This window comes from Wyeomyia smithii, chromosome 3, assembly GCF_029784165.1.
Source record: "Wyeomyia smithii strain HCP4-BCI-WySm-NY-G18 chromosome 3, ASM2978416v1, whole genome shotgun sequence".
NCBI classification, from domain to species: domain Eukaryota; kingdom Metazoa; phylum Arthropoda; class Insecta; order Diptera; family Culicidae; genus Wyeomyia; species Wyeomyia smithii.
The window spans coordinates 106,314,980-106,378,944 of NC_073696.1; the positions used below are offsets into that span (position 1 = coordinate 106,314,980).

The 63,965-nt window shown below is 40.2% G+C and overlaps 5 protein-coding genes and 1 pseudogene across 5 annotated transcripts; 2 read left to right on the forward strand and 4 right to left on the reverse strand.

Moving 5' to 3' along the window:
* Positions 1 to 3,134: 3,134 nt before the first annotated feature.
* Positions 3,135 to 22,128, forward strand: LOC129727386 (exportin-1). The gene is made up of 9 exons (XM_055685196.1): positions 3,135 to 3,347; positions 14,175 to 14,531; positions 14,693 to 16,306; positions 16,375 to 16,664; positions 16,723 to 16,824; positions 16,889 to 17,266; positions 17,328 to 17,660; positions 20,000 to 20,365; positions 20,513 to 22,128. The coding sequence occupies exons 3-9, from the start codon at positions 14,764 to 14,766 to the stop codon at positions 20,660 to 20,662; spliced, it is 3,162 nt and encodes a 1,053-aa protein (XP_055541171.1). The 5' UTR covers positions 3,135 to 3,347; positions 14,175 to 14,531; positions 14,693 to 14,763; the 3' UTR covers positions 20,663 to 22,128.
* Positions 22,129 to 23,164: 1,036 nt separating this feature from the next.
* On the reverse strand, positions 23,165 to 25,090 carry LOC129730729 (protoheme IX farnesyltransferase, mitochondrial). The gene is made up of 4 exons (XM_055690283.1): positions 24,835 to 25,090; positions 24,404 to 24,689; positions 24,153 to 24,348; positions 23,165 to 24,095 (listed from the first exon to the last, which is right to left on the reverse strand). The coding sequence occupies exons 1-4, from the start codon at positions 24,946 to 24,948 to the stop codon at positions 23,246 to 23,248; spliced, it is 1,446 nt and encodes a 481-aa protein (XP_055546258.1). The 5' UTR covers positions 24,949 to 25,090; the 3' UTR covers positions 23,165 to 23,245.
* Positions 25,091 to 27,839: 2,749 nt separating this feature from the next.
* Positions 27,840 to 29,036, forward strand: LOC129730730 (anamorsin homolog). The gene is made up of 5 exons (XM_055690284.1): positions 27,840 to 28,093; positions 28,161 to 28,358; positions 28,417 to 28,599; positions 28,665 to 28,789; positions 28,851 to 29,036. Exons 1-5 carry the CDS (start codon positions 27,952 to 27,954, stop codon positions 28,962 to 28,964), a joined length of 762 nt encoding a protein of 253 aa, XP_055546259.1. The 5' UTR covers positions 27,840 to 27,951; the 3' UTR covers positions 28,965 to 29,036.
* On the reverse strand, positions 29,022 to 31,517 carry LOC129730728 (U3 small nucleolar ribonucleoprotein protein MPP10). The gene is made up of 4 exons (XM_055690282.1): positions 31,212 to 31,517; positions 30,607 to 31,141; positions 29,825 to 30,545; positions 29,022 to 29,645 (listed from the first exon to the last, which is right to left on the reverse strand). Exons 1-4 carry the CDS (start codon positions 31,310 to 31,312, stop codon positions 29,059 to 29,061), a joined length of 1,944 nt encoding a protein of 647 aa, XP_055546257.1. The 5' UTR covers positions 31,313 to 31,517; the 3' UTR covers positions 29,022 to 29,058.
* An 848-nt stretch (positions 31,518 to 32,365) lies between these two features.
* LOC129728476 (uncharacterized protein K02A2.6-like) lies at positions 32,366 to 37,264 on the reverse strand (annotated as a pseudogene).
* Positions 33,230 to 34,069, reverse strand: LOC129728475 (uncharacterized protein K02A2.6-like). The gene is made up of 2 exons (XM_055686923.1): positions 33,808 to 34,069; positions 33,230 to 33,738 (listed from the first exon to the last, which is right to left on the reverse strand). Exons 1-2 carry the CDS (start codon positions 34,067 to 34,069, stop codon positions 33,230 to 33,232), a joined length of 771 nt encoding a protein of 256 aa, XP_055542898.1.
* Positions 37,265 to 63,965: the final 26,701 nt, after the last annotated feature.

Genomic DNA, 63,965 nt, shown 5'->3' on the forward strand with positions numbered 1-63,965 from the left:
ACTCCGGACTTCTTCGTGATTAGGGCGAATCTTACAGTGACAACAAAACTCAAAAAAGGCAAACAAAGTTTTCAATCACTAATTCAAATCCTAAATAACTATTGAACAATATGTTTGTCATCCAAATATTCTAATAAAAGCAAAACTGCTCTAGCTTTGTATATAGTAAACCTAAAACTTGAATTTCAGTCGCTTTACATGGTATATTCAAGAATTGATTGTTTCGCCCTTTACTATATGCCTTATTTTGATCTGCTCGACAGTATCGCCCTATACTCTGCGCCTTATTTTGATCTGCTCGACAGTATCGCCCTTTACTATGCGCCTTATTTTGATTTGCTCGACAGTATCGCCCTTCACTATGCGCCTTGTTTTCATCTGCTCGACAGTATCGCCCCTTACTATGCGCCGTGTTTACGTTATTGTATCGGAGTACGCCCTTTGCTTTTGATGTTTATTTTGTTGATAATTTTGATTTCGCTTATTCATCAAGATGAAGTCAAGTTTCGCCTTTCACTAACGTAAACAGCAAAAAGGGCTTATTCTTCATTCTATTTAATTTTGATGTAAAGTAGTTTTCGCCCTTAACAAACATCGAACTTTTTAATAGTTACAAAAGAGATGCATAATTTTCACGAAGTTTAAAGGTAGATAGTAGTTCACTTCATTCGTTTTCGGTATAATCTCATTTTGTTTACAGTTTGTTAGATTCGCCCTTAGTATTCCGAAGTATTCCGGAACTAACATGTTAATGAAGTTTTCACAACAATAAATAATAAATAATTTTATTCTAGTAATATTTTTATTACTTTTCGGACCCCTAAAACGTATTTTAATGAAGTTGAATTCTGACATTAGAGTGCTTTTTAGTTGGGTGACGGCCCAACTAGCGAATACCTCTCTAACGAACTCCCAACTAACGAACACCCAACGAGCGAATCACCACTGTATAAATACTTTGTAATACTATAACTACTAGTACACTCTTTGACCAAGCGTCAAATATATGTCACTTTTTGACAGATGACATTTTGGTCTAAGATAATTGTTTGTCAAACTGTTTTTGATCAGTTCATGTTTGACTCGCGACTTTTTCAGTCGCTGTCCGGATAAGTTCGGGCGCAGACAGACGTCCAGTTTTTTTGTAGTAGCAATTCATAACTAGATAGCGCTACCAGTGACGCCAGCCTCGCACACCAGAAAAAAAAGTATTGTAGCGATAAGGTCATCAGGCGGCGCTAGTGTACAGGTGATTTAAAATGAATTCTCTTTCAAAAATTTACACGGAATTTTTGATCAATGTTGTTCTTGCTTGAACGTCTGTCTGTGTTTCGGGTTTCGAAAGTTCGCTTGTTGATATCTCGGTAGATTATAAGAAAATTCAGAAGCAATGGTCGCGTTAAAACTTGCTTGCGTTGACGTTCACCAAGAGAAATTTGGTCTGTTCGTCACTTTCATTTTTTTAAATGCGGCAAACACGAACAAACAATAATCACGCAAAAAATTGTCCAAAATATTTGACAAACGACATTACACTGCCTGACAAACACATCAAACATGTTTGGTTAAAAAGAAGCAAAATATTTGACAGCAGTGTTCAATGTCAAATAAATTTGACTTTTACACTAACGGTCAAATATTTTTTCAGAAAAACGTCAAATATTTTACCATTGGTTAAAGAACATACTACAGCCTTAAATATTGGAAATATTTCGCAATGTATCAATAGTGTCGTGTTTTTAGCGCTTTTTTAGATTAAAAATTAAGACAATGCCGGACAATGTCTGGCCAGCCTAAATAAGTTTAATCACAGATAACAGATATCCAAGCTAGAACAAAAAACTCCACAAATCGCGTGTAAGATTTCAAATTCTTACTCGTTTGGAATACTAACGACATCTTTCTGCAACTTGCGACTTTAACCACTTTAGTGATGGCTGCGCTGGTTTTTAGTCAAAGCTGCCAGACGCATGAAAATTCTCACAAATAGTAGAGTCGCTGTTTTTGCAACGATATAACATTGTTTTTGTGAGGTTTATGTATTTTTTTTTTCATATTAACACTAGAACAAACAAATTTATCGCAAATATAAACTGGGATAAAATAAAATTGTCGATTATGTACAAATTACGACTGCTAAAAATTTCTACATTAAAAAACGACAACGCTTCTTATTGCAATAATATCGATAAGAGCTGGAAAACTATCGATTTTATCGAATTATTGACCACTAAGCGTTCTTAGCGCCACCATACTGCGTAATGCGACATGCTAAAAAACCGTTGCGTCTTTTTACACATTAAGCAAAATTAGTTTGGATGTCTGCTATCTGTGGTTTGATATTGGAGTATTCTGTCAAGTTCCTACTTGTTCTGCCTATTGATATTCTCTCAAACGTATCAGTTAATGTTTTACTGTAAATTGGTTCTTTTTTGAAATCACATTTCTTAAACCTTTTTTTATCGATAGTATCATGAATATAAGATTTCGACATAAACATTTTTCTGCCGTTAGGAACCATTCAAATATTACATAACGCGAAATTTGACAATTTTCAATATCCAACCACCCCCACGTAACGCAATTTTACATGTTTGACACACGCAAAGTAACACTTCGCTAAAACCCCCCCACCCCTGAGCGCGTTATGTATTATATGAATGATCCCTTATAACACATTTTCGAGGTCATCGCGTAAATTCGAGAGCGCAGCTATGCGGGCGGTGTTTCAGCTAGTATGATTTATTTGAAAGCATGATGTATTTAAATTTATGGAGGAACTGCGGAAGAGAATGGAAATATTTTTCCAAATGAATAATAATTCATGGTATTATTCTAGTTTTATTCATCAAATTGAATGAAATAAGATACCTCTTCTTTGTATGTCGATGTCGAATACCTGTGCTATGTAATAAGCAGTATCAACGCACCCCTCGTTGTTACATTCGCGCTGAAATTGTCAGAACAAGGCCTATTTCAATAGTTCACTTCAAAAACAGTTGCATTAGTATTGAACGATTTCTCCGACGTCATTATAGTATATCTTTTGTATTGGGCAAAGTGAGATAGAAAAGATTCCATCTTGCTTTTTTGATGCTACCTGTGGGTGTCTTTAGCCGCGTCGGCCATAAGCAAATTTGGCGTAGTTTCGCGTTTCTTTGATTTTTTGTTCAGCCGACGGGTGAAACGACGGTCGAAAGACGAGTGCGTTTGCGAACACAGAGTCAAATAGAGACATTAAGCTGGAAAGCATCACAGCGATCTTGTGATGTGAACTCCCGAAGAGAAGTGAACGATTGCTATGTGTGAGTGAATGCGTTCTTGTTGACTTTGTCACGATTGGAAAAGTAAGGAAAATTTTTAGTATTTTACGAGTTATTTCAGATTAGAAATAAGAAAAAACATGATCTCGAAGCACGCTTGCCATCAAACATGTTAGGGATAGTGAAGTTTTCTGAAAACGATTCGTTTACGGTGCAAGAAATGTGTTTTGAAAAAATGTGCTACTGCTGGTTCAATGTCTGTCTCGGCTGATGCGGAACATCTTCGCGGGTGTGGAATTTCATCACAAACAAAATGCCAAGCAGGGAATGCCAATTAAGACGCAAAAATGTGTGTGCAAATTCATTGCGAAAAATTCGATTCTAGTGGAAACATCTCGAGCGCTGGAGGGAAACAGAAAAATGGACATCTGCATTGGCATGTAATACGTAATTGCGTCCTTTTGACGTCGTTTTTTTTTCCTTTGGATTTGCTCCTTGTTGCTCACTACTATTTTCTCACTGCTCATCATTTGTCATCCGTTTTGTCGTTGGATTGCGTCCGCTTGAATGTAGGTTAGGTCACTTAACATAGAAGCTGCTCTTGTGCGATTCAAAATCTTCAAAACGTGAGAAAATTATTCGGCTCGTAGATTCTGAACATTTTTGAATACTAGGTCTAAATATTATTTCGTTTAACGATAGGTAAAATTCATAAAATATAATCATCTGTTGAAATTTTAAACTACATTTTCAAAATTTGTTTTTTCCAATGCTATCGCATTGGTGACAGCTGCAAAAGTATTTAATTGCTTTTTAATTCTCACCAGTAACTAAATGCCGTAAGAATGATTTGATCGAATGTATGGTGAATGTTTTAGTATTGAGCTTTCACAAAAAGCGATAGCTTAGTTTGTTTTTGGTCTGTTTATTGCTTTGTGCACATCTATGAGCATATAGTCATAGCGAATGGGATCAACGGCATTTGACTGGCAAAGTGAGCAAAAAAAAAAAAATCTATCCAGTACACATTCTCTCATCTGTAACGAGACAGTATTGTTAGAGACAATGCTGTTACCTGAGTTATTTTGTTTCATCTGGCAGCATGATATTTTATAGTTTTATTACATTTTTAGACGTTTTAACATAGTTTAGAACGATTTATCACGACATCTAACTAATATATGTTTGTTAATATTGTAATAAAAAGTGCGATTCAATTTTGGATTTGTCTGTTAGTAAGAACTAACGTTATATAAATTTTTATTCCATGAAATGGCACTTTCGTATTTTTGACAAATATTAATTTTATGATTTTTCAAAAAAAAGTCAGCTGTCGTATGTTCAAATCCTTGTTCGAGATTTAGTGTTAGCAGACAATCAGTATTGTCCGTCGCGAGGTCTGTGCCAAAACAACCTTAATTTACATTTGTAATACGCCTTTTTGTGGTTAGCAGCAATAACAAGCTTTCTTTTGAAATGGATTGTGATGTTCCTCCTATATAGAATACGTTTACTGAAGTTTATATCGATTCCTTGCGTAGTTTCTAAGGCCTTATAAAGGGTTACAAAGAGATCGGGATTGGCGGTTTGACACCTCATCGACCCATGCTTAGAGCAGATGTCAGAAGATTCCTTCAGATTAAAAGCTTGACCAAGTAGTTTGTTAGAAATGATTGTTCATACACGTTTGAATAAACCAAATTTCTCTGCTTCCGGGTAATTTATAACCAAGAACTTTCGTTACCAATCAGTCTATAACTTTCAGCTTTTGGAACATTTATTGCATTTTAATCGAGCCAACTAGCAGTTAATTTTCGAGGGTTTTTTACTTGCAGAGAAATAGATGTGACATCATTCGGCGTTTGGTGTCTACTTGTGACCCCTGTGCGGGGCACGGAAGACAGGTCTTAAATTTGAAGAAATTTAACGAGTAATCTAGGTTTGGGATTCGCGATGAAAATGTTTAAAAATTGAAAAATATGGGAAAAAATCCGCAATTTGCAGAGATAGCTTTAGATAGATTTTTTTACTCGTCATCTTCCGGTTCGCCGGTAATGATTTCAGCCTCCGGGCGGTTTTACCTGGTATCTCGGGTGGGAAGACATTTGAAGACATTTTTTCGCAAAACTTAAATAAGGCGTTTTACGAGATGCATTTAAAAAAATTAATGTTGGACCATTAGTTCCCAACTTTTTTGTCTTCGCGGCTTCCTTCGCAAAGCTTCGCGACTCCTTTTGCGAAGCTTCGCGGTCTCCTCAAAAATGCCAAATACAAGTTTTGCAATTCGAGGCTATGTTTGTCGGTCTCATATCGTCCTGCATGTCCAATTTATTTCATGTCTTGGTTTTATTTGCAGAATGGTTGGAAATCTGCTTTCATAGAGGTATGCAGAATGAAATTTTAATCACCTGTCAAATTTACCAAGCCTTCAAACCCTCCCTAGATGAGTTTAGAAGGATTTGTTCAGTTCCAAAATGCAATATACTGTTCTCAATCAACTTAGTTGATTATTTTTTGATTTACTTATTTTCTTAAAAAATACCGTAATGCTGAGAAATTAGCCAAATATTTTTATTTTATTTAAGTAATTCTCGGTATTGGATTTCTGGAAAATTATATTGTTGCCAAACATTGTAAAGAGAGCTCTATAGTGTTCCATGCGAATTCTGCAATAGTGAATATTGCCATGCGCTTAGAGGGACGAATTTGAATTGAAAATCAGTAGAGGGTCACATATGCGTGGTAAATCATCAATGGGACAAACATTTTCGAAACATGCAATAAACTGTTGAATGACAGAATAAAATCGATTCAAAATAACATAACATAGCGTAAAACGGCAGTTCTACACAGATTACAGATTAGAACATAGCATGAAACGGTAGAAGCAGATTAAAGAAATCTCCCAGCTGGTCTCGAGGTACGAAGTTGACCTAACAGCCAGTCGTATGTTCGAGTCCCGGAGTTGAAAAAATCACAGGAGGGTTGTGTGCAAAGCCACGACCGCAAGGTTGAAGTAGAATACTTTTAGAAGAAAGATAACCCGGCTGCTTGCGTGTCAGTCATTTTTCCTAGCAAATAAATGTTGACCGCTCATTGGCAGTATTGAAAATTCTGTGCAAATGAAGTTGAAGTACTACTCAATTTCAGTTTGCACATATAAATACGACCTCACTGAACAGGAAAAGAACAAACTCTGCGGCGCAAACAAGTTTCAACAGTCGGAGTATATGTACATGTGAATTCAAATTAAGATATATAACTTTTGGTTGAAGCTCAGAACGAGAAAATATTAAATCTTCAATTCATTTGTTTCGTTGTCCTAGAAAGAACAGTTTGTTGTTGAATTTAAAATCGGATATGACGCTGATTGCATCTCTGTGTTACGCCGATATCGGGAGTTATGGTGAACTTACGTATGACGAAGGCATCGTATTACCTATTTTATTGAATGAGAGAAAGAGGAATATTGTAAAATTTTGTAAACATTTAACTCAAACAATATTACCAAATCGTCATTCCGCGTCGAACACTCGACAGAAACGGACGTGCAAAGTGGTCGTTTTATTTCAATCCGGTCCGTGTGTACGAATAGCCAAACAAAAGAGTGTATTATTCGCGCTAAAGGCCAACTAGATTGTGAGTTGTGTCGCTACGTTCTGTACCCGGCTCGCAACTTTGGCTGTATTGGTGCAAAATACCAGCTGCAGTTTTGATCTGTGCACAGTGAATAGATCTTTCTAATTCAAGGCCATCAGTTGACAGTCGAGTCGTATCGCTGTGCTGAGTGATCTCACACCCGGCTCACTGCTGGTGGCTGTATTGGTGCTGCTGTACTGGTGCTGCTGGCTGCTTTGGGTGCAGCTTCGAACGATCGGACAACCACTGCTGGAAGGAAGAAGTAAATAGGTACGTGTTCTTGTCGGCGCTAGTGCGCTACATTTAGCGCGATGGATATAGATCCCTCGCCTCCCGTGCCACCATCCCCGAACCCCCTGACACTGACCCTTCTGTTACCCCCTCCCCTGTTCATTCTCCAGTCCCCCCTCGCCCCAGGCTTTACCCGGACGGATCTCAACAGGGCAGCTATTGTTTATTTTCGTCCAAAGGCAGGAGTGAATTCAAAGCGATTAAACATACTGCAAATTTCTAAAGACCTGACGAAGGGGTACAAGGCCGTGACCGAAATTTCCAAGGTCCGACCTAACAAGCTCCGTGTCGTGGTCAGTGATCTGGCACAGGCCAATGCTATCGCTTGCTCTGAGCTCTTCACACGCGAGTATCGCGTTTACATACCCGCACGAGACGTGGAGATCAACGGTGTCATAACCGATTCGAGTCTGTCTGTCGAGTGTATCCTAAAAAGTGCAACCGGTTGCTTCAAAAATACCGTAACACAGGCGAAGATTTTGGATTGTAAGCAATTGCGGTCCATGTCTCTCGTCGGCGGTAAAAAAGTTTACACTCCGTCAGACTCGTTTCGCGTTACGTTTGCCGGATCTGCACTCCCTAGCCACGTCTCGATCGACCGGGTTCGTCTGCCTGTGCGATTGTATGTACCCCGTGTTATGAATTGCACCAATTGCAAGCAGTTAGGCCACACAGCCGCCTACTGCTGCAATAAGGCACGATGTAGCAAGTGTGGGGGAGACTCATGTGGAAGATTCTTGCAGTGTTAATGCTGAAAAATGTATTCACAGTGGGGAAAACCAGCATGAGCTCTCCACATGCCCGGTGTACATGCAGCGCAGAGATAAAATCAAGCGGTCACTTAAGGAGCGTTCAAAGCGTTCTTATGCTGAGATGCTGAAGAAGACCGTGACCACTTCTACCATAATATCGAACCCCTTTGATCTGTTGTCCTCTGATGAAACCGATTCTGACGATTCATCAGCGGGAACATCTTATGCCAATCCTGGGGAGTCTAGGAAGAGGAAAAATGTTTCTTCTCCTAAACTTCCCCGTAAAGGTCCTAAGATTTCCCAAAGTGTAATGAAAAGTACGAACAAACCAAACAGTGCTGCGGAAAAACCGAAGCAAACTCCTCCTGGGCTTGCAAATTTAAAGTCCCAGGAGGAGTTCCCAGCACTGCCAGGAACATCTAAAACCCCAGTTGTTCCTTTTGCACATCCAGTTGATGAAACAAACTCTGGATTAGTGAAATTTTCTGACATTGTGGACTGGATTTTTGAAAATTTCAATGTACCCGATCCAATTAAAATTTTTCTTACAGCATTCCTCCCAACAGTTAGATCATTTTTGAAGCAGTTGACTGCCCAATGGCCCCTCCTTGCAGCGATTGTATCCTTCGATGCCTAATTCAACTGCGTATATGAAGGATTCTATCTCTGTCTTACAGTGGAATTGTAGAAGTATTTTACCAAAAATTGATTCGTTTAAAGTTTTGATAAATAAAAACAAATGCGATGCATTTTCCCTTTGTGAAACTTGGCTTACTTCAAATATTGATCTCAACTTCCATGATTTTAATATTATTCGCCTTGATCGAGACACCCCATATGGAGGAGTACTTTTAGGGATTAAAAAGTGCTATTCTTTCTATCGTATTAACCTCCCCTCGATTCCAGGCATCGAAGTTGTCGCATGTCAAATGACAATACAAGGTAAAGAGCTTTGTATTGCCTTAATATATATTCCTCCCAGAGCACAGGTTGGGCAACGGCTGCTCTTTGATTTAATAGAACTTCTTCCCTCGCCACGTTTGATTTTGGGAGACTTCAACTCTCATGGTGTGGCTTGGGGTTTCCCTTACAATGATACCCGCTCCTCTTTAATCTATAACCTTTGCGATGACTTCGACATGACTATTTTAAACAACGGTGAAATGACACGTATCCCGAAACCTCCAGCGCGCCCAAGCGCTTTGGATCTATCCTTATGTTCGACGTCGCTACGGTTGGATTGCACATGGAAGGTAATCCTCGATCCTCACGGTAGCGACCATCTGCCTATTCTTATTTCAATTACAAACGGGTCAACTCGCATGCGACCAATTGACATTCCGTATGACCTCACATGTCGATTGGAAGTTATACGAGGAAATGATTTCAAAAGCGGTCGAGTCGATTCAACATTATCCACCACTTGAAGAATACAGCCTCCTCGCGGGCTTGATTCTCGACGCCGCGTTGCAAGCCCAAACGAAGAAATATCCCGGCGTAACGATCAAAGAACGGCCTCCCACTCCGTGGTGGGACCAAGAGTGCTCCGATGTCTACACGCAAAGATCCGACGCGTTTTTGGCCTTCCAGAAGGGAGGTATCCCTGGCGACTATTTACGGTATTCGGAGCTTGATACCAAGCTTAAAAGTTTGGCTAAAGCAAAGAAACGCGGATATTGGCGTCAGTTCGTGAACGAGACGTCGAGGGAGACATCGATTAGCACTCTTTGGAACACAGCCCGAAGAATGCGGAATCGCGTAACGGTCAACGAAAGCGAGGAGTCTTCAAGTCGGTGGATATTTGATTTTGCCAGGAAAGTATGTCCGGACTCTGTTCCTGAGCAAAACATTGTTCGCGATGCGTCTCCGGGCCACGACGCGATAGAATCACCTTTTACGATGGCAGAATTTTCAGTTGCCCTCCTGTCCTGTAACAATAACGCGCCAGGGTTAGATAGAATCAAATTCAACTTGTTGAAGAATCTACCCGGCAATGCCAAGAGGCGCTTGTTGAACTTGTTCAATAAGTTCCTGGAGCAAAACATTGTACCGCAGGATTGGAGGCAAGTGAAGGTGATCGCCATCCAAAAACCAGGGAAACCAGCTTCTGATCACAACTCTTATAGGCCGATTGCAATGCTATCCTGTATCCGGAAATTGATGGAAAAAATGATACTCCGTCGTTTAGACCATTGGGTCGAATCAAATGGTCTACTATCAGATACTCAATTCGGCTTCCGCCGTGCCAAAGGGACGAATGATTGTCTTGCGTTGCTTTCAACAGATATTCAGCTGGCGTATGCTCGCAAAGAACAAATGGCGTCTGCGTTCTTGGACATGAAGGGGGCTTTTGATTTCGTTTCTATTGACATTCTTTCGGGTAAACTTCACCGACAAGGATTTTCTCCAATTTTGAACAATTTTTTGCACAATTTGTTGTCCGAAAAGCACATGCATTTTACGCACGGCGATTTGGCAACTTTTCGCATTAGCTACATGAGTCTTCCCCAGGGCTCATGTTTAAGCCCCCTTCTTTACAACTTTTATGTAAATGACATCGACGAATGTCTGGCAAATTCATGCACGATAAGACAACTTGCAGACGACAGTGTAATCTCTGTTACAGGAGCCAAAGCTGCCGATTTGCAAGGACCATTGCAAGATACCTTGGACAATTTGTCTGCTTGGGCTTTACAGCTAGGTATCGAATTCTCTCCGGAGAAGACTGAGATAGTAGTTTTTTCTAGGAAGCATGAACCTGCTCAGCTTCAAACACAATTAATGGGTAAAACGATTTCTCAGGTTTTGGTACACAAATATCTTGGTGTCTGGTTCGACTCTAAAGGCACCTGGGGTTGTCACGTGAAGTATCTGATGAAAAAATGTCAACAAAGAGTGAATTTTCTTCGTACAATAACCGGCCAATGGTGGGGAGCCCACCCAGGAGACCTTATAAGGCTTTACCAAACAACGATACTGTCTGTTATTGAGTACGGGTGTTTCTGCTTCCGCTCCGCAGCAAACACACATTTGATCAAACTGGAGCGAATACAATATCGTTGTTTGCGTATCGCCTTGGGTTGCATGCAATCGACCCATACGATGAGTTTGGAGATCTTAGCTGGAGTACTACCATTGAAAAACCGCTTCTGGAGCCTGTCTTCTCGTATTCTAATCAAATGTGAGGTCTTGACCCGTCCCGTGATTGAAAGTTTTGAAAGGTTAATCGAACTTAATTCTCAAACCCGTTTTATGACATTGTATTTCAATCACATGTCCCAAAATATTAACCCTTCTTCGAATATTCCAAATCGTGTCGACTTATTAAATACTTCTGATTCTACTGTGTTTTTCGATACATCCATGATAGAAGAAACTCGTGGAATCCCGGATCATTTACGCGTGCAGCAGATCCCTAAAAATTTTTCCAATAAATATCGAAACATCAACTGCGACAATATGTACTACACTGACGGATCACTTCTTGATGGGTCCACTGGCTTCGGTATCTTCAATAACATTTAAACCGTCTCCCATAAGCTCGATAATCCTGCTTCTGTTTACGTCGCAGAATTAGCTGCAATTCAGTACACCCTAGGGATTATCGAAAAAATGCCCACGGACCATTATTTCATCTTTACGGACAGTCTCAGTTCCATTGAGGCTCTCCGATCGATGAAAGATGTTAAGCACTCTCCGTATTTCCTGGGGAAAATACGGGAACATCTGAGTGCTTTATCCGAAAATCTACTCAGATTACCTTAGCGTGGGTCCCTTCTCACTGCTCGATACCGGGTAATGAGAAAGCGGACTCTTTGGCTAAGGTGGGCGCAACAAACGGTGATATTTATGAAAGACCAATTGCCTTTAATGAATTTTTCGCATTTGTACGTCAGAATACGATCATCAGTTGGCAAAATGCTTGGACCAGAGGGAAACTGGGAAGGTGGTTACATTCCATAATCCCTAAGGTGTCGACGAATCCGTGGTTCAAGGGGTTGGATGTTGGTCGGGATTTCATTTGCGTGATGTCCCGGCTTATGTCCAATCACTATAGATTTGACGCGCATCTCCGTCGTGTTGGGCTCGGAGAGAGTGGTGTCTGTGCCTGTGGTGAAGGTTATCACGACATAGAGCACGTTGTTTGGTCATGCCCTGTACGCTGTTCCTGTTCGTGATGTCTTGGCGAGCCGTGACCTATCCTACATGTCCCTTATATACGTTTTCCTGAAATCCATCCACGCCCCAGTTTAGTCCTATCCCCTTCCGCCTACATCCAACCTAACGACAAGAACACGTTAAGACCCCGGATCCGGAAACAGCGATCAGACCCGCACGATACTCTCAAGGCCCGAGGGAGACAACCCAATATGCCAGTCCGTAATGTCTTGGCCCTGCAGCGGAACAAATTTAATATGCTGCTTACCCATGGCAATGATAACCATCATACAGTAAACCAGTGCTTTTAATGCAAAATATTATAGCTTTAAGTTAGATTTAGTTTCAGCTTGTAGTCGGCAGCGAGGATAAAAAATTTGCTTTTAGTTATTAAGATACTTTAGAAAGTAAGCTACCAGATATAATTGGCGCCGTTAAACATTAAATTGTATTTGTGCCGTGTCAAATAAACTATAGATGAAGAAAAAAATTACCAAATCGTAGTCAGGCACTTTGACAACAAAGTTGAAGGCTGTTTTCACACTGAAAATCAGACAGCCAGCAGAAGTTTTGATTGCCAAAATCCAGAAATCCGAACAGCCGTAAAGAGAGCTGTTTATTCACCTACGGCAAGTTTCTCGCCCCATCCCTCGCGTTCGCGTTCACCATGGCAGAGGCCTAACTGTCTTCTAACAGGGCAGTTTGTTATTCAAAGTCGGTTATGCGTATCGCAGCCTTTGCGCTGCCCCTACAGTGGGGGGGGGGGGGGCTTTACTAAATGAAGTAAAAGTAAAAATTAGACAACTACAACAGAATTTGATTGCATCCAGCACAGAATATCTGCTTGTGTTAATGCCAGAAAGTTATTAACCTTCAATTATTTGTTTATTTGCCTTGAAAAAGGCATTTTGCGGTTCAAAATCAGTTGCTGATCACAACCTTTGAGCTGCCCTAACAGTGGGGGAATTAGGATACACGGATAACACGCACTGTGGAAGCTATTTCACATTCAGTAAATTCGACGGGTGCGACAGATTTAAATTGCTAGGATCCAACACATAATGCTTGCTTGCGTTGTCAAAAAATATTAACTTCCAATGACTTGTTTATTTGCCTTGAAAAAGGCATTTTGATTTACAAAATTGGGTTTCCTGATGGCAATCTTCATGCTGCCCCAACACGGGGGGAATAATGGCAGTCTGGCGACACATGCTGAGAAAAACCGCGCTGCTCCTGAGACGTGGTGACCAACTACAGGGTTAGTGCTGCTGCTAAGGAAGGATGACTGCTGTTATCGCTGTCTAGAACTATTATGAGCGGCTTCGGCTGAAACAGGCTCTTATATAGGCCAAATAGCATGTTTTCAATTGCAAGGTATATGATTCTGTCGACCGTGCTTGGGAAGCAATCATATAACGACCAATCAGAGGTCGAATTTTTCGTTTTGACAAGGCTTGACTATTTTCAATAGTACAATAGTGTGAATAATAAAATTACAATTATCTTATTTTGGGAAGAATCTTAGAAGATTTTCCTATCTATGGCTGCAAGAACGAAGGAAATCCATCGGATACTGACCGATTTATTAGCATTTGAAATTGGACATATTTTTCACTTTTTTCGGTTTTAGATTTTCATTTCACATCCCTATGTAGCCGAACTTCCTGAGAGAAGTATTCTACTTCAAAAAACATTTCCTAAAAAATGTTTGGAGGGTTTGGATTACAGTTTAGAATGTTGCTTTGAGTCCAGTGTTGCATATACACTCGATGACGGTATAATTTGTAAATTTATTTTTACAGCTTAAAATGACTTTAAAATTAAATTACATTTAGCTTGCTTATCGAACAAAGCTCTTACCTGTATTATGTTGATTACCCATCAAGTTGATTTTGAAACACAGTACTAGAGGGGACAGAAGCCATGGTATAACGAATTTTAATATCGAGCGCCGGATACAAACAGACATTGAAACAGAATAGTATCATATTGTTTGCCACGAATGAATATCTAATATCAAGTTTCGAGGAATTTAGTGCTTTGCCCGAATAAAAACATACATTATTTCCAGGACTGTTGAATGTTGATGCGTTTGGTATAACTGAGGCAATCTGCTGGAACTGTGTTAGGTGCAACGAGATTCATCTTTAAACATCCCCATTGATCAAGGAGAAACGGACGTTGGAAAGGATACGGAAGAAGGATCAACATCGCAAGTGTGGCACTGTGTGCTGATAGAGAAAACGGGAGTGTGAGTTTGCGAGAGTGTGGCTAGAATTTGAGAAGGGTTGCAAATATTTCCGTTTCTTTGGGGTGAATATAAGCTAGAAAGTGCGAAGTGTGCTGATATTCGCGGGTCGTGCGCATCTATCACAGAACGTTGTTGCCATCGTAGAAGCGAACGTGTTAAGCTGAAAGGACAATCAATGTGAGTGAACGCCATCAACGAAACAACGTCTGCGAGCGTGCGAGTGTTGTGAGAGATGGAATAAACGGGCACGAACGGTAGAATCGAACGAGTGCGACGAGTCAAAAGCGAAAAAGAGTAAAAAGCCGATTATAATTGTATTGTTTTATAATACCATCTAGTTTGTAAACAAGGAACCGAGTGCGTGCATGAGATATAAGCTACTGACTACTGTACCTAAAGTCGGAACGAGATGTCCATGGTAATGATTCGTATGGAGGAAGCCAACAAGTTGTTGGATTTTTCCCAAAAGCTTGATATTGGCTTGCTGGACAGCGTCGTTGAGTGTCTGTATAACAGTACTGGGGAACAACTACGATTGGCTCAGAATGTGTTGACCACACTGAAGGAACATCCGGATGCGTGGACTAGAGTCGATAGTATACTAGAATTTTCTCAAAATCAGCAGACTAAATTTTACGCTCTGCAAATTCTCGAAGAGGTCATCAAAACCCGCTGGAAAATCCTGCCCAGAAATCAATGCGAAGGAATAAAGAAATATGTGGTCGGATTGATTATCAAAACTTCGCAAGATGCCACTGTAATGGAAGCGAACAAAGTTTACCTGAACAAACTCAACATTATTCTGGTGCAGATTTTAAAACGCGAATGGCCGAACAATTGGGAAACTTTCATCAGTGACATCGTGGGTGCATCGAAAACAAACGAAACCCTCTGCCAAAACAACATGATCATTTTAAAGTTACTGAGCGAGGAAGTTTTTGATTTCTGTTCAGGTCAAATCACCCAGACAAAGGCAAAACATCTGAAAGATACCATGTGCTCGGAATTTTCTCAAGTTTTCCAGTTATGTCAGTTCGTGTTAGAAAACTCATTAAACGCTCCACTGATTTCAGCCACGCTGGAAACCCTTCTGAAATTTTTGAACTGGATTCCACTGGGATACATATTTGAGACAAAGTTGATCGACATGCTGGTCTGCCGCTTTCTGACGATACCGATGTTCCGTAACATCACGCTAAAATGTCTCTCTGAGATTGCTGGTCTGCAGCTGGCTAACTACGGACACATTTTCGTAGCAATGTTCAAGCAAACTATGGAACAGTTCGATATCATGATACCAGCCTGCACCAACATGAATCAGATCTACATGAATGGCTCCGATGACGAACAGTGTTTCGTTCAAAACTTAGCCATGTTTTTGTGCACTTTCTTAAGGGTACATTCGGCTTTGGTGGAAAAAAGAGAAACGATGGACACGGTGCTTAAAGCGCTCGGTTATCTGGTTATGATTTCTGAAGTGGATGATGTTGAAATATTCAAAATTTGCTTAGAGTATTGGAATAGCCTTGCTTCCGAGCTGTACAAAGAATCGTATAGTTCAAGCCAACGTCGTACGTTCTACGCCAAAATTCTGTCCAAGGTTCGCTACATCATGATATCTCGAATGGCGAAACCGGAGGAGGTGCTTGTCGTTGAGAATGAAAACGGGGAAGTAGTGCGAGAGTTCATGAAGGATACTAATAGTATTAATTTGTACAAGAATATGCGCGAGACGCTTGTCTATTTGACACATCTGGATTACGCCGACACCGAGCGTATCATGACGGAGAAGCTATGCCACCAGGTCAATGGGAGCGAGTTTACATGGAAGAATTTGAATACGCTCTGCTGGGCGATCGGATCTATTTCCGGTGCCTTTTTCGAAGACGACGAAAAGCGGTTTCTAGTAACCGTGATTAAGGAGTTGCTGGGGCTCTGCGAACATAAGAAAGGTAAGAGTAGTTTGAATCAGGTAATTTTGCATGCCTTTAAAATAACACAAAAATCCATAACTATTCAGGTAAGGACAACAAAGCTATCATAGCATCGAACATCATGTATGTGGTTGGCCAGTATCCTCGCTTTCTTCGAGCCCATTGGAAATTCCTTAAAACGGTTGTAAACAAGCTGTTTGAGTTTATGCACGAGACGCATGATGGTGTACAGGATATGGCGTGTGACACCTTCATTAAAATTGCTCTAAAATGCCGGCGTCACTTTGTCCAGCTACAACCCAATGAGTCGTGCACATTTATTGAGGAAATCCTTGCTACCATGAGCACGATTATTTGCGATCTGCAACCGCAGCAAGTAGGTTTCGATTTTCGTCTCTCTTAAACGTGGATAAATTATTATCGCTTCTTTCCAGGTACACACTTTCTACGAAGCCGTCGGATACATGATTTCCGCCCAAGTCGATCAGGTTCAGCAGAATATTTTGATCGAAAAGTATATGATGCTGCCTAACCAAGTAAAATAGAAAAAAAAAAACAGTTATATTTCTGAATAATTTAATACTAAACCAAATGTTTCAGGTATGGGATGAAATCATTTCACAGGCTACGAAAAATGTTGACATTCTGAAAGACATGGCTGCTGTCAAACAGCTCGGAAGCATATTAAAAACCAACGTAAGAGCATGCAAAGCTCTGGGACATGCTTACGTTTCGCAGCTTGGTCGCATCTATCTTGATATGCTAAATGTGTACAAAATCATGTCGGAGAATATTACTCAGGCGATTGCTTTGAATGGGTTAGCCATCAACAACCAGCCGTTGATCAAAGCGATGCACGTTGTCAAAAAGGAAACGTTAACGCTGATCTCCGAGTGGGTGTCCAAGTCGAATGATTCACAAATGGTAATGGAGAATTTCATTCCACCATTGTTAGAAACTGTGTTATTTGATTATCAGGTACGGTGATGTAATAGCTTGGTAATACCTTTGCTTATTATGTAATATTTTTCTATAATAGCGTACGAAAGTGCCGAATGCCCGAGAACCGCTGGTGCTGAGCACGATGGCTTCAATCGTGAACAAACTGCAGGCTGTCATAACTCCAGAGATTCCCAAAATTTTCGACGCCGTTTTCGACTGCACTTTGGACATGATCAATAAGAACTTTGAGGATTATCCGCAGCATCGCACTAACTTTTACGAGCTTCTGCAGGCCGTCAATACACACTGCTTCAAGGCATTCTTGAGCATTCCGCCGAATCAATTTAAGCTGGTATTCGACTCTATAGTTTGGGCTTTCAAGCACACGATGCGCAACGTAGCCGACACGGGATTGAACATACTAATGCAGGTAGGACAATGACGTCATCTTCTCGTGTACATGGTCGAATGTAAAGGAATAGCTAGTAGTTTTAGCTAGTTCCCAATGATTCGATTCCTTCTTTTTTCAGTATGCACCAACAAAAATGCTGTCTGCAAGAATGGATCAATATATGAAGATTACTTTTGCGATTTAGTTTCTGCCTAGAGTGTGCAGCACTACTGTAGATGTCTTGTGGAATCTGAGAATAGGAATATCTGCGAAGTAGAGAGTGTCGAGCGTGCTTGCGGATGGTCTTGAGTGTGATTCCATTTGTTTGGTGAGCATGAATTGGGTAACCGTTAGAGAATGACAGCGATTGATTGATTAGAATGATGAATTTTTATGTGGTGTGTTATTTTCGTCCTTGGCGGATATTAATTTTAAGTGCCAAGCTATTCGTCCGTTTGTTTTTGTGTGGAGAGGTTTGATTTTTTTTTCTTTTTTCTACGTTTCACTTTCCGATAGGATTATTGCTTGCAGTCTTGGGATCTTTCAACAAAAACCTGGACGATAAAATAATCTTCTAGGGCTTAGTAACTGATCTTACCTTCCTACATGAATTAAGCGAATGTAGTTAAATTTACTTTTAATTACTATTCCCACATACTAAGAATCCAATGTTAAATGGTATACTTTCGATTATGTTGTACAAATCATCTAAATATTCCGTAAAGAGTTTTTTAGAGAGTTTTCGAAACTGGTTTCATTTATGGGATTGAATCTAATAAGTAAACCGTGATCCTTTATTAAAGTATTAACAGCTTTCAACATTTTTTTCCGTCAGTTAATCCAGCTAACCAACTTGTGATAATAAAAGCAAAGTTGGCAAGATCTCAAATTTGTTTTTTATGTCGGCTTTAACATTGAATATATTCGTTTCTAATGTTCGTCCCGACTCAGCGATATTTTTTGTGGATGGCTCAAAAATAGATACCTTAGCTGGGACAGGAATCTTCGGTCCTGCAATCGTCACACTCAAAAATGATTCTTGAGTCATTATGGTTCAATATTAACTTACTGAGAATTCAGTAAAAGAAATGATGAAAACCATGATTCAGTAATACTACCGAGATTTCGGATATTTTGCGTTGAACTTCCAGTTAAGTTTGACAGCTGCCTTTTTTAACCGAGCACTAATTGGTGCCACTCGAGTAAATTCTAAGTAAGATAATATCAGTGGGAATAGCACATCGACCAGCAGTGTTTCAAGCAGAGATTTTTGCAACAATTGAATGCAGATGTATAATTACTAGAAAATACAGTCATGTAAATATTTGTATTTTCCCTGGCAGTCAGGCTGCATAGAAAGAAAGCACTTAGTGCGAACAACTGTGCATCTCTAACTGTCTTGGAATGCAGTCTCACATTGCGTCAGCTGTATCAAACGAGCTTATCCAATTTCCAGGTTTGGTTTCCAGGACATTATGGCATTGTTGGAACTGTAAGGGCTAACGCGCTTGCAAAACAAGGACCTAACTACTAGTTAGGTCCCTTTAGCTGTCAAAAAGTTTGCCCAAACTAAGAAATTCATAACGGCAAATGTAAATCATCCAACAGAGCACTTTATACATACGTTGGCCTAGTAATTAGGCACTCGAGCAAATATCATTTGAATAATACTGGCCGGGTTCAGAGTTATATGTGTCGCTTTTGTAATGTAGAAAATGACATCTGCTGTAAAGTTAGGGTGCATCATTCTAATTAGAGTTCTTGACCTGTTTCTTCAACCAGTTTTTGCAATATTTAAAGATTTTTTTTAGAATAACTTTTGACTCCTACCCCATCTTTTTATATTATGGAAGTACATATTTGACAGTAAACACTGATCAACATATATTTTATCACCAGCTCAAGAGAATAACTAACAGGTTGGAAAATTGATCGAATGTTGCGCAGAAGCTTGAGTTGCTAAGTAAATTATATTTGAACGAACAGACCGACTGCAAGTCTCCCAGCTGGTGTCGAAGTACGATTATGGCCTAATACGCCAATCGTCGTATGTTCGAGTACCGGCTCGGGAGAGACAGTTAGTGTAGGATCGTAGCGCTAGCCCCGCAATTATCCTGTACACCTAACAATCGGCTGCGAAGTCTGTGTATAGTAAAACAGAAGGTCTAGTTCCGATACGGAATATAGCACCAGGCTTCACTTGGCTTGGCAAGTCTGCTTGATAAAGATTGTTTAGTAACTTGTGTGACGGTGACACTTAAGTCCAACACTAGGCTGTCATGAACCTAGAACTAAATAGCAGTATAGTGATAGGCTTGTTATATTTTAATTCTATACCCAGGTCTGATAAAAACGTTTCAATTTGAAAATTATTACAGATGCTACAGAATTTGGAGCAGCACCCCCAAGCGGCGCAGAGCTTCTACCAGACGTACTTCACCGACATCTTGATGCAGATTTTCTCGGTAGTGACGGACACCTCGCATACGGCCAGTTTACAGAACCATGCGACCATTCTGGCGTACATGTTCTCACTAGTTGAAGCCGGCCGCATCACTGCCAGCCTTGGTCCGTCAACCGACAACGTGCTGAACATTCAGGAATATGTTGCTACCCTGCTCAAGTCCGCCTTCAGTCACCTTACCGATAACCAGATCAAAATCTTTGTCACCGGCTTGTTCAACCTTGATCAGGATGTGCACGCATTTAAAGAGCATTTAAGGGATTTCCTTATCCAGATTAAGGTAACGTTTCGTTGTATGTGATTGCACGATTTGCTCGGAGCACTGTTCAAGATTTGTCAAAGAATAACTCACTCACGTTTTCTCGGAAATTGATGTATGACTTAGGTAGCAATATTATAGTACATATTTTTGGTTTGTATTTTGCAGGAGGTTACCGGCGATGATGATTCCGACCTATACTTGGAGGAACGAGAGACCGAACTGAAAAAGGCCCAGGAGGAAAAGAGGCGAATTCTGATGACGGTGCCTGGTATGATCAATCCACACGAACTGCCGGAAGAAATGCAGGATGAGTAAGGTTACTGAATATGAGTTGTTGTCGTGAGATCATAAATAAAAAAAGTTAGAGTTGCAACAAGGCGTTTCGAAAGCAGCAGAGTAGTTTGCGAAGAGGTAGCATTTTGAATTTAGCTTCTTTCCATTTAAAAGAATTTATTTTTGCTTTCTTAACTACAATAAACATGGAATACGTTCAAAATATACATACACACTAATGATTCATGCTGCATAACAGTAAATTTCTAGATAACACACATAGCGCGAAACACTCGATCACATGTGTCATTAACAGAAGAAAAAAACCAAGACACCGAATAAGAAAATGAACCAAAATCAATACAGCCATATGCAGCTGAAAATAAACTGAAAACATTTAGAAAATCCCAGTTACAGAAAAATCTATCATTAAAGTTTTTAGGCATCCAGAGAATGTTTGATTGTCGTTTTGCGTTGATGATTGCTTTTGAAAAGATTCAGCAAACAATCCTATTGGCATGAATTCGTGTGCGATTATTTTATAAAAACGTAAAACGGTGTCCCCTTTTTATTACCTACTTTTTACTACTAATTTATAAGACGCAGAATATTACATTAATATCTATTTTACGGATTAACGCGTGTTGGTATGTATGAAATTTGTTGATTTATTGTTCATGATTTTTTTCAAACTACTCAAGTTTACTACGCGGTATAGAGAAGCGATTATGCTGCCAGAACTCGTTTCGGAAAAGTTTGAATTGGAACGGCTCGTAAGCCGATGTGTGAGAAGCGAAGAAACAGAATAGTTACTACATTTTTGCATTATATTTTGAACATTTGGATTCAGTTTACGGATTGATCGTATGGCAAGAAACAGTTGGAGGGATGAGATGAACAAACAAAAGTCGAGCACAGTGGCAGCGAAGAAGAGAATGTATTTTACAGGGCGAGAATAACAGGAGGGATTTTACGCTGAATGTAGTGATTGAAGTTTATCAGTAGAGGACACAATACGAGAATCGAAAAAAAAGAAAAAAAGTAAGCACTAATAATTTATAAGAGGTAAGATTTGAATACTAGTAGTGGACACATCGTCTAAGGGTGTAGCAAAAACAGTTGAGCAACAGGTGAACACAAACCGGAATATATTGCCGGAAACAAGAAAAAAAGAATCGAAAAATTTCATTGCAAAATATGAAGCCACTTCAAAGTAAAATGTAGAATCGCGAAGAGTTATTACAAAAATGTATGCGTGTTTGTATGTTTGTGTGCCACCTAACTCGGAGTGAACTATTTGCGACAGGTTTATCTAGACACAATACTAGCATTAGCTGGAATGCAAATTAAGCTGTTTTTTAGCAGATCACAATGATGGCGAAAACTGAGATTTAGTTGCGTGCAAACGAAGTGGTACGTTTTTTGACAAATTGCAAAAACGCAAAAATAGAATTCGGATCAGTAAATAAAACCAGAATCATTTACTATCTCACGTAGATCGTACCTAATGTTCCATTTGTTTTGCTTTGTATTATTTTACGTAAAAGAAATTACCCACTGTTTTGCAAAATAATCAAAATCCATATAAGCGAACGGTAGCGCGGGAATCATCAGTAAAACGTGTAGAACTATTAAAAGTAAGTCATTGGGGCTTATCAAGGGAGTCACTTCACGGTGAAGTGACAACCGTAATAGGCACGGTGAAAGTAATTCCCATTTGATTTGAGATTTTCTCACTTGTGAGATTTTTTCACTTCGTTCTCACCGTGAAGTGAAATACCGGAATTCGCGTAAAAAAACCAGCGTTAATTCTGCATTCCGAGTGAAGGAAAACCGAAATCCGCGCAAAAAAAAATATCGCGTAAATTCCGGAATCCGCGTAAAAAAACGCGTAAAAAGCGACCTTAGTGTACATACTCACAGACACTTATGCAGATGTGACTGAATCGTGGCGTCTATAGAGAAGATTCATTGTTAGCTTCTTGTATTCTAACAGATGGCATGCAAGAAGTTAACTCTCTAACTGTGCGGTTGTTATAATTAGTTGAGCAATTCTCGCTGAAACCGCCCAACTCTGCGGACACGAGGTCTTTGAATTGATGAGAAAATAAGAAAACCACTTTGCTTAGTTCATATTGATGAACCCCTCGGACACCAAGGGGTCGAATGGTTTTTGTATAAGTTGTATTTTGAGCAATTCTTGATTTTTTTATTGATCTATTTCTCTTGAATTTGTAATTGAATCCCCTACAACCAGCATGTCGTTTTTAAGAGGAGTGATAAAACTTTCACTTGAAGCAGAAAAAATTGCCAGCCTGGATCTCGCCACCATCTTGTATTAGGATTATTGTATTAGGAAAACATGGTTTTGAGCAAGTTCGCAACCACCAGTTTCAAATTTGAAACCATCATTGGAAAGCTTCGACGAGCATCTCGTCCCATTTGCAATCCATGGGCGAGTCATAAAAAGCGGAAAAAATCCGATAAAATTTCTATTTTGTTGAAGGTATGGAAATTTTCTAACGAATTAAATCAAGGAAGCAGTTATGATAACAAGGATCGTTTCATATATTTGTAGCGTCTCAATGTACATTTTGGTGTGGGGTAGGATTTTCTAAATGATTACTACAGGTTTTGTTTTCCGGAAACCGTCGTAGGTAAAGCTACAGCAACATTTGTTAGCAAATTATCCTCGATAGCTTTAATCTTACTTTGGGTGCAGCTCAGGTTCCCCACTTCAGCAACAGTATTTGGTACTAGATAAACGTCCACTTTCTTCTCTTGTTTCTGCGATCTGAAAGGCTCCTTTTCCTCATCCTCCATCACAGCGATAGGCGTGTTGTCTTCATTCGGTTTTTCTTGGGAGAAGACCCAGTATTTTTTATTGAGCAGGAACAAAGCCATCAGTAGCGGCAAGTGTAGTAAAGAAAAACGGAAAAGCTTCCGTGAGCTTTTGCTATCAGCCTTCTGGTGGAACTCCCAGGCAAGATAGCCAAAGTAAGCGTTCAATGGCAGGCTTTCAATTGCAAACCAGACATTCGTTACATCTAATGCTGGTGCCAAAAGAGAAAGAGCCGTGATGTAACCGGTGTGCCGCAGTGAAACTAGAGTACACAGCCGTGGATGAGAGTTGGCCATCATTTTGTAGCCCGCTTTCAAATACTCCGGTCTAATGTTCCAGGAAAGAGCGTTGAAGTGAGGAAATTGCCAACAATACAATAAACCGGCGAGTATCCATGCTCCTGCTCCAATATCTCCAGTGCAAGCTGCCCAACCCATCAATGGTGGAATGGCACCAACGATCGATCCAACCCAGGTATTCAGTATGCTGTATCGCTTCATCGGGGTGTAGATGCTCGTGTAAAGAATTAAATTGGCTGCACCTAAAACAGCCGTTAGGTCATTTACACCAAAATGTAGCATTCCGATTCCGACAGTACTGGCACCTAGTGCAAAACCAACTGCATGTAAACGCCTGGAAGAAAATTTCTATTCAACGTATGTTCTAAAACGTATTTCCATTTACACATACGATAAGTGACCCTTGACTAGAACTCGGTTTTTTGTACGTGCCATTTGTGCATCAAACGAGGTTTCGATAACTTGATTAATGGAGTTTGCCGCACCGGAAACAAGAGTCGTTCCTAACGAACACAACAGAAATGTTGACAGTTCGAATGATGCTGGTGCCATAGCGTAGCCAGCCATTGTTGTCATTACCACCAGAGCTAAAAATATTAGAAAAGATTAGAAACGTAGATTGTTTTATTTTACATAACTTACAAGTTAACCGAAACTTTGATAGCATCAAGTAATGATACATCAAACGACTGAAATTGGGTACAGAGGTACCGACTTCAACATCAGTTTCCTTCCTCTTTGTTGCTGTAACCGTATCTTTTACTAAATGAACAGATTGACTAATTTCTTCAATTAAGGCTTTCGGATCCGCCAATTGTATCGTAACGGGAACTGCCTGTGGTGCTTTTCTTGGACTTCCTCTTTCATCGTTAGATGTGGGATTGGACGTAGAAGAACTAAAGCGGTTTATGGACGCTTTGCTCATATACTAAATGAAATAATTAAGACACCGTGTTATATAAACAATTACACACATAGCTCTAGATAAAATGTACTAAATATTATTCAAATTTCTATAGTATAAAAGCTTCAACAAAATCTCAATTGTTGAAAGTTGTTGTGTAATCACTTACCAATCGGACGGTTCGTAGGTGTCCTTGCAGCGTCGGCTGGGACCGCGGACTGCGAAAGGTCATACGCCGGGCCCACTCGCACCACATGTGGCTATTCACCACGACGCAATGCATTATTATGATTACAGGACTAACATTTTTTGGGAATATCAAGCCGCAAAATCAGTTAAAAGAACAGCCACCTTGAGTTTTAGTGTTTTGATATCGATCTCGCAGAAGAAAAATACTTCGAAGTGGCGTGCCCGTATTATGACCAGGGTTGCCACATTTAAATCTGTGTTTTCCCTTGAAAAAATCTGAGCATCTGTATCTGGAACAAAAATATCTGTAAAAAAATCTGTATTGTTCAAACATAAAGAACTTTGTATTTTTTAAGTTTTTATGGTACATAAACAAAATTTTTAGCTTGAAACGTGTGAGGAGTTGAAAATATGTTCAATTTGCTTAATATTTAATGAAATAAAATTTGGATTGTTTTTAAAAATTAATGTCAATTTCGAAAAATCTGTAAATCTGTACTCTTCGACAAAAATCTGTATATCTGTTTATACAGATTCTGTATCGTTACTTCGGCCAAAAATCTGTAAAATACAGATTAATCTGTACATGTGGTATCCCTGATTATGACAACGATGACAACGGTGACGGCAATGTCAAGTTTCAGCAAATTCTGATAGCGAATTTCTTTATTCCACTGTGTGTGAGCAAAACTGCCGAGGAATAATGAAACGTCATCGCCATTTAAGACGCAAGTAAGAAAGAGATGCCAGATAATTGTTCACAAACTTAGCTAATTTCTTTATTCCACCAGCTCACCTCGTTTGGACCTGGAAGCGCACTAACTGCTGTCAAAATCGTCAAAATCCTTTTTTATTCGCTCGATGTTGACCCAGTTTTGACCTGGAGGCGCCTGCAAAACAGACAGGTTCGCACTGTGATTTTTGTCAGTTTTGCGAGTGGGTTCACCAATACTATTACATCGTATCTGTCAAAACGGTCAAAACACGCGGGTGATGCCGTGATGCTGAAAACAAAAGAAAAATGTGCTGTCGTCTGTGCTGTGAAATCATGGAACGCATAATTGCTGCAGCAAAGGTATTGGCGGGATGCAGCAGAGATGGCGGGATGGAAAAAAGTATTTTGACAGCATAAGGCAGTCCACGGGTGGCCTATCAATGCTTGTACTTTTATTATTGTTGCTGTTTTTCAAGCTGCAAATTAAAACACGATCAAAACAGAAATCTTTTAATGTCGGCAATAATATCAAAAATGATTTGTTATTGTTGTATTTAGGAGTGACATCCGCAATACAAAAGCTACCGACCGGATAACATTTGTTTTTCACGCTTCTGGATCCGAGTTGCATCCAAGTTGCGACCGATCGAATATAGACTATCTCACCGATTCTCTTTAACCTCACTTTTCTGATAGTTAGTGGTAACTTTGTTTACGTTTTTGAATTTTTGCTTTTTTCTAATGGATCAATCGCGCGCGTAGTGGGAATGCTGCTCAATTTTTAATTGTTAATAGTGTACTGGCACCTCAAGCACAACATTTAAAGGTCATTTTGATCACAATTGAAATGATGTACTGTAATTAAGAACAAAACTGTAGCACCCGAAGGTAAACAAAGTTACCAGTAGCTGTCAAACTCAGGTGCGTGACGTCACCGTGCGATGGTCTATACGTAAAGCTGTCATAAGTTGAAAACAGACTGAAATCAGCTGATCGCAACTGTCTCGTGGTTTGCCTTATTTATGTTTACATTGCACATGGTCTCACGCACACCAACGCAAGGCTTTAGATCGTAGATCGAGATCGTTTTTTAATTCCACCCGAAAGTTGGCACTAACCCCGTGGAATAAAGAAATTCGCTATTAGCACGTGCGGTGGTGGGTTGAAGCTGACAAATTTTACAGTGCGCTTCGAGCAGCACGGCAGGTCAAAACTGGGTCAAAATCAAGCGAATAAAGAAGGGTTTTGACAGCAGTTAGTGCGCTTCCAGGTCAAAACGAGGTGAGCTGGTGGAATAAAAAAATTCGCTATGAGTTTGGCTATAAGGGAACATTCGTATATTACGTAACGAGCTCAGGGGAGATGTATTCAGCGCAGAGAAAACTTTATATTCGGGTTATTCGCGTTGAAAGAGATTTTGAAGGCTGTTCGCACCTACGTGAACACTCATATGTAGTTGTTAAAATGTGCGTGATGACAAAAGCAAAAATATTTCCTTCCTTCTTTTTCGCATGTCTAGAAATATCAGCAACACCGTCAACGCGAATTGAGGCAACTGCCACACCAAAACGAATAACGGCAATGCAAAATCGTACAGCTCACCCGTTTTGATGTTGACAGTTGCCTCAACGGTGAGTGCCATATCATTTCTCTAATATATACAGTTTTCTCAAATTCAGCGAAGCGTTAGCGCCAGGAAAGCCAGGTCATTTTTTCAAATGTCTTCACGTTCCGAGAAAAATGTCTTCACATGTCTTCCAAACCGAGACGACTCGTAAAAACCGACCGAAGGCTGGAATTACCGCAAAATTATCAAGCAAATAAATAAACCTCTTCAACATGCGTGTCGTAATCACATATTTTCCAATGTTTTCCATTTGCCTTCAGAAACAAGGATGTTTTTTTCGCAGGGTAAATGTCTTCAATTTGAAGAACTGTCTTCCAGCCTGGCATCGCTGGTTAGCGCATCTGTTGTAATGGAAAATAGAAAGGTACGGAGATGGTTTAAGTCTCAGATTTAAAGGGTTTCTTTTTTGTTAACAGTGGTGACGCAGAACTTCAAAAACATTGTAGGAAAAACTTTATGTTCTGTAAATTTTTTACAACTTTTGAAAGTTTTAAGCTCAAAATGCTGCTTCATTAAACAAAACTGAATAACATTGAACGTCACAACTTTTTTTACCCAATTTTCGCTACTAATGCAAAAATGTCTTCTTCTTCCTCACCTGTATACACTCATTGCATCTCTACTACCGATACTACCCTGTAACACAACCCTGCATTATAAAAGTCATATTTTTGTTTTTGGTTATACTGAATGTTTCGAAAAACAAAATTTCTAAAACGTTTTATTCATTTGAAACTGGTATCACGAAAGCAATAATGAATTTCGTCCAAGAGAACAATACAATTCTTTACATATGGGGAGGAACAGTCAATAGCGAAATAGAACAGGAAGTGAATCAGCTAAAAGCCATTCCCAATGTGAAGATTAATGTTGAAAATACTGATCGTGTTTTTCTCGGTACGTAGTTTCAATCATCTATAACAATAAAATTCATATCAATTTTGGATTTTTTTTTTTACTTTAGCTAATTACGGCAATTCACAGTTTGATGTTATTCTCGCAAACGTATCAACTGGAAACACAGATCTTATTTCACATTTGCTAAAATTGGTCAAACCAAAAGGAAAAGTAGTTTTCAAAGATGACTCAATCCAGGCTGAGACAGCTTGCTCCGATTTACTGTTATCTGGGTTCATCAATATCACTCCATTAGAAACCCACAGTTTGTATTGCTTATCTAGTCACGTAATGCATTGATATGAGGAAAAATAATTTTTCAGTGGTCGTTGCTGAGAAACCAAACTATGAAATAGGATCCGCTGCTAAGCTATCTTTTGGTTCGAACAAAGAAAAAGTTGCTGCTGTTTGGAAGCTAAATGTTGATGACGAAGATGAACAAATCGATGCCGATGAGCTGCTGGATGACGAGGACAAAATTAAACCGACGGCAGAATCGCTAAGAGGTGAGTGTCCGTGAATATTTTCAAATATGTGAGCATACTTCGGAAACAATATTGTTCCTTTAAAGTTTGTGAAACAACTGGAAAGCGCAAAGCTTGTAAAGACTGTTCTTGTGGTTTAGCAGAAGAGTTAGAGGCCGAAACAAAAAAATCTATTGTTCAGAATACTGGTATAAAGTCATCTTGCGGAAGTGTAAGTATTACAAATCAAGCTATTGTAAATTTGATTGTAGTTTTTTTTCTATAATTTAAAGTGCTACCTGGGCGACGCGTTCCGTTGCGCGTCATGTCCTTACTTGGGAATGCCAGCTTTCAAACCGGGAGAGAAGATTCTACTATCGGATACACAGATGAAAGCGGATATTTAAATAGCGTAAATCAGTAATTTCAAATATGGTACTTGCGGACAAATAAAAATAGAAATGTCGATTTGCAATTGATATACTTTGTGCTAAGACCAATCTATAATTTAATATGCGTAGCCTGTAGCGTTGAAACAGTTTTCTTACTTTGGTTTAGATCTGGGTTAAGTTTTCGTTTTACTTGCGTGCTAACTGCATCCTGCAACTGCGAAAAGAACGCTGCCGACGACTTGGAAACCCCTTTTGTTTCTTTCAACGCGACTACATTTTTTGCTTTTGTAACCTTTTTGAGTAGTTTCTCCTGCGTAGCCTTCGCTTTTATAGGCGCACCTTTCTCTAATAAGCGGCGCTCCTTTTCCGCTTGCTTTGCAAATTTATCTCGCTGGAACCGCTTCTTCAGCCGGCGTTCGCGATTCTTGTCGGCTTTGCTACGCTCATCCTTGCTCATCACGTCACCTTTAGGTCGGTTATGAACCTCTTCTGGAGCAAGAAGTGCAGCATCCGACGTTGCGACCGGTGCCACTTCCTCCATGTTGATTGCCGGTGTATTAGTAATGATCTTCAACTCTGGTACGGCTGGCCGAGGTGTGTAATGGAAGTTGGAAAGGGCATCTAACTGCGCGATCAGTGTTTTCATCATAGAACGGATTTGTTTGTGCTCCTTCGGTTCCTCCTCTTCAACTAGATCTGAAAAATGTTGAACCACATATCATTCTGTACTTGACGTGTGGCAATCGCTGAAAAGTTACGTCTTTCACCAACATAACATAACGCATATAAATTCATCTCACAATAATTTTGAATTAGGGTAACTCGTACAAAAAAACAAGTATGCTGATAACATATGAAAACAAAAAATGTCTTACCCGAGTTCGGATTAGCCTTCTCCAACTGCTTTAGATAATCTTGTTCATAGATTTCTGCCAACGATTGTTTGCTTTTTTCAGCATCCAATACTAACTGTTTACGATATTCTCGAGGGTTTTCTGGTGGACGGACTTTTCGCTCTACATCATCAAATGCTTTGTTTCGTATACGTTGTTTGATAATATCTTCCAGTCGCATTGTAGTTTCTTCTGTGATAGCAGGGGCCGGCCTAGTAGTTGATTCGAATTCTAGAAGTTCTTCTAAGAGAGAATTTTGAGGTCGTGTATCGGCGGATATTTCTCCTTTAAGCTGCCAGGGCTTTTCTTGCAGCATCTGATCTTCCATTTTTTGAATTCTTTGCTGTAGCTTTTCTTGTCTTAGTTCAAAAGACGACTTGGGTTGATTATCTTCTAGATTGTTTCTTTTGCTTTCTGATTCGGAATCGCTGTTTTCTATCTGGGGACTTGGGTCACGTTTTCTTTCTTTCTTTTCTATAAATTCTCCAGAGTGCGCATACAACTCATAACGTAGTCTTCGATTACGTTCTACTTCATCTGCGGAATCTTCTGAATCCGGCTGGCTTTTCGTATTATCGTTTTCAGAACTACTTGGTTCGTCTTCGTTGTTCTCACCTTCACCTGAATGTTCATCGCTGTCATTTTCATCGTTATCATCGAAAAAGTCTGAATATTTTATGCCTTCTTCATTATCGTTGTCATCCTTCAATGAGATTATAAAAATAGGGTAACATTAAACTGGTTTGAATTTTTTTAGCACTTACCTCTCCTGCATGTTCATCGAAATAATCAATTTCGATCAATGGATTCTGTTCCGGCTTTCCAGCTTGCCTTCTGGTTTCTCGTTTATCTTCTTCATCTAAAAAGCGGGCCATGTCCTCCAATCGGAAAAATTCGTCATCCACTACGGATCGTTTCACGATTCTTTTTTCTTTCGTTGTGGACAGTTTCTTTTTGCTTGTTCGTTGAATATTTGCAGTTTCTTTTTCCAAGTCCTCCGTGTCATTTTCGTTATTCTTTTCCTCAGATCGTTGACTATCCTTGTCGTTTTTCTTGAATGCAAGCTTTATCCGCTTAGAACTAAATGATAGAACTTGGGAGGTTTTAGACAAATCTTCACTGAGTAATTGCTCATTTTTTAACTCTAATTGTTGCCAAATCTGTTCATCATCCATTTCATCTACAACTAACTCTTCAAGATAAGGCTTAAGAGGAGTTTCTTCATCGTTTAATTTTTGTCCATAATCGTACAGAGATTTCAATAATTCTTTTATATTCTCCGTATGTTTAGGTTGTGCGCTATGAAAAAATATTTTTTTAAAATAGGTTAGAATCTCAAGAACAATACAGAATAAAACATTCACTTTACCTTAAGAAACATTCTGGATTCTTAGTCTGCTCATGAAACTTTTTGAGTAACCCTTTCAGCCCTTTTTTATTGGCCTTAACTTTACTGACCATTTTAGTCATATTTACAAGAATTTTAAATACTCCAAGAACAAAATTGATTTATATATTCAATCTATGTTGGTAAATTTTTATTTTTCCCAAGTATCTCGACGACAATAACGTTGATTTCTACAGTGAACGCAGTGAACAAATTAAAACGAAAGTCGCGTGTTTTGTCTTGACAATTTACAAAAAATGTAAACAGCGCACGCTGTCAGGCGGGTATTTTGCTTCAGAAATTGAAGTGAATCATCTGAAGCAGAGTTGCCAATAAAATTTTCGATTTACCTGGAAAAGCAGAAAAGGCAAAAGAAAAAACTGGAAAAAACTGGATCCCAACTAAATTTAGAAAAAAGGAAAATAAAGATTGTGAAAGAGCTTTTCTGTTACGGGGATTGAATCCAATGTCAGTTTTGGATACAGCAACTAAAGCGATAACTCTTCGCAAAAAATTACTCATTTTAATCAGAACTGTTTTATTTTGGGCTTACATTTTGTTAAAATTATGGACTGAAAAATTTCCTCGAACAGCAGCAAAATTCAAAATTACGCAATCAATCTATCTCAAAATTAAGATATACAGCTTTTCCATTTACTTTTATATTTAACAAAAGTATTAACGCAACATTTCCTTCCGTTACGTAAGTGAAGTTTAAATTTCAATTATTTCTGACTTCGCTTTTTTTTGGTATTTAAGTCCTCTAACATTTTTTAACTGCTACGCAACAGAAAATAAATAGGACATTTTTTTCATGGTCTGGTAAAATCTATTTGTTTGGTTTTATCTCAACCATTTGACAGTGTTTCATGCGAGAAGATGGTATACTGAAAATGCTGTTACAGGGTGTCGAAAACCTGGAAAAACCTTAAAAATCAAGGAATATCAGGGAATTCATTTTTCGGTCAGGGAACTAACAAATATTCAGGGAAAATTTTTCAAACCAAAAAGCGATTTTTTAAGCGGCTCTTTAGTGCAAAAACTGATTTTTTCAGCGCAAAAGGTTAATACGGGACATCTACTGTTGGGTTTCATATCCGATTGAATACTTTATTCACTGTGATTTCGGATTTGCGTTGTACTTTTTTGTGCCGAATGCTGAAAAATATCAGAGAAATTGATGTTAAATTTCAGGAAAAATCAGGGAATCTTATTTTGAAAATTTTTTTCCCCACCCTATGTTAAGAATTGTCGTAATAATTTATCAATCTACAAAATTTCCGTTTTAAAAATATTTCCGAGAACCAATCGGAGCTAGAGTGAATAAAAAACTGGATGAAACTGGCAAATATCTGAAAAAACTGGAAGATTTTGGGAATAAACTGTTTGACTGGACCACTTGAAAAAAACTGGAGGAATCCAGTTTAAACTGGAACATTGGCAACCCTGATCTGAAAAGCGAAAGTCACGCGGGCAATCAAGGTTCGCAGCAGGGATGCCAGGTAAATTTTTCAAATGTCTTAACGTTCCGCAACAAAATATTGTCACATGTGTTCCCACCCGAGATTCCAGGCGAAAATTGCCCGGAGGCTTAAAATTTACCGTCGAACCGGAAGATGCTGAGCAACAAGGTCACCATCTCTGCAAATTGCAAATGTCTTCACATATTTTTCAATGTCTTCATGCGAAAAACAAGGAAGAAAATATTTTTGCTTTTGTCATCACGCATCCCGCATAATTAATAACCATAAAACGTGGTTAACAACTAGTTCGGGATATAGTCCCGATTACATGGGTTATCGATAAACCATATGGATAATCATCCGTTTATGGTTATTGATCATGCGGGATACTGTTACATCCGAATTACATTCAGGATAATTGAAAAGACTAACAAACTATTTCTAGGAGCTTTATTAAATATGAACTTGTTAGATTGGAAGGTAATTCAGGAATGAAATAGATTTTTCACATCTGCCCACTTGTCACCGCAGACGCGGTTACTTTGATGCTACCATTGGTTTGCTAGTGCCATCTGCTTCACGGTGCTTGAGCTGGTTTGCATGCGATCGAATAAGCTTACGCCTTTTATGCTGAACTTTCAGCAACACGTTGTAGTTGACGTTACCAATAGCTTCGATAACTTCTCCTGCTGACCAGATCCACTTATTGGCAGTGTATACCTTGGCATAGACTTTGTCTCCAGTTTGAAACGAACGGGAAACTGTGCCATGTTTTCTGTTGAATTGCTCATTCTGTTTCTGGTTCACGGTGGCTGGCTGGCGTTGTGTGGGTTTAAGTAGGCTGAGGATTGTCCGCATCTTCCGACCCAGCATCAGTTCTGTTGGCGATTTTCCTTGTAGTGTACGGCTTGGTGTTGAACGGTACGTCTGAAGGAATACTTGTAGCGTCTTGGCAATCTTCTCCCCCTCATTAATTTTCATCAGCGAACGTTTCAGCGTATCGACGAACCTCTTTGCTTGGCCGTTCGATTGTGGGTGATACGGCGCTGTTCGTAAATGCTGGATTTCATGCTCCTTGCAGAATGCCGCAAAGTGATCCGAGGTAAACTACGAACCGTTGTCTGATACTACAGTTTCTGGATCTCCAAATCGTGAAAACAGCTCATCCAGGAATTCAGTAACTGCTGGTGTGGTTGGAGATTGTACGATCTTTACTTCCGGCCATTTTGAATGCGCATCGACAACTACCAAGAAATATTGGTCGAAAACCGGCCCAGCGAAATCAATATGAATTCGTTCCCATGGTTTGGTTGGTTGCGGCCATGATTGCAGTGGAACCTTTGTTGGTGTTTCGAGTGGGTGGCACAGTTGTTGCATTTCTTGAAAAAAATTTCGATGGCGTGGTCGATTTTTGGCCAGAAAACATAACTGCGAGCGATAGCTTTCATCCTCTAGATTCCGGGATGACCTCGATGGAGTTGCTTCAGAATTCGTTGGCGAAAGTTAGACGGAATTACTAACCGATCCGACATCATTAAACAGCCTTTCACAACAGCAACAGATTCACGGTAAGGATAGAATTGACGTACTGAATCGTCTTCGATGCTGCTTGCGGAGGAAGGCCAACCTTTCTGGTTGTACTGAATCACTAGCTGTAGGAACGGGCATTTCAGTGTAGCTTTCCGAATCATGTTGAATGTGACTGGTAACGAACTGACAGCTTCATTCAGTGAAACTTCAACGTCTTCCTCTAACTGGATAGTAGCGATGATGAAATCTTCATCCGATTTCGTATGACTGTCGATCAAGCGTGATAGTACATCCGCATAACCAAACTGGGTGGTGGAGATGTATTCGATTTCGAAGTCGTAGCACAGGAGAGTTAGCGCCCACCGTTGCAAGCGGTTTGCTGTATGCGGCGGAATACCCTCTTTCGAACCAAAGATTCGCATCAAGGGTTGGTTGTCGGTTTGCAGCGTGAATTTCCGGCCGGGGATCATGCGGTGGAACTTTGTGACTCCAAACACCAGCGCCAAACCTTCCTTTTTCACTTGGCTATATCCAACTTCAGCTTGAGTCAACGAACGAGATGCATGTGCGATTGCTTTCATGGAACCATCAGGAAACCGATGTAATGCGACTACACCAATACCAGTCTTTGATGCGTCTGCCGCGATGATGATTTCCAGATTTGGGTCATAGTGCGTGAGCAGCAAGTCTGATTGTAGCATTTGCTTGATTTTTTCAAACGACAGTTGACATGTTGAGGACCAATGGAAACGGACGTCCTTCTTTAAGAGTGCATCTAATGGATGTCGAAGCTGATGCATTTGCCGAACAAACTTTGAGTAAAAGTTTACAGCGCCCAGAAAAGAACGAAGGCTGGTGACATCGATTGGTGCAGGCATCTTGGAAATTGCTTCAACTTTTGCTGGATCTGGGCGCAAGCCATTGGCGTCGACGATGTGCCCCAGATATTTGATTTGCCGTTGAAGAATGCTGCATTTCTCTTTCCGAAGATGGAACCCGTACTCTTCTAGTCTCTTGAAAAGTGCCGTAAGACGTCGATGATGCTCCAACTCAGTTCTGCTGTATACAATAATATCATCCAGGAATGATTCAACGCCATCGAGGTCAGCTATCATGCCGTTCATCAGCTGTTGGAAAGCTCCAGGGGCAGACTTTACACCTGGTGCAATCTGTTGAAGCGGTAAAGTCCTCGATGGGTGTTGATTGTTAACAGCTGCTTCGACTCGTCATCTACTTCAACTTGAAGGTACGCATCCGACAAGTCGATGATGCTGAAAAACTTGCAACCGTTGAGCTTGGTGAAAATATCATCCGGAACCGGTAACGGGTAATTGTTTGGCTCCAGAGCAGCGTTCAGTCCAGTGGAGTAGTCGGCGCAGATGCGTACTTTTCCGTTTGGCTTTTTCACAGTAACGATTGGAGCGGCCTACTGAGAAAAATTCACCGGTGTGATGAGTCCTAGTCACTCCAGACGATCGATCTCGGCATCAACTTTCACTACAGATGTGAATGGAACTGGACGCTTCGGCTTGAACACGGGGCGTGCGTCTTGTTTAAGAAACAGCTTGACTCTCGTTTTCTTGCAAAGTCCGAGCGATTCCTTGAATACGTTCGGAAACGCCGCCTTGTACTGTTCAATCGGAGGTTGAATGGAGATGGAACGTACATGATTGCAGATCGCCGAAAGAGGATGTGACCACAGCTCGAAAAGTTCAATCCAGTCGAGACCGAACAAATTGAGATTTGGATGTGTGGTTACATAGCAGGTGCCATTTTTGATGATTTTTCCCAGAGTGATGGGGCAGCTTAGTTCTGCAATGAGATGCAAGGGTTTGCCAGACGCTGTTTTTGCCTGATTGGTGGTTGGTTGCAGCTTCGGTGATCCGAGGTTTTCCCATGTCTGTCTTGAAATGACGGTTATGTCGGATGCTGTGTCGAACTGCAGCCGAATCTTTACTCCGCCGATTATGACATTCAGAAACTTCCTGCGGTCACTGCTCACCTGATTTACTGCAAAAACGCCGTTCACTGTGGACTTCTTTTTTTATTTTTGGTTCCTCCAACGTTGGGCTTCACAGAGTTGCAGTTGCAATAACCTTCCTTGTGCCCTATGTTGTTGCAGGATTTACATGTATGATTCGCAAAAGGACATTCACGAACGTAGTGCATGCCACCGCACTGCCAGCATGGTGTCTTCGGAACGCTTGACAGCTTGTTATCCTTTGACTGTGGAACAGTTGGATTCGAGACTTGCTTTTTCTGTTTGATTGCACAGACTGATGCATTTATCGATGATTTCTGTTCTACCAAGGCAGTGTCATGTTTTAAATTCTGAACACGTTGACATTCGTTGATTAGTGTTTTCAATTTGCATTCACCTTCTCCTTCGGATTCTAGCTTGGCCAGTAGTCTGGTTCGAACGTCAGCTTCTTTAGGTGAACGCAGCCTACAGATGAAGATGAGAGACTTGAATTGATCGGATGTGATACGGTTCAACTCGAAATCCTCACATCGCTTGTTCACTGCCGCTGCATACGTTACGTAGTCCTCCTCAGTGCATTTTGAAAGTTGGAAGCACTGGTACCGTTTGCTGAACAAGGTAGTCCTCATTCCAAACAGCTGCTTCAATTTTTTCACGGTATCCTCGAAAGAAAAATCCCGGGGATGCGTCGGCAAAACGAAATTTACGTACTTATCGTGCACGGTCACACTGAGGCTTCGTAGTAGGAGACGGACCTTAGCTGCATCGTCCAGCTTTGCACCATCCTTGATGTAAAGGTCTTCATATTTCTGGAACCATCGGTCGAACACATTGCCATTCTCGGGGTCGTAACAAAACTCACGGATATTGGACGCCAACGATTCGATGATGAATTCGGGGCTGCTCGATGGCCGGGCCGGTGCTTTTTGATTGTTGAAACGTTCCATCATGGCCATGAGACGAGCATTTTGTTCCGCCATCTGTTTGTTCTGCTTGAGAATAAGCTTAAGAATGCCTTGATTTTCAGCACCGCTTGAAGTTTCGTCTTCGCCAGATGACATTATTTCGATCTTGCAGGTTCCAAGGAGGTATAGGTTGGGTTCTTATATTCTCGTCGCCAAATTGTTACATCCGAATTACATTCAGGATAATTGAAAAGACTAACAAACTATTTCTAGGAGCTCTATTAAATATGAACTTGTTAGATTGGAAGGTAATTCATTAATGAAATAGATTTTTCACATCTGCCCACTTGTCACCGCAGACGCGGTTACTTTGATGCTACCATTGGTTTGCTAGTGGTAACAGATACTTACATTGACAAAAACATATGAGCAGGCTTCGAAACGGTCAGCATTTTCAATTGATCTCGCTTCCTTATCGTGCATCACAGTCGGCTTCCGCTCGTACGGCAAAAACCTCGCCCGATCGCTCGCGTTGGCGTTCAGCCTGGCAGAGGCCTCACACTGTCATTTGTTTGGCGATGTTATTTCGGTTTATTTATTTTGAGAAATATTATTACAAGAACGATGATATAAATAATTTCCGAAATATCCGCACCAAACGTGCGTAATTCTCATTTCTAGAAAAAATGTAAAAACACGTTTGAGGAAAAAACCGTCGTGGTGGTGGTGTTCGTTTGACATGTTCGTTCAAAAATGTATTAGAATGTATTGCAAAAAAATCTTTAGATTGTATTGTATAGAGGAATGCCCAAAAAATGCAACGATAAATACTGTGTAATATTGAATATTGGAAATATTTCGCAATATATCAATAGTGTCTTGCCCCAAGCTTGCAACTATCTTTCTGCTATTACTAACTCGAACGATGTCTTCTAACCACTCTACATATTGTAGTACCGAGCGTCACTCACTCACTCAAACAGTCCCAAGCCGTGGTGTGGCTTTTGCTGTACGTAAGAGTCGTCTCCATTCCACTCGGTCCATGGCTGCAGCTCGCCAGCCCTGCAGTCTGCGTAGGGTCCGCAGGTCGTCTTCCACCTGATCGATCCACCTTGCCCGCTGTGCACCTCTCCGTCTCGTCCCTGACGGATTGGTTTCAAGAACCATCTTTACCGGGCTGTCGTCTGACATCCTTACAACATGCCCAGCCCACCGCAGCCTGCCTATCTTAGCGGTGTGGACGATAGATGGCTCCCCAAGCAGCTCCTGCAGTTCGTGGTTCATTCACCTTCTCCACACTCCGTTTTCCATCTGCAGTCCACCTAAAATGGTACGCAGTACCTTCCGCTCGAACACCGCAAGGGCGCGTTGGTCCTCCAGTACCGAGCGTCATGTTGGGTTAATAATGAAAAGAATATTTTTCCGTTTCAGAGTTCAATTATTTCAGTTTTGAGCAAAACTGAAATATTTCAGAAAAAACTCAATTCTTCATTAGTGAAATCGCCACATACGTTTCAAGTCATATATATTATGGGAATGACTTTGGTGTTTGAGATATAAGAATATCGCTGCAATCACGCACATAATCAATATCCATGAACCATGTTTAACAACTAGTTTGGGATATCGTCACGACTGTATGGGCATCGTTGAAATCACGATTAGAGCGAGTATCCAGCTTTTTACGCACTATAATGGCGAACACTATAGTGCAAATTTTGTAATAAATTACCCACTTTTTGACAACTCGGCTTACATAAATTTGAAGTCTTTGTATTGTAACAGGGGGTCACCCTGTCACCCCCCGGCGAAACCCTTACAGGGCGGCCAGATACCTCTATCGGATTTCGGACTCTTGCTAGAACACAGGAAAAAAAACAAACAAAATAAACAAAAACTCATCCGTTTATTCCGGTTCCTCTAGCTGTCAGTTGCGGTGAGTTGCCGATGGTGGCCGTCCGGGGCTGCTTTCTGCTGCTCCTGCAGCTCGAAGTATCCTTCGATCACTTCTGCTGCAATGGTCCTCGGCGGGGCGGTGTTTTCCTGCTCCTTGGCACTTAGCCGGGGGTAGCCAATAGCGCAGCTTACCCTATCCGGCGAGCAAACACCTGTAGTAGCACTCGCACTCACGGGCCAGCGGAACAACCTTCGCTGGTCTTACACGTATCCGCGGAACAACCTTCGCGAGACACACAGGACACAGACTGCAAAAAAACAGCAGTTAAAACGCGCACAAAAATGATGTTTGACACGCGAAGAACGATAATCAAAGCAAACCGATTTTGACACATTTTGTTTTTGATTTTGACACATACGTGTGAATGTGTTGGTGTCTTCAAAATTGCACTCTGTTTCTTGCGCGGACTGTCCGGGACAGTAAAAGGATAGTCCGGGATACTCCGGAAAATGTAAAAAAACAGTGATAGGACAAAGTGTAGTCCGCGGGGTAGCCACACCGCAAAAACGAAAACGACATTAATCAGCACTCAGCACACCACTTTTCCGCAGCTAGAGGGAAATTCCGGCCTATCTAACCCTGAACATCAATTCACAAATATAAAATGAAAATTATCGGCCCTACTAAACGCGACAATATCGTTCACAAACAAAAAAGCGAACGAATTTAAACAAATTTACGTGAACGATATTCAGCGCAAGTGGCGAGAACTGTCATAACAAGTACACGCTGCTGCGGGAGTGTCCAAATGTGGGTAATTTTAACTTATACACTCTCTCGCAGCGGCACCCAAAATTAGGGTTATTTTTACGCGTACACGTTCTTGCAGCGTTACACATAACTAAGTAAATTTTCCACTCGATGCTAAACTTGTAACCACACAGGTTACAATCTCGCCCACACCGAGTGGAAAAAAAATTGACAGCAATTTTTTTACTAACCTAACACCTAACACCGATAACAATAATAAACGGGGAATGAATAAGTTAATGAACAAATAAATTAATAAATTAATAAATTAATAAATAAGCTATCCCTATCATTGAATTCCAAGTTATCCCTATCAAACAATTCCAAAAACTAATCGACCGGAGTTCCGAATCGTTGAAATTGTTTGGTCTTGGTGTGAAGTGTTATTTCTGAAAGCATTCGCAAAGCGAGAAGCAGTCAGCTATCATCTGACCCAATCTAGGCCTGAACTTGAAATCCAATTCTAATCCATTCTTCAAGACAACTCATCTTCCCAAAATACTGCAAGTCCCAGTACAAATTTTGTACGGTTCTGACTTGCAGGGGAACGGTTGTCGGTTTTTTATCGACTGTCCAACTTTCGTGTTCTTACGGTGCCAACACTCGATACCTGAGCTAGAGTTAATTTCCGAACCACTCATTCTATTCTCTCTTTCATACATACCCTTTCATTCCAATCGCCATTTGCAATTCGACTCACATTTTGAATTAACTCTAGAACATTGCTTCTCATTCAACCACACCAACTTTTATTCGTTTGCTCATGCATATCCAATCATTCATTCACGCACCCTTTCTGGCACCCATCCCACGTCATCGTCGACATTCCGGACGAAATGTCTTTCTGTCCCTGTCTATCTCAAGAGCATCTCTCATACTGAGACGTTTGAGAGGGACCAAAGAATGTCTCTCGCATAATGCGGTGAATAATAACAATATTCCCCAAGGAATTCAATTTTATCACCCTGGTGGTTAAAATCTGAAACCTCAGTATTATGCAAGACTCCGAATACACAACATTCGGTTCCGATGACGCACATTCATACATATCCACATTCGGCCGCACGGTACATACATTACATTGCCTTACCACAAACGATCAATTTCTAATCCGAATCCATCTTATCGTTTCTGGCAGCACGGCATCGTTTGGAGACGTCAACCGGCGATGACGTCATTCCTATGAATAATCAATGAATATTTTATGTAAACAAACCGGAATGGGAACTCGCCGTTCACATTCCGGTTATCGCGATTTTTTGAAGTAGAATGCTTCTCTCAGGAAGTTCGGCTACATAGAGTTTGAAATGAAAATCTAAAACCGAAAAAGTGAAAAATATGTCCAATTTCAAATGCTAATAAATCGGTTAGTATTCGATGGATTTCCTTCGTTCTTGCGGCAATAGATTGGAAAATCTTCTAAGATTCTTCCCAAATGCAGATAATTGTAATTTTATTATTCAAGCTATTGTACTATCGAAAATAGTCAAGCCTTGTCAAAACGAAAAATTCGGCCTCTGATTAGGCGTTATACGATTACTTCCCAAGCACGGTCGACAGAATCATAGACCTTGCCATTTGAAATGTGCAATTTGGCCTATATAAGAGCCTGTTTCACCCGAAGCCGCTCATTATAATACAAGACTGCGACAACAGCAGTCCTCCCTTAGCAGCAGCAGTAGCAGTGCAGTGGATACAGCAGTAGTATCAGCAACGATAGCAGCGGATAGCGGTCACAGCTGTGGTATGGCAACGAAAAGCGCAGCGCGTCTCAGCATCGATAGCAGTGCCAGCTGATGCAGGGCAGCGGATACCAATGGCAGCGAATAGCGACCACAGCTGTGGCAACGGATATCACCATCGATAGCAGCAGGGCCAGCTGATGCAGTGGAGCGTTTTAGTGAAATGCTGTCTCTGAACAACGTGCACACTAGTAAATGCATCCAATAAAAAGAACGATCTGGAAAGCTGGCGTTCAAAACACATGAGTCGTCTAGTTTTGAGTGTCAAGCTTTTCAGTGTTTTTTTTTCCCAAGGAATACTTTATTCGCACTGCCAGTGATAACGCAAAGATGTGATCGGCATCTTATCAGATATTGAATTAAACAACAAATTGTCCTTTTCAATGAGGCATTTTAATGAAATGCTGTCTCTGAGCGATTGAGGGCACACTAGTAAATGCATCCAATAAAAATAACGTTCTGGAAACCTGGCGAAATATGGAGCAGATATTTATTTGGCTTCATCTACGTGTATCAGAACGTACTGAATTATCTTTTCTTCAGTCATGAGCACAACAACCAGAAAGCTTCCATTATCAGCATAAAAATTAATTTTTCGCATAATCAAAATTCAAAAATTTTCAAGTCCAAATCATGACAAGCAACTTACTATGTTATTGAAAATGGTCAATCCTTGTTGAAGTGCAAAATTCGATTGATCTGATTGGTCGTTACTATGATTGCTTCCCAAGCACAGTCGACAGAAACCTAGGCCTTGCAATTTGAATGTGCTGTTTGTCTGTATAAGAGTCAGGATGGGAAATATCGACTGAAATGGCTATCAATAGTTATCAATGATTTCCTACCACTATCGATAACTATATAAGAGCCTGTTTCAGTCGAAGCCGCTCATAATAGTTCTAGACAGCGATAACAGCAGTCCTCCCTTAGCAACAGCAGTAGCAGTGCAGTGGATACCAGGCGGAAAGCGGCCACATCTGTGGCATAGCAATGGATAGCGCACTAGTTGCAGCGAATTTCAACATCGACAGCAGCTGGGCCAGCTGATGCAGGGACAGCGGATACCAATAGCAGCGTATAGCGGCCAAAACATTGGCATGGCTACGGATAGCGTAGCAGTTGCAGCGGGTATCAGCATCGATAGCAGCTGATGCAGTGAGGCACTTTAGTGAAATCCAGTTTCTGCGCGATAGCGGGCGTGAATGCATTTAATGAAAAGTTGACTCATTTCGACAACACATGAGCCGTCTAGTTTTGAGTGTTAAATCAGCTTTTCACTGTTTATTTTATCACAAGGAATACTTTATTCGTACTGTCAGTGATAACGCCAAGATGTGATCGGTATCTTATTCGATATTGAACAACAAATGAAAAAAATACTGACACGCAAGCCGGGTTATCTTTCTTGTAAAAGTATTCTACTTCATTCTTGCGGTCGTGGCTTTGCACACAACCCTCCTGTTATTTTTGGGTTTCGCGACGGTTTCTCGCGGCGAAAGTACGTTGCGCGTGCGTGTTCATCCCCATAAAAAAGGGGAAAAGTGTTTTGTGCGAAAAAGAAACGCCCAAACAAGGCAAAAATTTGTAAAAAGTCCCCGCTGAAGAGGGGTGAAAATCAAATCAATGGCACCGAACAAGGTGAAGTGATGTGTTTTCGGTTGTTTGCCTTCTGTTTCCAAGTGCCAGTGCGTCCGGCAAAAAATTAAAATTTACACCGTCACGACTGATTTTGGAACAGAAAGCAAAACTTCAGCAGAACGATTTATTACTCCGCCACTAGTGCGAAGCACGCAAAACGTTAACGAAGGTAATGAAGAACCTTCTAACAGCAGTGTAAGTCTCCCTTTTTACTATTCACTAGAAGAAGGTAGAGCAACGCATAAATGGACCGACAGTCCAAATGTAATCCGGCGGTCGCCTTTGAAAAGTTCCCAAATGGACAATCCGTTTAAAGGCAGGCCGCCGGTACAAAATTGTACCAGTTTATGCTGGTTTGAGAAGATTAGCTGGCCAGACACCAAGATTTTTTCCGGTAGGATCAACGAGCTCGTAAGACGAAGACCCCTTTTTGGCGAGAACTTTCACCAGTAAGTATTGTGGTCCAATTTTAGCGTTATAAGGCTCGAGAGCGTTCGACAATTTCATGTTTCGTCGGTACACGATTTGACCGACTGCGAATGGGTTCGCAAATTTGCGATGTCGCCTGTTGTATTGCTGTCGAGCACCCTCTGAGGCCTTACTAAGATTTTTAACCACAATACCCCGGATTGTCTCTAATTGGTCCTGTCTAGATTTCAGATCACCCTCCCCGGAAATCCTGGAGTAGTCATCCCCTGATGCCGTTTCGCAACCATGGACGACGAAATGAGGACTAAACCCGGTAGAAGAATGAACCGTAGTATTTAGGATGCGCTCCACATCAGAAATGCGGGCATCCCAGTTGCGCTGGTCCGTGCGGGCGTACGCGCGAATTGCCGTATTTATAGAACGATTCGTTCGTTCTACCGGGTTGGCCTGCGAATGATATCTCGAATTCAGCCAATGTGTAACATTTGTTTCTTTTAGGAATCGGCTGAATTCTCTGGAGATGAACGTCGAACCATTATCGCTCAACAGGATTTCCGAACTTCCATGGCGGTTGAACCATTGTTCGCGAAGGGTCGCACAAAGTGAGGCGCTGCAAATTTTGCGAACGGGGGTCAACATTACGTGCTTGCTGAAGACGTCGACTAGCAAGTGTTGATTGCCCCGCTTGCTTCGAGGAAGTGGGCCTATGTAGTCCACCGAAATCATCTGCCACGGTGCAACGGTCGTGCGTGACTGACCCATTTCTGGTTGGACTGAGGTAAATGGTGCTTTTATCTCTTTGCAGGTCCCACATTGACGAATATATTCGCGAACTTCTGGTCCCATACGAGGCCAAAAATAGCGTTTTTGAAACCTCGTGAATCGTTTTATCGTACCCTACATGAAGCAATTCATCGTGGGTACGTTGCACGATTTCATCTCGACACTCGGGAGTTGGGACCAATTTCCAACTAAACCGAGAGTCGAATGGTACACTTTTCGAGGCCACGTATTTGAAAAGTTTACCATCTTCAACTTTAAAGTCAGGGTAATCATCAGGATTATCTGAAACTTTAGACTTCATGGAACAATACCAGTCTGAAGTGGACAATGCCGAAATGGCTGCTACAGCCCGGGATAAGGCATCCGGAACGACTTACCTTTCCGGTGCTCAATGGACATGTCGTAGAGTTGTAGTTCCAAACTCCACCGACTCAGGCGCGAACTGGTCTTCCATTTGGTCTTCAGTATCTAGGTAATGGCTGATGAATCAGTGACAAGTCGAAAATGATAACCTTCCAAGTAACCTCTAAAGTGTTCAATCGCCATAATCACCGCCAGACCTTCCTTTTCGGTAGCGTGGTAATTCCGTTGGGGAGTGGTTAGCTTATTTGAAAAATAAGCTACCACGTTTTCCCCCTCTGGATGTTCTTGCACCAAAACAGCCGCGACAGCAGTGTCGCTGGCATCTGTCTGCAAAATGAATTCCTTTGAAAAATTTGGCGGGACAAGCACTGGAGGAGTGACTAAAAGTTCCTTTACCTTCAGGAACGCGAGTTCTGCTTCGGAGTTCTAGCCAAAATTCTTGGCCTTTGTTTTCAATAGGTCGGTCAAAGGTGCGGTTACCTCACTAAACCGATCAATGAAACGCCGGTAGTAACCGCACATTACAAGGAATCGGCGCAGTTTAGTAACCGTCACCGGCTGCTCGTAATCGAGTATCGGCTGAATTTTGTCAGGATTGACCTTTAGACCTTCCTGATTCAACAAATAGCCAAGAAATTTTCACTCTGGAACCCCAAAACGGGATTTAGCCAGGTTTATCGTCAGATTGGCTTTGGATAGATATTTGGCCACCTCTTTGAGTAATTGTAGGTGATGCTCGAACGTTTCGCTTACCACGATGATATCATCGAGGTAAACGAAGACGTACGGTTCCAGTTTTCCTCGTCCTAACACCTGGTCCATCAAATGTGCCAAAGTGGCAGGGCTGTTAACGAGACCGAAGGGTAGACGAGTAAATTGAAACATACCCCTGCCGGGCACACTGAAAGCCGTAAACTTACGACTGCCCTTAGCCAACGGAACCTGGAGAAAAGCCTCCTTTAAGTCTATTGTAGACAGGTACTTGGCTTTAGGCAGGCTTCCTAAAATGCGCCCGGGATGGGGCAGAGGGTATGCATCTCGTACTGTACGCTCATTAAGAGGCCGGGCATCTAGACAAAGCCGAATGGAGTCGTCTGGTTTGGTCACAACGACAATATTCAAAGACCAATCGGAATCTGACTCTTCAATAATACCCATAGAACGCCAACGGTCGACTTCTTCCCAGACTTTAGACAGTTTTATTGGGCTCATTTTATAAGGTTATCGGCAAACAGGCGCGGCACTTTGGAATTCTTCCTTAATTACGATCCTGTGCTCTGTTAGCGAGGTCGTATTCAATTTTCCGGGCACTACAGCCTGAAAACGATCGTAACCTGTGCGATACAGGCCATCTGTTCCGGAGTAAGTATAGACTCACTCGGAGCATCAATCTCTACTTCTTCGTCCCGTTCCGAACCTGAGTTCAACAGAGCACAAGTTTGCAACTCGGGTGTTATTCCAAAGGCGCGCCAAAAGTCCATACCGAGTATTGAAGAAACTGTTAATTTCTCCACTACAAGGGTGCAAATAACCTTTGTCTTGTTTTGGAAAGTGTACGGAAGATATATTTGTCCAAGGATCGGTAAGGTCTGTCCATTTGCTAAACGAAGTTCAACTGGCCTTTCCAAACCTTTCAATGGACTTTTGGAAAACTTTCGGTACAACTTTTTGGTGATAATGGTGACATTACTACCACTGTCGAGCAAAGCCTTGAAGGAATGGCCATATACTGCGACAAAAACGAAAGGACGATTATCGGACGGATCATCGAGGATGATGGTTTCAACAAACAACGGATCACGATAATCCTCACCATGAGCTGGTCGAAAACTGTTGTAAATTTGGGGGTCTAATTTTAGGCTTTCTATGGGGCGCACATCCTTACACAACTGCGACTTTAGTTGGTACGAATCCCGTTTTTCAAGCAGTAGGGATAGCGAGAGACATCGGAACCCTTGAATCCACACAAAATACAGAAGACTCGTCTAGGGTTTCTGCACGCCTCATGCTCGTGTCCAGTACCACCGCAATGTAACAGACTCTGAGACTAGGAGGTCGATGCTGCTCCACAAGATAGTCGAGACAGATCACCGGCTTTTGTTTGGATTCCGGTTTCGAATTTCTTTCGACAAGATTCTTTTCCGTCTGAACACCTGGCTTTTTCTTCGTGTTTTCAGACGGCGTTTTGGAAGCAAAATCATCCTTCTGGGAATTTTCGCTCCAAAATGTTTTGGTTTCAACGTGGCTGTTATTCGAACCACCTCCCTTTCTGTTTGGTTGGTCCTTTTTCGAGGTGTTAACTGGTGAATTTACCGAATAAGCAGCGACTTTCTTTTGAGAACCGAACACTTTTCGATGAATCGGTGTTTTGTACGCATCAATCGATTTACCTAAAGTCATCAATTCTGCAAGCGTACTCACTGGCTTTGAAATTAAAACTTGCTCATAGTCCGGCCTGAGGTTCCGCTTGAGCACGTCGAGTTTTTCGCTCGGTGTCATGGGAATCGTCATAGCACGGAATATTTTTTCCATTTCCTGGAAATAATCCAGGAAACACTCGTTTCGCATCTGCAGGCGCTGGGAAACCTTTAATTTGAGAGCGGCGTCAAGTTCCAGATGAACGAAATTTGCCTTAAGCTCACGAACCAAATGGTTCCAGTTGTAAAGCCTGTTCCGCGATCTCATAGCCCGATACCAAGTAAGAGCATTGTCAATGAGTAGGTGCATTGCAAAATTGAACAGCTCCTCCTCTGAAATTTGCTCGCACTGAGCATAATTTTCAACGGAGTCCAGAAATTCATTCAGTCCTAGCCCATCATCTGTCCCAGCGTATTTCTCGATTTTCCAATCGGAAACCCGCTGTGGTCGACGATTGTAATGGTAGCCCGAGCAGGATGGTATTTCATTACCCATATGTTTGGGCAAAGGAAAACGTCCACCTGCCGGGCTTGACCTTCCATTCTCATGGTGTTTTGAGGCCTGGGACTGAATGACTGGTGAAGCTGGTTTCGTGTTCTCAATCGGAAGTGACGGACATCGATCTTTCAGCAAGTCCAGGAGTAACTTTTCCACCACGGTTTGGTTCAATGTGGGCCCCAGTGGTGGATCATGTACTTCCGGTTCTACTGGCTCGTCAATTTCGTCCGTCTCACGTATTTCGTCCAGATCGGTCTGCAGATCAATCTCGGGAACGCCAGCTGGTTTAGAATGTACCAGCGCCCGCAGTCACTGACGGATTCCGAAGTGAGACAACTCCTTGAACCGTCTATCGCAAAACTGAAGCAATAGTGTTCAGTGAAGCAATCCCGCCCATTAGCGTCTGAGTAGCTTCCAAAAGGCTATCAGACCTCTCAGCCGCTAGAGTTTTATCTCGTTGGGATTGTTGACGTAAAAGTCGAATCTGACGTAAAAGTCGAATCTCGTCGACAGACCCAACATCTTCTCCTACGAGCGGACCAGATCCTACACTTTGCGGGGAAATGGGTGCCGTTTGTGTTGGTGGCACGATAGTGCCCAGTAAATCTCCCAAACCTGCTCCACCTTCCCCAGTATTTTCAATTGGGGGAAGTACTGCTGACATATCAAAATGTTCTTGATATGTAGCAGCAACTTCCGCCAACAAACCCGAAATTTCCTGGTTGACCTCCCCTGCTGTATATTTTTGGATAATCTGGAGTCGAGACCCCAGATGGAGTAACCTTGTTCGGTAAACCTCCTTGTTTGGGCATCTATAACGGAGATCTTCCTTAATGGAACTCAACTTCCCAAGGCAGATCTCCATTTCTTCAGCAGCATCCCCATGAAACACGCGCAAGCGTTCCACCGGAGAAGACCGTTCTTCGGCCAACAATCCCCGTAAACGACACTGCCGCTGAACCTCAGATGGATCCGAATCAGCCGAGATGACAACATTCCGCGAGCTCAACTCAAAATCTAGCTCGTCGAAATGCAAATGGTCGACCCGCATCAACCAATAAGCTCTGTTGAGCTCTTCCACAATCATCGTCATTTTCTCAATGTTCTTGGAAAATAACTCAAAAGCACAAAGCATTAAGTATTGACACGGTAAGAAACATTGTATTTATTTCGCCCACTAACGATTCCCTTTTATTTCAGGAATTTGAGTGGAATTGAAAAATGTTTCGAAACGGATCGGAATATTTTATGGTTGGCAACCACCTTGATTGGAAAAGAGCTTTCCACAACTCGTCTGGCAGTTCCACCAAAACCAATGCAAAATCACCGATTCAGAAAACAGAAATAAATAAATATATACAATAAATATTTAATAAATAATATAAATAACACTGGAAAATAAATAAACAATACGACCGCGAACAATATTGCGGAAGAAACCTCACCACTTGCGTAACAAAAATTCTAGCCAAAATCCAATTTTTGATAGAAACCACACCAGAAACCACACTCGAAAAAAAATATTTTTTTAGGAAAAATATTTTTTTCAGTGTGGTTTTTGCGCTGTGCGCCAATTATTAGTGTGTACCTCTATACACTATCAGACTCTTGCTAGAACACAAAAAAAAAAAAACAAAGAAAACAAATAAATAAAATAAAAACATCGATTTTCCGTTTTCCTCTAGCTGTTGGTGGCGGGAATCTCCAGTTGTGGTCGTCTGGTGTTGCTTCCAAGCTGCTCATGCAGCAGTCGTCGGCGGGGCTGATGTTCTTCTGCTCCTTGGCACTTAGCCGGGGGTAGCCAATAGCGCAGCTTGCCCTATCCGGCGAGCAAACACCTGTAGTAGCACTCGCACTCACGGGCCAGCGGAACAACCTTCGCTGGTCTTACACGAATCCGCGGAACAACCTTCGCGAGACACACAGGACACGGACTGCAAAAAAAAAAAAACAGCAGTTAAAACGCGCACAAAAATTAACACAAAACGCGACGTGTGTGTCCTACCGTGGTCGAGGCTAAACTGATCATCCCGCGATGGCTGCCTATGTTGCCGACCACACACGCTCCCTAAAATGAATTCAAAAATGATTAGAAAACAATTCATTTTCATAAAAAGTGGAACAACACGAAAATTGAGTAACTCTGTTGTTATTCAAAATTGTGTAACCATAGTATGGGCAAATACTGTGTATTTATTATTCAGAATGATGTATACAATTGAACTCATTTTTTGTGTTTAATAAAACTCATTTAGTTCTTAAAAAATATCAGTTTATGTGTACAAAATTATCCATTTATTGAATTTAAAACTACTCAGTTTTAAAATTGAAACCTACACAGATTTAGATTTTGAAACTATCAAATTTTTGAATCGAAAAATATTCATTTTTGAATTTAAAACTAACCATTTTCAGAATTTAAAAGTACTCAGTTTAAGAATTGAAAACCACTCAGTTTGAAATGCGATGTTAGCGTAGAGAGGGAGGTTTGTGCCGGTAACAGTCAGAACAAAACAAACAAAATCTGAACGGTGTCTAATTATATTTATTTTTTAAGTATATTTTGCTCTTTTTTTGTGATGCATAATCACTTGATATTTTACTCTCCCACAATTTTCCTGATGACACGAACAACCTGAAAACTTTTGGTTCTTTAGAATGAATAATGGAAAAAGTTTATATGTGTACCTTAAAGCTTTTTAAAATGTCCGTGACCACCTTCCCAGCGATTTTCTCATTTTTTGGAATCACTCAAACAGCCACAAGAATAGATAACACGGCCGCAAAGGCTAAATAATGGCGCACAAATGTTGAATCATGGTGCCGCCTTTTCACTCGTGTCAAATAATGGTGTCGTTTTTTCATGCTTGCTACTCAAAATTGAGTTATAGTGGTAAATTCAAAAATGAGTTATTCTAGATTAATCTAAAATCAGTGTAAAAATTACACAGAATCACCAAATGCGGTATTCATTTTTTGACGTTTCCATGCAACTTATGAAATTGAATTAAAACTAATTCATTCGCCGTGTTACTTTTCACGAGCGTGCAACAAACCCGCCTTGACGTCTTAGTCAGCACTCAGCACACCACTTTTCCGCAGCTAGAGGGAAATTCCGGCCTATCTAACTCTAAACATTAGTTCACAAATATAAAATAAAAATTATCGGCCCTACTAAACGCGACAATATCGTTCACAAACGAAAAAACGAACGAGTTTAAACAAATTTACGTGAACGATATTCAGCGCAAGTGGCGAGAACTGTCATAACAAGTACACGCTGCTGCGGGAGTGTCCAAATGTGGGTAATTTTCACTTAAACACTCTCGCAGCGGCACCCAAAATTAGGGTTATTTTTACGCGTACACGTTCTTGCAGCGTTACACATAATTAAGTAAATTTTCCACTCGATGCTAAACTTGTAACCGCACAGGTTACAGTATTTATTACCAAAAGAAAAATTTACCTGTCAATATTTATGTTACCAATTCTCCAGAAATCCCAAACTGACGTAAGCAGAGAGACACATTACGAACACCCGTTATAGCGAACACCATTATGGCGCGTAAAAAGCTGGATATTACAATTACTACTGTCACTTTTCGACAATGGAACAGGTCAAGTATGGTCAGGCAAAATAGAAATTGTTAACATTTTACAACAAACTGAAATGAGCTGTCTCGTGGAATGCCTGATTGTTGAATATACACCCGAAAAAACATAACATTTATAAAACCTTAAATGTTGCTGTAATTGTACACAGTTATACCACAATTTAACTATGTTTTTCATTGTAAATACACAGGGCCGGATTTACGATTGTGGGGGCCCGGGGCCCAGTTATAGTGGGGGGCCCAAATTAAAACAAAACTGTTTTTCATCGTACGAGTTAAAAGCATTTATTTGCTATTGAAAAATTACCAAAAATTTGTTAGAATTTTTTCTTAAGCTCTATTTAGAGTTCCAAGCGAAGTGAAAATCTCATACAACATGTTCATTTTTTCACGCTCGTGAAAAATGCAACCTGCAAAAAATTTCACTTCGCTTGGAACTGTAAACAAATTCGATCCAGCGAAATCGATGGTTGTGGATCTCATCTTTTTCACTTGGGTTTATTTCTTTCACGCATGCAAGCGCTAGTGAAAAAAGGAGCAGCAAGCGAAAACTTGCGTGCGTTTCTATTCTGTCAGCTGCAGCCAATTTTCACTTCGCTCGGGATGTAAACTCGTGAGTTTCACTCCACTTAAACTGTAAACTGCAGGGTGGTGAAATACCTGCGTGTTCCACAAACGGGTTTTCGCGACAGATTTCGCAAGCGAAAATTTACGCTTTTTCACTTGTCAAATTTTTCACTTCGCTTGGAACTGTAAACTATGCTTTACGAGTTTTTTTGCAGAAAACTTATTAATTAAATAATCAACATTCATCTTCTTCAGTATACTCGTACTCGAAACTTAATAATGCTAAGTTTGACTGCCTTTCATTCTTCACAGTCGCACGCAACCTATTTTTAATAAGTTTCGTCTTCAAGTTTTTTTCTTGATACCTGAAAAAAAAAACTACCGCAATTTGAGAAAAAAATGCGAAACACAGGCAAAAATTTGCACACAATTTGAGAAAGACGGCGCAAATATAAGACGACTCTGACAATAATAGAAACTAGGAAAAAACTACACACATCTGCAGGTCAATAAAATATGCACACGAGCTCAGAAAATCTGCATTTTGAAAAGCACATCTGGTATCCCTGATTCGGACAAGTAAGCAAAAGCAATGCATTAAAAAAACTTGTGGATTATTTTCTTTCTTTGCTTTACCTCCCATGCGCGCTAAAGCTCTAGAGTTAAAGTTTGGCCGACTGTCACTGAAAAGTTCCAATCAAACAGTCAACAGTTTTTTCATCATAGTTTTAACATTGCTGATGTTCGATTGGAACGAGTTTTGACAGTTCGATTGGCGCTTTTAGTGACAGTCGGCTAAACTTTAACTCTAGGCGTTTAATGCGCGCTGGTTCGATTCAAATGGTGTGTTAATGTGTGTCATTCCAAGAGAATCCAAGGTGAACTCTTATGGATGTAGTTGTGATTGTGGTCTGTTCAAATTTTCTTACTGTAAATCGAACTTTTGATTAAATCTCATTTTTAAAAAGAAAAATCTTTTTGTCGATTTGTGGGGGCCCTAAAAATGTGGGGGCCCGGGGCCCGGGCCCCCTGGGCCCCCCCATAAATCCGGCTCTGTAAATACATCAATTTTACATTAAATATCATTGTCCAGAACAAAAAAAAAAACATCGTTTTTGCCATTTTAACCATAAAAAAGGGGGGTCGTTATGTATCTTAACAGCATTTTTTCAGGCATTTTTCCCATACATTTAGAAGTCACTGACAATGTTATTCATGGTAAAATTATTGTCGGTGGTAGATTCAACAACAAAAAACATTGTTAAAACATGGTAATGACATCAGATAGCACTCAACTTCCAAGCCGAGCCGACGTGTTTACGCGAAGGAAATCTTGAAAGTCGTTTTAAAGCTTTATCGTTTAGTTTCGCCGCGAAAGTTCATCATCGAACCGTTGTATGCTTCAGTGTACAACGACTCGGCGATGTTACGCCGTGAAATACTTTCCGCATAGATCATGCGGCCTTGCCGAAAAACCAGACTATGTGAAGGTGCAAAGTTTCGTAAAAACTGTGCTGGCCTCAAGCCAGGTGAAGTGACGAGAATCCAGTGTAGCCGTACTCTCGGTAGTGCCTTCGTGAAGGTTGTTGACCATGCGCTGGCACAAAAAGTGTGCGACGAACATGATGGAAAACACAAAGTGACAGTGGAAGAGGGCAAGAAGATTCCCCTACGTATAACGATGGAAGACGGAGCCGTGGAGGTGAAACTGTTCGATCTGTCAGAGGCTGTTTCGGACAAATCCATCACCAAGTTCCTATCTCAATACGGTGACGTCATATCGGTACGCGAACAGATGTGCGGTGCTGATGAGCAGCTCGAGTTCCTGGATATTTCGACTGGAGTTTGGGTTGCAAGAATGGTTGTAAAGCGCAACATCGAGTCATGGGTCTTCGTAGATGGCGAATGGACATACCTATCCTACAATGGCAAACGTCAAACCTGCCGACACTGCCGGGAATACATGCATACCGGGACGTCCTGCGTGCAGAACAAAAAACTGCTTGTGCAAAAATCGTATGCCGATGCTACGAAACAGCCAGCTGCAGCTCCAGCCAAAACTAACACGAAGCAGGTCTCAATACCAACGCAGCCAGGTCTCTGGTGGGTCTTGGTCGTCCCCCAGCAAAGAAGAAAAAGCAACCACAGCAGCAGCAAAATCAACACCAAAAGAATTGGATGCCTCTCGACATGCAATCGGAGCAGCAGTTTCCCTCACTTGATGTACCAATAATCCCCAAATCGAGATCGGTGCGATCATCTGACAGCAGGTTATTGCCCTCTACCACTGGTCAACAACCTCCAGCTAGCGGTGAAATAGAGCCAAGATCCGATAGCACTGAGCCCGATGGCAACGAGACAGACGAATCATCACTTTCGGTGAACAGCAAAATATTGAAAAAGCGCAAACACAAGAAACGACGCAGTGGTGTTCAAAGCTGGGACGAAATTGACGACGGCGGCAACGGAAACAATAGTGACGACGAAGTGCAGGTGTTAGAACTCTGAAATGGAACAGCTCGCCAGTTACAACGTTGCCACTATAAATATCAACACGATTACAAACGAAACGAAACTCAACGCTCTCCGAACGTTTTGTAGAACGATGGAGCTCGACATCGTGTTTCTACAAGAAGTGGAGAATGCGCAATTCACCATACCAGGCTACAATATTGTCACGAATGTCGATGAAAGCAGAAGAGGGACGGCAATAGCAATGACCATGTGATGATGTGATGCGTGCGGCCATGTGATGCGTCGGGCTGCAACAACAGCCCTGCCCTGCAATCCACAAATCCGACAAATTCGTTTGATGGCGAACAGAGTAGTTCGTGTTATTTTGTGGTGATATTTAATCGTTATTTTACGTGTGAAATAGTGAAGTGATTCACGGTAGATATATTCTAACGTGTTTCGGTAGTGAATCTACACAAGGCTAAGTCCAAGAACAGTTGCTTAGGCAGCTTGTTCGCATTAAAGTTTGTTTGAATAAAATCCCCCCAGCGCATTAGCTGCGGTGGTGATCATTTTTTTTGCCTATCTCTTGTTTCCCTGCATGTCTGTTGGTATAGCGTCCCGTGTTAACGTGTGTTGTGTGCGATGATTTGTTCTGGCTGTGGAACGGCAATTGTCCTATCGGATTTGCCGTTGAAATGTGTGGGCTTCAACTGTGCACGTTTGTTTCACTACAAGTGCACTGGACTCACCAAGGCAACGGCAAAGATTATAACAGATAACGATAATCTTTGCTTCAAGTGTGATGAATGTTTATCAAACCAGTGTTGTGGGGGGGCAGCATTTGGTTTCGGACGTCAAGCGTATCGAAGAAGAGATGAAGAAATTATCTTCTCTCACTGATTCGGTCATTGCAATGCGAGACCAAATATCGGCCCAGATAAACAACGCGTTGAGTGCGGGTGTTGAACAGTTGAGATTAAATGTTAATGAGTCTCTTGAAAAATTATTTTGTGAGCAATTTGAAAAATTGAATAACTCGGTTTTGGAATTAAATACGCGTCAGAATATAGCTGCGATGAACGATGCTCGCGCGCGGAATGGGCCGGTTCCTTCTGAATCGGACCAAATCGGCAAAAAGCGTAAAATTGAATATGATAACAACGATCAAAATGATGTTTCTGATGACGACGCAACATTTGCGGAAGTCGTTAAAAGACACAGTAAAAGTAAAAAAACGAGTACAAGTCAAATGATTAGTAATAGTAATAATAATAATGGTTTTAAACCGGCCAAACCTAAGACTCGTCCGGTTATTGTGATTAAACCTAAAGAGTCCAAACAAGCTTGCGAGGAAACTCGGAAGTTTTTGAAAACTAACTTAGATCCAAAAACACAAAAGTTAGTAATTTTAGGAACGGTAAAGATGGTTCCATTATTGTTGAATGCGCTATTGGCGAAAATGTTGAGAATGTGAAAAATGGCATTGAAAATAATCTGGGTGAAAATTACAGCGCTGTTGTACCCACATCGGTGCCAAGATTGAAAATAGTGGGCATGAGCGAGAATCTTTCTCCTGATGTTTTCATTGATTATTTAAAGAGTCAAAATGAAGGCATCACAATAAATAATATAAAAGTAGTAAATACCTTTGAAAATCCACGCTTCACTTATAACAAGTATAGCGCGGTAATAGAAGTTGATTTAGAAGCGTACAATAGCTTATTAGCTGCTAAGCAAGTAAATGTAGAGTTTGATCGATGCTTAGTACTTCCCGCGATAAACGTGTTGAGATGCTTCAAATGTGGAGAATTTGGACACAAAAGCATGGATTGCAAAAATTGTGATACATGCTCTAGGTGTAGCCAAAAGCACAAGACATCTGAGTGCACGTCTACTGTATTGAAATGCGTTAATTGTTTAAAAATGAATAGAGAGCGTAAAATGAACTTGGACGTCAACCATGCCGCATTCAGTTCAGAGTGCGTGATTTATAAAAGACTTTTTAATCAAAAGAAAAGCAGCTTGCGTTTCAATAAATAGCAAACAAGTTCCAAGAAGAGTGTGAATCACATTGATTTTCTGTATTTTAATATTGCAGGGTTGACAACAAACTACGTTGCATTACGTCAGGTTGTTGAAGATAAACGTCCACTTTTAGTGTTTTTATCAGAGACACATATTGTCGATATTGAAGCATTTGATCAATACAGTATTCCGGGATATAACATTGCTGCTTGCTTATCACACTCTAGACAAACTGGCGGTGTTGCTATTTATGTCATAGAATCGGTTCAGTTCGAGCTTTGCCGAAACGAAGCTAAGGATGGTAACTGGTTCTTGGGCATTACAGTAATTCGTGGCATGAAGTTGGGTTATTTTGGTGTTTTATATCATTCTCCTAATACCAGTGACCAGCGTTTCCTTGAAATATTGGAAAACTGGCTTGAGGAATTTCTTGATTTTAGTAAATTGAACATATTGGCTGGTGATTTCAATATTAACTGGCGAGATGATGCAAATTCGAATCATTTGAAGCGCTTAGTTGAATCTTTCAATTTAAAACAAAGTGTTGACGAATATACGCGCATTTCCCAGCGAAGTAGAACTTTGATTGATCATGTTTATTCCAATTTTGATTCTATTCGTTCAGTTACGACTTCCGATATGAAAATAACCGATCATGAGACATTAATGATTAATGTATTAGATATAATGAATGATTACAATGATTTAATAAAATTGAAATGCTGGAGAAAATATTCGAAACAGACTGTTTCGAATCTTGTTGAAAGAAGCTTGGATTTTCCAATCGCGGGCCGTAATTTAGATGATTTGGCAGCTGTTCTTACAAACATCTTGAAAACGTGTACGAATCAATTAGTTGAACACAAATAAGTTTCTCTGAAAAACTCGAACAGCTGGTACAATTTTGATCTTTTGCGCCTTAAACGCAAGAGGGATAAATTGTACAAAAAGTTTTGTAGGTCTAACAGGCAGGATCATTGGAAGGAGTACACGATCGCGCGTAATAAGTATTCACAAACGTTAAAAAAGACGCGTTGTGAATATATACAGAGGAAGATTATTCAGCAGCAATACAACAGCAAAGAGTTAAGGAAAATTTTGAAATCTTTATTAAAACCTAGTAATAATAAACCGCGGTCCATAACTTTTGATGGCACATTAGAACAAACAGAACAAGTAATTGCTAGTAAGTTCAATGATTATTTCATCAATAGTGTTTCATTGATCAATCAATCAATTGAACTGGTCGATGAACCGGATAAAATAAAACAGCCGACTAACGTTAATAGTAGATTTGATGGTTTTCACCCAATCACAATGGATGCAGGGCTCCTGATTCCTGCATTGAATCTTCATTCGCTTCGTGAACCGTTCGCTGTGGACTAATGTCAATGTAACACGAACGCATACTTCATCGGGCGCGTACATGTGTTCGGATGAACTGAAACGATCGATTCGTGTCTTTCCTTTTTCCTGCTGTTTCTCATTATTTGCCGATTGGATACGGTTCAAAATCACATCGATGCAACTCAGTAAAAATTTGTATCGGTTCACCGTGGCTTTGATAGATTCATCATGGCAAATAAAATCGGGACGAAGACAAAATAGCATTCGCATCGAATCGTTCACTGAAGCTTACCAGAATTTCTGAGCTTGTTCATACATTTGCTGGTGCTATGAGACAATAGGCCGTATGAGTTAGGCCGAAAATATACTGGCGCGTCTTGCACTGCGGAGACGGTTCGCCTTGCCGTGGGTTAGCTGTACATTAACCTGCGGCAGGGCTTTACTTAGGGCTGTACATTAGCCTACGGCGCTAGTATGTTCACGGCCTTAAAGCGTTGGCTTTATTCGCCGCTGCAAATACTACGAGACAAGCAGGACAAACTTTTTTGTTCATACGGCCGGGATCAAAAAAGCTTTTATTTTTGTATCTATGTCGTGAGGATTCAATAAAACAGCGAGCATAGTTTCTTAAGAAAACAATTAATGTTGGAAATCATACAAAATTTAGTTGAATTTATTATGATTGACGACGGGGAACATATTGTTCATATTTTTCTCGGTTTTTGAAGATGCATGGCAGCACCGTGTTAGTTGTAAATTAATTAATTGTAAATTAATACAACTAATCATTTACTTAATTTGCGAGGTCTGTCTCATTTATCAAGAATTTTGAGGAATATTTCAATCCGAATAACCAAATTTTTGAAATATTCGAACAGTTAGTGTGCTTACTAATAATTCTTGTACTCGGTAAATATGGTTACATAAATATTTAAAAATTATTTTTTAATCGATGTTTGCAATATACGGTAAATAATTAAATTGCAGCTTTAACCCTCTAGTGCCCAAATTAATTTTCAGACGGACTTCGAAAAAATCACTTTGAAACTTTATAAACATTTTTTAAGTATTGATTGAAACTTTTTAGAGGTTCAACTGAAGACCGTCTAAAGGCGGCACTGGGTACTAGAGGGTTAATTTATTTATCTTGGAGATGAAAAAACGAATTTGCAACCAACAGATTTTATTTAAAAGGTATAGCGCTTTCTTCAAAGTGTTCTCATTGCTCGGAGGTGGTTTTTCTTAGTTTCATTTTCTGGGTGAAAAATGCGATACAGCGAAATAATCTTTTGCATACACTTAAAGATAGGTTTGGGCATAGGAAAATGAATGTTGATTAAGAATAACGCAAAATGGCATATTATAACAATCTTGTGTGCTGGGTTGGCGTGCATAAATAAACTAAGGTTGCTTCATAGGGGTTTTTTTAACGCGGGTTTTTTTACGCGAATTCCGGATTTTACGCGGTTTTTTTTACGCGACACGTATCCCTCGCGTAAAAAGCGACTTTAGTGTATACAACAATTACTTAAGTTTTTTATACAAATTTACATTTGTTGCAAACCCGATCAGAAAGATAAAAAAAAATGTAACAGAAGTTGTTAGTTTGTTACGGGAAAAACCTTCCAGGCTGTGTTTTCAATTTGGTCCCGTTAGGTGTTAAAATAACAGAAATGATTCTACTAGTATCAAACACATATTAAAATTTGTTACTAACATATTAGCTTTCTAACAAAATAAGATGATATATTGTTGTTAGAAACAACAGGTTTTGATAAAAACGAAAAGTTAGTTAGACTTGTTTCAGAACTACTTCATTACACGTTTTGTTATTATATATATATATATATATATATATATATATATATATATATATATATATATATATATATATATATATATATATATATATATATATATATATATATATATATATATATATATATATATATATATATATATATATATTCAGATTCAATTTTTAGTCAAAATTATATGGAAAAATACAAAATTGTATCAAAATATGTTATTTGTTTCTCACGTTGATAGAATTTTGTAATGTTTTAGTTGTGCTCTTCTGACCGGGAAGACAATTAATTTTACCACAGTTAAGAAAAAAAAATATTACAATGTTCAATACTTCTATTGCTACATAGTAGCAATAGCATAGTAGACAGACAGATTTTCACAATGATTATGAATTGCATGATTACGAAATTGTGAATATGTCCGCCATTTTGTATGTTTCTTTTGTCGATATTTTTTTCTTAACTCTTAAGTTACGTTCAAATAAATACAAATGTGTTTCTTTGTGTCGCTTGAAAACATTTAAAAAAAAATCAAAAGAAGAAACCCTTTCTCAAAAGTAAAAATCTTTTCTATTTATTTAAACGGAACAATTTGATAACCTCTACCTGTATCTTCTTAGAGACTGTTTCCGCGTCCTGGCTTAACAAGAGCCAACTAGATAAGCTACGGATCAAAGCAAATGACTAAGGCCGTGAACATACTACTTATTCAATCAGAAGCAACCCGCCGGACATAGTCATATATATATATATATATATATATATATATATATATATATATATATATATATATATATATATATATATATATATATATATATATATATATATATATATATATATATATATATATATATATATATATATATATATATATATATATATATAATATTATATATATATATATATATATATATATATATATATATATATATATATATATATATATATATATATATATATATATATATATATATATATTCATATATATTTATTTATTTATATATTTATTTATTAATTTATTTATATATGCCGTGGGCTTGCATTTTTACGTAAGCGCCAAATTTTCAAATTTCATTTTTTTACATATTACTATAATATAAAAAAACCCTCAAGATTCTTGTTGCCGTTTCCAAAAATTTTGATAAATAACTGAGAAATATCAAAAATAAGAAGTGACGTTAGCGCCACTTTACATAGAAGTGACGTTGAGGTACGAATACGATAGTGTATCATGCTTGTGGAGTGCATAATTTTATTTATATCCTTGCCGCTGGCTACCGACCAGTACGCATGGCAAACTAGACTATTCAGGCGTACCAACGTCACTTTTAGTGCAAAACTTTGAAATGGTTTTGCTGTTTTGCAAGAGAAGTGACGTTGGCATTAAAACTCAATGCGTTTACATAAATAAACGTGTTAAAGCAATGGGGTATGTTTTTCATCATATTTACTCAGATTCTATCAGATTAGTTTGCGTAATAAAGCGCTTCTGTTAATTTGCAAACGATTTAGATCTGTAGCGATTTTGTGCTTTTGGCGCTTACGTCAAAATCCTAGCCCACGGCAGTATGAGCTTCTTCCTCGGCAATTTTCATTTTTCGTTTTGATTCGCACCGAAGCATCATTGCGATTGGTAATACCATTCACGGTGAATATTCATCGGCATTGATCTGAGTCACAAAGGCTTCTGAAACGATGTATTCCCATCCGATCGCTCAATATCGCTTCGGATGACTTGAGTAAATCGTAGCCAATACGAATCAAACACGAAGGTAATCATATTACGTTTTAATAACTATTCATCGCCCACAAGCCACTCATAACAGTTCAGTTCACTATAGGCGTTGTTTCCATTGCTGAGTGAATACACTGTTGCCACGTGTTGTTGTGCTTCGGCAATAATGAATGAATACGAATGCAACGAAGTGATATTCAGCAGCCCTGAATGGATGACCTTAAAAATTTTTGTTTTTCATTAGGTAAAACGGCTGGAGTAGACAATGTAAATGCTAGGGTCATTCAAGATTGCTTCAATGTTATTGGTCACACTCTGCTGAACCTTATTAATGAATCATTGCTAACTGGGCACGTGCCTAAAGTGTGGAAAGAATCGTTGGTTGTTCCGATTCAAAAGGTTGCTGGAACGATTAAAGCCGAAGAGTTTCGTCCCATCAACATGTTACACACGTTAGAAAAGATATTAGAACTTGTTGTTAAAGGTCAGCTGTTAGAATATTTAAATAGTAACTCGTTATTAATTCCGGAACAATCTGGCTACCGGGAAGGCCATTCGTGTGAAACCGCGTTGAACTTAGTACTAGCAAAATGGAAAGACAACTTAGAGAATAGAGACACAATATTTGCTGTTTTTTGGATCTAAAACGCGCTTTTGAGACAATTTCTAGGCCTTTATTGTTGAATACAATCAAGCGCTTTGGAATTTCGAGTACTGCACTCAGACGGTTTGAGAGCTATTTGTCTGACAGAACTCAACGGACTGTTTTTAATGATTCGGTATCTAGTCCCGTGGAGAATGATCTTGGAGTTCCACAGGGAAGTGTATTAGGGCCCCTTTTGTTCATTATGTATATAATGCATGCGACGAGTTTTACGTTTTTGTGATATCAATCTTTTTGCCGACGACACCGTATTATTCATTGCAGCTAAGAATGTAGAAGAAGCCGTTTCACACTTGAACGAAGATTTACGTTCTCTAAACAGATGGTTGAAGTATAAGCAATTGAAATTAAATATAGAAAAAACTAAATATATGATTTTCTCGCGCACCGTTGTAAATGACGATGTCTCTGTTTTGATTGATGATGAGGCAATTGGTCGCTTTCGGGAGATTAAATATCTTGGCGTGATTATTGATGACAACCTAAAGTTCAACGCTCACATTGACAATGTCAGCAAGAAAATTGCCAAAAAGTATGGAATTCTATGCCGTTTGAAAAACGAATTAACGATTAGTAGTAAAATACAGCTATACAAGTCAATCATCTCTCCACATTTGGATTTTTGCCCTACCTTTTTGTTTTTGGCCAATAACACACAATTATTGAGGTTACAGCGTTTGCAGAATAGAATAATGCGTTTGATTTTAAATTGTGATAGATTAACTTCCTCTACCTTTATGTTGGACGCAATGCAATGGTTATCCGTGAAGCAACGAATTGTTTATTTGTCTATGGTGTTCATTTTTAAAATAATTAATGGTTTGCTACTGTACCGTCTGTAAATGTCTGTGATAGTAGAATGAGTGATATGTCTGTCAGTGTGTATGCGATGATGAGGTTCGGATGTCGTACTGCGGGGAGAGCTCAGTTTTAGTTCGGACACCGAGGCAACCAGTTGGTCTTGCGATACGCTCTGTTGGAAACGATCCCTAAGACGATACAATGGCGACGAGGATGAAAATAGGTATGTGAGTTTTATTGGAGTAATGCCCATTACATTTGTGAAAAGGAATTTATGTGTTTAGAGCGAGGAAGGTACTGATGAGAGGTACCAAAGTGAATTGATGTATTTCTGGGGAGACAACTGTTGAAAGCTCGTAATAATTATTTTTTAAAGATGGCGCAGAGCAGACAGAAAAAAAAATCATGAGACCGTTTTTTCTTCTCTTGGCGATTTTAGGAAAGATGGCGAGTGACTAACGCGATAGCTGAGTATGAGAATGAGAGAAACTGGAAGTAGTAGTGCTCGGTGCTACGGGGGAGCGTAATGCTAGTCAGTTCGGTTGCGTTAGTAGAGGTGGGAACAAAAAAAATCGACGTGGAGAAGTGAGCTGTGTGCTATGATGCGAAATGCAAGAGCTTTGTGCTATGAGACTACATGCTTCGTGCTAAGAGATAAACTGCTTTGTGCTAGTGATGGAAAATATCGCCCAAAAAAGACATCGATAACAACCGATAATTTCGGGTTCTTTATCGATATTATCGATAAGTATCGATAATCTGGCGGCTAACGTTTGCGGTAAAAAAATGGACTTTTTTCAGATGGTAATGAAAAAAAACTAAGACAGATAATTGAGTTAGATAAATTTCCAATGAAAGGTAATCATGTTAGCTTCCTCGCGAAAAAATATTACGTGCGGCCTTCCGACAGTTAACCGGAACATTCGCCATGGCGGACGAAAACATGCGTGTAGCCATGTTTTCAAGCTCTTTCTTCGTTTTCATTTTTATAATTTCATCCTCCGTTTTCGCGACAAAATGGTTGGAATAGATCTTGCGCTTTATTACAAAAGTTCACATCAATGGACAACGTAATCCTAATTCCCTTACAAAAAAAAGATCTTGCGCTTCAAGTTTTCCCAGAAATTCTCGATGAGAAGCAACTAGGGGACACTTGGGGGATTCGCCGAATTCGGTACCACATCGATATTCAGCCGCTCCATCTCCTACAACGATCGCTTCGAGTAGTTGGCCGACGTCAAATCTGGCCAGAACACCG

Excerpts from the sequence above, each read along its gene's own strand:
- LOC129728475 (XM_055686923.1), bottom strand. The coding sequence starts at position 34,069 with ATGCAACAACTGTGCCACCCACTCGAAACACCAACAAAGGTTCCACTG. Across the intron at positions 33,739-33,807 it reads AACTGTAGTATCAGACAACG|CGCCGTATCACCCACAATCG; the intron begins GTTCGTAGTTTA and ends ATTTACGAACAG.
- LOC129727386 (XM_055685196.1), top strand. The coding sequence starts at position 14,764 with ATGTCCATGGTAATGATTCGTATGGAGGAAGCCAACAAGTTGTTGGAT. Across the intron at positions 17,267-17,327 it reads CTGTGTTATTTGATTATCAG|CGTACGAAAGTGCCGAATGC; the intron begins GTACGGTGATGT and ends TTTCTATAATAG. Across the intron at positions 20,366-20,512 it reads ATTTCCTTATCCAGATTAAG|GAGGTTACCGGCGATGATGA; the intron begins GTAACGTTTCGT and ends TGTATTTTGCAG.
- LOC129730729 (XM_055690283.1), bottom strand. The coding sequence starts at position 24,948 with ATGCATTGCGTCGTGGTGAATAGCCACATGTGGTGCGAGTGGGCCCGG. Across the intron at positions 24,349-24,403 it reads ATCAAAGTTTCGGTTAACTT|CTCTGGTGGTAATGACAACA; the intron begins GTAAGTTATGTA and ends TAATATTTTTAG. Across the intron at positions 24,096-24,152 it reads CTAGTCAAGGGTCACTTATC|GCGTTTACATGCAGTTGGTT; the intron begins GTATGTGTAAAT and ends ATTTTCTTCCAG.
- LOC129730730 (XM_055690284.1), top strand. The coding sequence starts at position 27,952 with ATGAATTTCGTCCAAGAGAACAATACAATTCTTTACATATGGGGAGGA. Across the intron at positions 28,094-28,160 it reads TACTGATCGTGTTTTTCTCG|CTAATTACGGCAATTCACAG; the intron begins GTACGTAGTTTC and ends TTTTTACTTTAG. Across the intron at positions 28,359-28,416 it reads CACTCCATTAGAAACCCACA|TGGTCGTTGCTGAGAAACCA; the intron begins GTTTGTATTGCT and ends ATAATTTTTCAG.
- LOC129730728 (XM_055690282.1), bottom strand. The coding sequence starts at position 31,312 with ATGACTAAAATGGTCAGTAAAGTTAAGGCCAATAAAAAAGGGCTGAAA. Across the intron at positions 31,142-31,211 it reads AATCCAGAATGTTTCTTAAG|CGCACAACCTAAACATACGG; the intron begins GTAAAGTGAATG and ends ATTTTTTCATAG. Across the intron at positions 30,546-30,606 it reads TCGATGAACATGCAGGAGAG|GATGACAACGATAATGAAGA; the intron begins GTAAGTGCTAAA and ends ATCTCATTGAAG.